This window comes from Pteropus medius, unplaced genomic scaffold (assembly GCF_902729225.1).
Source record: "Pteropus medius unplaced genomic scaffold, Ma_sr-lr_union100, whole genome shotgun sequence".
NCBI classification, from domain to species: domain Eukaryota; kingdom Metazoa; phylum Chordata; class Mammalia; order Chiroptera; family Pteropodidae; genus Pteropus; species Pteropus medius.
The window spans coordinates 37,562,979-37,632,992 of NW_024355205.1; the positions used below are offsets into that span (position 1 = coordinate 37,562,979).

The 70,014-nt window shown below is 53.3% G+C and overlaps 1 protein-coding gene, 3 long non-coding RNA genes and 1 pseudogene across 8 annotated transcripts; 3 read left to right on the forward strand and 2 right to left on the reverse strand.

Moving 5' to 3' along the window:
- Positions 1-11,046: 11,046 nt before the first annotated feature.
- ZBTB21 (zinc finger and BTB domain containing 21) lies at positions 11,047-30,112 on the reverse strand. 4 transcript variants are annotated; one of them, XM_039857613.1, is made up of 3 exons: positions 29,963-30,112; positions 16,640-18,227; positions 11,047-16,042 (listed from the first exon to the last, which is right to left on the reverse strand). In XM_039857613.1, the coding sequence occupies exons 2-3, from the start codon at positions 18,213-18,215 to the stop codon at positions 15,042-15,044; spliced, it is 2,577 nt and encodes an 858-aa protein (XP_039713547.1). In that variant the 5' UTR covers positions 18,216-18,227; positions 29,963-30,112; the 3' UTR covers positions 11,047-15,041. The 4 variants fall into 4 exon arrangements, with proteins under 4 accessions (XP_039713547.1, XP_039713544.1, XP_039713545.1 ...); XM_039857610.1 differs by having other exon boundaries at positions 11,047-18,227; XM_039857611.1 differs by having other exon boundaries at positions 11,047-18,227; positions 29,863-30,085.
- Positions 27,193-27,311, forward strand: LOC120599131 (uncharacterized; annotated as a pseudogene).
- Positions 30,113-33,920: 3,808 nt separating the features above from the next.
- On the reverse strand, positions 33,921-46,479 carry LOC120598616 (uncharacterized). Its single transcript, XR_005651669.1, has 2 exons — positions 46,302-46,479; positions 33,921-33,999 (listed from the first exon to the last, which is right to left on the reverse strand). It is a non-coding gene; the product is annotated as an uncharacterized LOC120598616 (long non-coding RNA).
- Positions 37,958-52,961, forward strand: LOC120598615 (uncharacterized). The gene is made up of 3 exons (XR_005651668.1): positions 37,958-38,047; positions 52,020-52,392; positions 52,468-52,961. It is a non-coding gene; the product is annotated as an uncharacterized LOC120598615 (long non-coding RNA).
- LOC120598614 (uncharacterized) lies at positions 43,828-48,593 on the forward strand. Of its 2 annotated transcripts, XR_005651667.1 has the most exons (5): positions 43,828-45,083; positions 45,411-46,469; positions 47,625-47,740; positions 48,055-48,116; positions 48,327-48,593. It is a non-coding gene; the product is annotated as an uncharacterized LOC120598614 (long non-coding RNA). The 2 variants fall into 2 exon arrangements; XR_005651666.1 differs by lacking the exon at positions 48,055-48,116.
- Positions 52,962-70,014: the final 17,053 nt, after the last annotated feature.

Below are 70,014 nucleotides of genomic sequence, written 5' to 3' on the forward strand. Positions count from 1 at the left end.
AAGTTCATCATTCCGACGGCCAGATGCACAGTGAGAACGAGGCTATCTGTTGGATCACTCCTGCTTTCGTTCATTCGTCCATTCGTTCAGCGTCCCTTGGGCTCACAGCTGGCAGCCGGCACACTGCCAGGTGCAGCTGTCCCGTCCTGGGCCACGCCTGAACAGCTGCGGGCCCCGCCTGGTGTCGGCCGCTGTGGGCCCCTCCTCCTAGCCTCAGCCCGGCTCTGGCGCCCCGCTGTGCCCGGCACCTGCAGCGCTCTGCCTCGGTGGCACCAGGCATCCGTGCCCCGTGTTTCCCTGTCGCCTTCGCATGGGACTGGCGCCACCGTTGTGGAACACACGCCGACCTTGAGATGACACTTCGGCGTGCTCCGGGACAAGCCTTGGCCGGCGGTGACGGAGTAGGAGGAGGGCAGACGCTCCCTTCCCGGTACCCCCTTCCCAGAGACGCCCTCTGCCTGTCCGCAGGGGGCGCCAGCAGGAGCCCGGTGCCCACAGCATCACTAGCTCCTATGTACCTGCCCGCGGGGCGGGCCCTCTTCCCAGCCCCCGCCCGACCCCTGGAGTCGCTTCCAAAAGTAAACCAGCACAGGGCGAGCTCTTGTTAGTGGGGAGACCGGCTGAGGCCTGCACGAGGGGCTCACAGTGCAATGGAGTGGACAAAGGTACCCCCAAATCATGTTGCCATGTGATAAGTGCTTCACAAAGCATGGTCAGCACGGGAAGGAGGGCGCCGGCCCTCAGGGGCGGCCGTGGGGCAGCGAGGGAGGTGTTGACCTGGTCTTGGGTGTGAGTGGGGACAAACGAGGCTGAAGAGGAAGGGCGGTGGGGGGGACGGACACGCTGGGCCGTGTGTGACGGCCGGGAAGGAGAGCGGGCTCCTGCTGGGTGGCCCCTGCTGGGTCTGGCTGGATGTCGGAGTGCTCGCTTGGACCTGAGTGAGCCAAGTTTGAAAAAGGCGGCAGGGCCTGGTCAGAAGTGTCCTGAAGAGAGCCTGGTCCCTTCGAGGGGGAACTGTCCGAGGACTCGGCACGGAAGGGGCGTCGTCAGGCTGTACGTCACGCAGAGCCCCGCTGTCTCACGTGGTCGGGGCCCAGCTGGGAGCCTGTTAGAAATGCAGGGTGTCGGGCTCGGCCCCAGGCGCGTGGAGTCACAGCCTGCATCGTTAGAAGAGCCAGGGGACTTCAGGGCATGTTCAAATGTAAAGCCCCATCCCAGGACACTTTGCAGGGGATGCTTCTGCCTGGTGTGGGGCGGGCGCTGGACTCCGTGAGGCGGAGGAGGCAGAGGGTTGGGTGGCACCTGCTAAGGACTCTGGCCAGGTGAGCCGGAGGAAGGACAGCTGGCAGGTCTCATCCCTGGGTGGGGTGACACACGTCATGGAGATGTAGGGCGAGAGCAGCTCGTGGGGAGGTGGACGGTGGGTTCGGCTGGGGACGAGCTGCATCTAGGTGTCTAATGCTTCCCCGCCACAGCCCTGTCTCTGCTCGCCTGGGCCGGGGACAGTGGTGCCGTCATCAGACCTGCCACCTCTCCAGCGTCCGTGCGGTGACTGGCCGGGGCCTGAGGACTTGGGCCGGGCGCAGGCCTGTCCGAAGGGCTCTGTCCCCCAGCTATGACACCCATCCCGTCCCGCTGAGAGTTTTTAGTTTGAGTCCAGCTATCTTCGGTGAGGAAATCCAAAGTGGAATCAGAATGGGGGTGCTGCCCCTGTGTCCCCCAGCTCCTGGCCTCACCTGGAGACAGCCTAGGAGGTCCGGGTTCTGTCCCCAGCTGGTTGTGCGATCTCGGACGAGTCCCGTCATCTTGCGAGCTCTGTGCAACCTTGTTGAGATGGGGGGAGGGGTGTCTCTGGGGTCCCGGCTCCCACGTCCCCACCCCCTGCTTGTCTCCTGGGCACGTCTGCGTGGTGCCCACGAGGGTGCCACACCGGCCTGTCCCACGGAGCGCGCTCCCTGCCCTGGCCGATTTCTGCTCCCATCTTTTCTAAAATTAATTTTTAAAAAGCTGCTTCTGAAATTCCTGAAGCCGACTCTCATTTGAAGAGACTCGGTGGGTCCTACGGCACCCTCCTCATCGCCCCGTCCTCGTTAGACCCTTGGGTTCCAGGCTCTGCGAGGGCCGGACAGTGAGCGGGTTAAGGTGTCGCTGCTCCAGCTGTGGTCCTGGGCCCCGGCCCGGGCCTCGCGGGAGCGTCTTCCCACAGGAACCGGGATGCAGGGTCCTGGGCCCCGGCCAGACCCGGGGAGGCAGAACCCACATCTTCACGGGGCGGGGTGGGTGGCGGGGCAGACGAGCTGCATTCCACTGGGAGTCTGCCCGGCGTGGCTTTCAGGTGGCCGTCCTCACCCCGGGCTGCGCATTCAGCCCTAGTGGAGCCACCGGGGCAGACGGCAAACCCCTCCGTGCCTGGCCCCCGAGGACCGCCGGTTGGTCTGCGACGGGGCCCCCGGGGTCAGGGGACTTTATTTTCACTTGTCGGACTTTTACTGAAGGATGCGTACGTAAAGGAAAGTGCACGCATCGTGTGTTCAGCTCCCCGAGTTCTCACCGATGGGCCACAGCCCTGTAACCCAGGCTAGGAATCCAAACGCGACCAGCACCAGGGACCCCGCAGCCTCCCTTCCAGTCACTGCCCCTCGCCCCTCCGGGGACGACCAGACGGTGACTTCCCGGGACCTGGGTTCCACAGCTTTTGTTGTCTGCTCCCTTCCGTGTCTGCCCCTGTCGTTGACCGGCTGTGGCTTCACGCCCTGTTGTGTGTAGCCGTAGCCGACTCATCCGCACGGCCGTGCAGAAGTCCGCTGTGGGCACATGGCCCAGCCCTCGCACTGTCCACGGGCATCGGGTCGCTTCTGAGGCAGGACGGCTCGCTTGGGGATGAGCCCTCTCCCCTCCGGGATGGTTCTGGAAGTTTCCTTAGTCCCTTACTCAGCCTTCTCCTTGTTTTGACTCTGAGCCTGAGACCAAAGCCAAGGCCAAGGAGACAAGATAGATGGCCTTGGGCCGCCCTTCCCCTCCAGGTGGCAGGAGAGACGGCAAAATTGAGAGTCAGGATGGATAGCCTGGGGACCTCCCCTCCCGTCCAGGGTAAGGCTCCGGATTCATTCCCTCATCCTTCGCTCAGCTTTGGCTAATCATAATGTTATAATACCACCTGCATTGCAAGTCCCATGTCTCCACACCCCACCCCGTCCCCCAAAAAAGAAGCGTGGTCCAGACAGCTCAGCTCAACCCTCCGAGTTCCCCGCACTTTTCGGCGTGTGCTTTCTCTTTAATAAACTCGTGTTTCCTGTGTGCTGTTTGTCCTGGCCTTGAATTCTTTCTCACACCATAAGACAAGAACCTGGTCCCCAGAGCTCCGGGCCGGGTCCCTTTTGGACTCCAGCCCCGTCCAGCTCTCCGGCAGCACTTCAAATTTGGGACTGTCGTGAATAGGGTGCCCGTGTTTCTTAACAGTTCCCATGGCGACTTGAACGTTGACCAGGTTGGAGAGCCACTGGCTGACACGAGGCGGCCGTGCCTGCTGGGAATAAGCACCTTCTGCAGTGGCACAGCCGCAGGCACCTTCTGCCCAGCGCGCTTCACAATTCCAGCCTCTCGGGAGAGCAACGTCCAGCATAAAGCATGTTGCTGGTGCACACGGCGAGGCGCGGCGAGCCACTCTCATCAGGGAAGGCGAGAGCCTGCCAAATGCAGGTTCCCAGGCACCAGCCGAGGGCCAACCTTGCGAACTGCCTGGCAGGGCCATCCGGTGACGATGGCTCTCTCCTGTGCCCGATGTCAGCCCCCTCCCCAGAGTCCCAGTCAGTGTCAGGGCCATGCCCACTTCCCCGGCTCCTCACTGGCCCAAGGCCCATGGTGATGCCAGGAGCGCCTGCCCCCGGCCACCCAATCTCCACAGCTCACCAGTCTGTTAGCTGCTTGGGGTCGGGCTGCGGAGGGGGCTCAGAAAACCCCCTATGTCTTAAGGCTCTGGTGACTCAGCAGAAAGCGTGTCTTATTAAGAAGCTCCTAAGCAGGAAGTCTCCTCCGAGAACCTAATTCATCGTGTGTCAGACAGAAAAGTACTTCCTATTTGTTTTTTAAAAGAAAAAAAAAAAAGATCCCAATAGAACTCCTAACCTCAGTTACCAGGCTGAGAAACAGACATGCATCGGGAGGTCGCGCTCACTGCGTCACGCTTCCAGCGGGGCGGGGAGGCCGGCTCCACGTGCGTCCGGCGAGCCTGCTCCCCTCTGCGGCCTGCACGGGGCCTGCTTGCTTCTCCCTTTCATCCGAGCCAAGCACCCACTAAGCGCACTGTTCGGGGCCTGTGGTACCTTCAGGAAACCGCAAAAATGTTATTTTAGGGATCACAAGAACATAAAAATCAGAAGGCAAAAATTGAGCTTTTAGGGTCGATGAAAAAGTTCTAATTTTTAAATCCTGCCTGGGTTATATTTTTCTTTCTGTCAATGCAGTTGTAAAAAAAATTAATGTATATAGTTTTAAGGAAGAAAGTTCCACCCAAAGTGTCCGGGGCCCACAGGAACGACCATGTGGCCCTACCTCCCTCCGTGTATTAAACAAAACAAAACAAAACAAAACAAAACAAACAAAAAAAAACACCCCTTACTAGGAACATAATATGTTCCTAGTACTACGGTCTTGCGTGGGCATTGGAAACACAGTTATTTCAAAGAACAAAGTCTTCCAAGTCGTAAAGTTGTATAAATTGTAAGCCTCCCTCAGCTCTGGGATTCTTTCTCCTGCAATGCTTTGGACCAGGCAACACAGGTCTCCAGCGACAGAGCCTCAGCTCCGGAATTGTGCGAAGTCCTTCCTTGCTGGTGGCTACAGTCATTTCCAACTGTTTAGTGCGAAAAAAAAAAAAAATCAGGACGAGTTCCCTGGATGTTCCTAAAATTATGGGTGTGCCGGGGGCTAGCGGCGGAGCCCAGCTCTCCTTAGAGAGCCAACGGCGCTTGGCAGAAATTATTTTATTTTAAATGAAAGGGCTAGTAGGGTATTTTGTGCTTTTATGTTCTTTTCCTTTACCGAGAAATCAGACAAAAGTAACATCAGACATTGCTATTCAATGATCTGTCGTTGGGCTTTGATTTTGTGGAAACTCATTCTTGGTACGTTCCATGAACTCGAGCTGGAAAACCAGCTTTAATGCTGTGAGAACCGCCTTTTGATCACTGACACACACATCAAATTTCGGTTTCTAGTGGTATAAATTAAGGTTTCATCCTGATTTCTTGTCTTTCTCGCATGAGAGAAAAACAGGTCTAGGGTGTCTGCCATTTTAATCACATAGCATCTTTGCAAGCAAAAGTGTTGAGAAACAAAAAGGATGGCTTCCCCCTTGGCTAGCAAGTCAGAGGCCTCACCAGCCCCTCCTGTAGAGCCCGTCCTTGCTACCCAGGTCATCTGAAGACCCCCACAAAGCAAAGGCTGGGACCCGTTATCAGACTACAGTTCACATAATGGGTTGTAACTGAGGTGTTTCCCTGTGAATGAAATAGAGCTAGATTTACCGAGAAGCTAACAAACTTAGGCTCCAGGCCCCTCACTTCTGAGTCATAAATATCTTTCCATGGCAGATTTTATAAAAATGTGACCAAACACACACCCAACACGAAGAGACAGGTTTGTCTCTCTCCTTCCCGAGTCCCCCACGCCGTAATTTCTTTCATGACAGTTAGTACTGAGGCGAACATAGGCTTTTTCAGACCTGACGAAAAGTGAGTAGAGTTGAGGATAAGTTTAGTTTGAATTTAGTGAGATGCGTATGTAATTTTTTGGTCAAGTTTGAGAAAATCTCTATTGTGTTCTTCCGTGCTTGGAATTTGGAAACATTTCCCACAGGCAAGTTCTTGGTGCAACATTGGCAAAGATCCGGCGCTCAATGCTTTAGTGTTAGCTCGCTTATTGCTAATAAAATAAGTTTCAGTACCACTTCTGACCGAGATGGAGTAACAGGGGCTGTATTAACGATCCTGCATGAGACAACTAAATTCCAGACAAAATGTATGAAAGAATGACTTTCAAGTCATTGAACGTCAGACAACGAAGAACATCGGCTCTAGATTAAATGTTGCTCTGATCTCTCTTAACACAGTTTAAAAGCAAAACTTGAAAGGATAGAACTGATTCTAAGTAAGTTCATTATGCCCCCAAATGGAGTTCTCGAACATTCATGAGAACACAGAAGTGCCCAGCATCGAATGAGGTAAAAAGTTCATAATGTCCGCTATCCAATAAAAATCACCAGATGTGCCAAGAGGCAGGAAAATGTTACCCAGAATGAGGAAGAAAAGAAGTAAATTGAAGCCAACCCAGAAATGGACAGAATTAGTACACAATACAAGGAGATTAAAAGTTGTCGTAACTGTATTTCACATGTTCAAGAAGCTGGAGCAAAGAGCGAACATGCTGAGTACGGACATAAAAGATATAAGATCCGAATCAAACTTCTAGAGAACAACATCCACTGGCTAAAGAAAGAGTAGACAGCACAGAAAAAAGGCTTAGTGAACTAGAAACACAGCAATAGAAACTATCCAAAATGAAACACAGAGATAAAAGTTCATCTTTGGGACTATGATCTCTGGGGCGATTTCAAATGGCCTCATAAATGTTCACTGGACTCCTTGAAGGAGAGGAGAAGACAGGAAAGAAAAACATTTAAAGAAATAATGGATGATAAATTTCTAACTCCTATCCAAATTATAAACTCAAACCTTCAAGAAATTAAATGAACCCGGTGTGAATCCGTGCGCACGCACACACACACACACACACACACACGCATAACATAAAAACTGCACCATGGCACATCATGATCAGATTGCACAAAACTGGTAATAAAGAGAAAACTTTAGAAGCAGCCGGAGTAAAAATGATATATTATGTATAGGGGACAAAGATAAAGATGGCAGATTTCTCATCGGAAATAATTCAAGTTAGAAACAGTGAAGCAACATCTTTAAAACACTAAAAGAAAAAACCTTATCCATTTAAACTATATACTCAGCAAAAATCTTTCAAAATTGGCAAAATAAAGACTTTCTTAGACATGCAGATGCTGAAAGCATTCTGCATCAGTAGGACCTGTACTCCTGGGACTGTTAAGGTCCGTGTCCCCAGGCAGGCAAGGTGCCACATGGACACTTGGATCTTCAAGAGAAGTGAAAGGCGTCAGAAACGGAAACATATATGGGTTACTATGAAAACTTTGTTTCTATTAGTGACATTTCTTAAAAAATTTAATTGACTATTTAAAGCGAAAATAATATCAATGTATTATGGGGCTTATACCCCACGCAGAAGGGAAATGTAGGGTGACCACAGCACAAAGGCTGGACAAGGAGAAAGGGAACCGTAGGCTGCCAGTTCTAAACTATATGCACAGTGGCGTGGTGTCACTTGAAGGTAGGCTAGGATAAGGCGAAGGTGTACACTGTAAACCCTAAAGCAACCACGAAAATACGACAACGAAGTTACAGCTAATAAGCCAACGAAGGAGATGAAAAAGGCCATAAAAAGTTAATCCAAAAGAAAGATGAAAAAGAGCGAATAGGGACCACAGAACGGGCAGGATGAGAGGAAAATGAATAATAAGACGGTAGATTTAAATGCGATCATGGTCAACGATGACATTGAATTTAAATGATTTAAATACCTGGATTGAAAAGCAGACGCTGTCAGTTTGGATTTTAAAAATCGGTGCCCAAATATACAAGAAATGCACTTTAAATAGAATGACACAAATAGCTTACAAGTAAAAGGGGAAAAAGAACACGCCATGCCAAAACTCGTCAGAAGAAAGCTGGAGTGGTTAGATTACTACAATCAAGGTAGATTCCCCAGTAGATGAAGAAGTTCATTTTATAAATGATATAGAGGTCAACGAACCAATCCTGTACCCTTCTGCACCTGATATCAGAGTATTAAACCATGCGAAGCAAAAACTGATAGAAATTAAAAGAGACAAATAGACAATTACGGTTCTTCCTCCCTCCCTCCCTTTCTTCCTTGGTCACAGAGCCATCAGGTAGACCCCACGAGGTGGGCTATTACCTTGAGTGTGGAAGGCGGGCCGGGGTGGGTGGAGACTGGTTAATACAAGGAGGCTGAGGTGACAGGGCCTCGGTTCTCACCGGCGGAGAGGGAGGCATAACCGTGGAGGACCATGAACGGATAGGCTGGGATTGGGGCTACTGGTGTGAACTCACGGATTCCCACGGCTAGAGACAGATCTAGGCAACTCAGAAATAAACCCAGGGGCATGTGTCCTTCCCTTTAAGCCCACCCACTGAAGGGCCCGGCAGCACGCTTCGTGCCCAGACCGCGGTTTCTAAACCATATTCTCCACTGAAAGGGACCAGATTCCTTGAGGAAATGGCTGACCTCAGGGCTCTGGCAGGGAAAGAACAAGATGAGCCTGGAACATCTCGTTGTGTAAGAAAATGAGAAAATACTCAAAGAGAGAAGGGGACATGTCAAAGGTCAGAGAAGCCAGTTGGATGATCCCACTAGGATGATCTGAGCATCAAAACTTAAAAAAATGATGGCAACAGATTATAACCCATTGACTAGAACAGGAATCCAGGAATCTGGAACGCACAAAGAAATATCTAAATTAATAAGACGAACAGAACATTCTGTCTTGCAGTGAAAAGCCCACAAGTAAGTGAAGTCTTGGAGGTATGAGGAAACCTCCATTTGGCAATGACCATAAAAATAAATCAGGCAAGAAACATAGAAATCAAAGGAGAAGGAGACGAATAGGCCCTTAGAGTCCTCCCTCCCTCCCAGATGCTAAAATTAGTGGGTAAAATTGAGATGAGAAATGGATTTTGCATAATCTCAAAATATCTCCCCACAAAATATTTATCAGCTACATCGAGGGAAGAGCATAGTGGAGAAATCTGACAGAAATGATCTTAGTTAAGTGATTAAAATGAGCACCGTCAGTAACAGGACAAACAGGAGTTGAAAGCCACCCAAAAGATAAAGGGAAAAGTACGCCGTCTGCGATACTCTGGCGCAAAATGTGGGTCTCATTACGAGGAGACGCCGTACGAACTCCAGTTAGGGACACTCTCTCTGTGAGGTGACTGCTCCGTAATCCTCCAAATGATCGAGGCCACGAAAGTCACAGAAAGACGGAGAACATTCCAGATGGAGGGAGACGGCAGATTCCTGGGCTGAGAACGGGGGTGTGTGTGTGCGGAGGGACACGGGGACAAGGCAAGTGAAGAGTCTGGGAGGGAAACCAGCCGTCTCCATGCTACAGGAAGCGCTCACCGCTCGCTGCACTACGAAACGAGTAAGGCTTAGGACCGCCAGCCAATGAGACTGTCCATCTAGACAACGCGCCACCCCGGGTGACCCACAGCGATTCCGGAGGCATGGGAGCACAGCATGCCGACACCAAGAACGGCCACTGGGGCTCCCGTTCCCCCTCCAGCTTCCCGAGCCCGCCCCCAAATCAGACCACGCTCTGGGTCTGTCACTGAGCAGCGGAACCAGAGCTGGGCGGCACATGCAAATATCCAGGTTTCTCTCTATTCGTAGTTGAGGATGCGTGGGCTGGTTGTCGCTGGCCTCTGACAAGGTTCCTGTGCTGTATTTACTCATCAAATGCTTCCGCGGCCCCTTTCCTGTGCTGGGCCCCAGAAACGCAAGGCTGGGAGACAGCCCCGCCCGCGGGCCCCTCCTGGTCCTATGGGAGACCAAACATGGGCAGGACAGTAGGGAGGAGTGGCAGGGCTATGTCCGGGCTTTGTGGGAACGCTTAGGCGGGGCCCCGGGGAGCAGGTGCATAGGAGTTGGGAAGCATCTCCTGGAAGAAACGAGGCGACCACACTAAGTGGGACCTAAGACACTCAGCTGGAGAAAGGCCAGCCTGCGTGACTGTGAGGTCAACAGACAGACTGGGAGCCCATGGCAGAGGACGGGGCCCAGGCAGATGGTGACACCAGAACGCACTGGCGGGGCTGCACTGTGCTTCCTCTTCAAAGGGCTTCTCTGCAGGCAGGGGAGTCGTCTGCTCAGACGCATGCCTTGGGCAGAGAATGCCTGCCACCCAGCCCCGCCGCTCGTGAGAGCTGACGGTCACAGCCAAGAGTTAGCCGCTGGCTGGGGGAATAAACTACATGCTGGACACGTGGTTTTGCCACCGTTTAGAGTGTGTGCCTGAGATCGAAGAGGACACAACAGGACTGGGACACCCCAAACCCCGAAAAGCCTGTTGGTACTAAGAAGGGCGGATCGAAGTTTTCAAAACCAAGTATTTGGTGGCAAACGGAATAGGAGGACTAAAGGAGATTAAAATAACGATCGTGCTATTTATTCCTGGTGCAGTGTTCAAGAAACTGTTAGCCAGAGGTTCCCGGGAAGACGAATTTAAAGGTCAGGGAAGGAACGCGCAGCCACCGAAAGGCCCGGGCAAGCCCAAGGCGGACTGAACCGGAGTTGGCCGACCTGGTCCACCTGTCCCTCTCCACGGCCACCCTGGTGGCGATGATCGGAAATACCTACGGCTCCACGCCTCACTCTCCAGGGCAAGCTAACACACCGCCACCGCGGGACCGGTAACTCACCCGTGTCACAGGAGGCCACCATAATCCGGGTAACACAACCCAATGTCATAGAAGTGCCTCATTAGAATGAAAAAGATGCCACAACGTGGACGCTTTCCAGTTATGGAACGGAGCTGGTCCATCGACTGCTACGCTGAAATGTCAATGTGGGGTGCTCAACGACTTGACGCTTTTACCCCCACAATCATTTAAAAAATACTAATTTGAACAGAAAAAGGTGGATCGCCAGGTTGCTGCTTACGTGCTTTTGGCTGTCTGTGGCGCCCGAATAAGCGAAGCTTTGTGCAGACCCAAGGCTACAAGCTGGGCTGCGGGGGCCGTGAGCCCGCAGTGCAGTGCGCGGTGCTGTCACGTCAGCCAAGGAGCAGAGCTCCCCGTTCACTTCCGGCACTGCGAACGCCCGTAATCGTAACTGCCAAAGTCCGAGACACACCAATGACACCAGAACTCAAAACAAAATACAGTACAAATTTATTGACTCCAATCATTCTTAGTTGAGATTTAAGCAAAGTAAACAGACAACAGAATTGGATACAAATAAGCAATGGATTAACATCAGATAGAAATCCTATTTTACTATAAATTTTCAATCCAAAAAAGCTTATTCCTAAATAAAACTGAACCATGGTTTACTCTGCTAAGGCATAGGACGACAAAATATACACAATTATAAAACCACATCGGTTTTTCTTTTAACAATAAGCATTTATTTAATGAAAATTCTGAAACAGTCTTGGATTAACGTCAGTAAGAAATGATCACCTTTTGAAAATCAGCGTTCACCAAGAATGTGTGTGAAAACCTGACGGCACCCGCACGACTAAAGAGCGGTGAATTCGATCGGTTTAAAGATTTGCTGTAAAAGACTTTGGTTCCCAAATGACTGTCTCTAAAAGAAAAATTTTAAGAACCTGACATTAACTCATTTTCTCCTCCCAAATCTAAACGCCGACTGGTCAGTCTTCCCCTTGGTCACGTGGCAATGCCGCACGGAGAACACGCTGAGCAGCACTGACCCAGCGTCTTAGAACTCAGGCAAACATTCGACTCCTTAAAGTGCTAAAGCCACAAGAGAAAAACCTGTTTTTAAAACTTAAGAATGCCAGTGTTAAAGAACTTATTAAAAAACATGTGCTAGCATTATTCAAATCAATAATGCCTTTTACAATTATTGCAAAAAACGTCAGAGACATCAGAAATGGATAAAACTGAATTGTAATATTCCAATACTAATTAGTGCAATTTATAAAGAAACCTGTTATGAATATCTATTTTTATAGTAAGAAAATTCAATTTTACTTCCTAGAGTCCCAGATTATGGTTGTTCACATGCATGCACACACACACACGCGCACACACACAAATTTGACAGAACGAAGGCTCACTTTCCATCAGTTAGTTCTCGTCTCTCCCTCACCCTGGCTGTCCGGTTGGCCTGAGGATAAACATACCCTTCCTGCCACCAAGGAGCACGCTTTACCCGTGCCTCGGTTTCCATCCTCAGCACCGACGATGGTGTGTGTGGATCGGGCTGTCACCGACGACATGCCGGGCACATTTTTAAAGAGAAGGCTATAACCACCATTCCAAATCAGAAAACCAAGAACCACTCACATCTCCCCACAGTGCACATGACATCACTGTTGAATTGTCAGTTGTGAATTCTGTTAAAATTATAAATGCATACTAACCATAACCAGTTTTAAAGGTAAATATTCTATGAACTTTGAAATATTACTATAAAAAACGTACAGTATGTTACCTCCATTGCTTACCTTGATAATAACACATTTTACGGTGTTCCTCCCTTCCCCACAAAAAAAAAAAAAAGATTCAGTAACAGGTTCTCGGAATAACAAAGAATATATTAAAACATCTCATTCTTTCCAGAATTGCATACGAAAAGTAGGCATCCTGAATACTTACAAGGAATAATGAACTTTCTACAGATTTTCAAAAATTACAATCATTAAAAACTTTTCATCTGCTAGCTAAAGAGCTGTGACAATGTGAGACCAAGCTGTCCCACACCACGTATCTGCTAAGATAGATATTCTTAAAAAACTTGTTCACTGAATAAAGCAATTAACATCTTCCATTATTTCACTTAACGTTTAAAATACTTACGTGAGTGGAAGCATATTTTATTTTTCGACCACCAAAATAAACTCTTTGAGCCTAATGCTTTTAAGGTACAGTATAAAAAGTAATAGAAAAACCAGAACTGCATTATAAATGTTTTTGGTTCAAAATTTTATTTGAAATCTTATGTTCCTTGCCTAGACAAAAACGTGAACAAGACAAAACACTGGCAATTTTTAAAATCTAAGAGATAGGCAGAGCCTACATTTAGATAAAAAATATTCTTGTACTGATCAACATTATTAAAAATCCTCAAAAATGTAGCATAAAGGTTCAAGTTCTGGCATATTGAAATTTCCAATGCCAAGATACTGTGTGTACCATGAACTTATTACACATGCTCCAACAGCCGGAAGCAACGGTTCCTCTGAGGGAAAGTGTCTCCTGACATGACAGCCACCACGGTGCTGGGGCGAGAAACACTATGCAGGGAACGAACTCAGCGGACGACAACCCACCCTACCATTTCGCGCCGAGTCGTATGCTTTAGTTTTGCCTTTAAAAATGCATAGATTTCTTCAAGGAAATGTAAAGCTGACAATAACCATTTACTGTAACTTAATTTTATTTTACTCTCTCCAACAAATTTAAGTAAGAACGGAAACAAGAAGTAACCGCTCAAATATTTTGGGACTTTTGATGGTTTTCGAATGAAAAAGGCAAAATTTCTCAGGTAATTTCTCTAACGTACAAAGTCAATTAGTATTTTACAAGAATGCTGGTTTCAGGAAAAGAACGCCTTTCCTACCAGTGGTAATGAGACCAATGAGCACGGTTCTTTGCTGCTGGAGCACAAATTTGACTACTCAGCAAATTATTTCTTAGTCACGGCAGTTGACTTCTTAATTTGAAAGGATATCTTGTAAAAAGTTAATAAACTTGGAGTCTTAATCCATACCACTACCTTAAAGGGATTTTGTAGTTTGTGCAATTTTCCTTTTACATATCTAACCTCTGCCCCAACTGTGAAGTACAAATCTTCCCTTTTGAAACAGCCCCTTGCACTTTACATGACACCTACTAAAAGGCTTTTAATTAAAACTTATACAAAATAGAAAGAAGGAAAAAAGCCAAACCCCAGGGGCCAAAATAAGTAGAAAAACAAACTTTGGACCCTTGACAGTGCTTTCACACCTACGTGTGAAATGCTAAGCGGTGACTTAAAGCAGAATGGATGCTTTACCAGGAAAAACTCCAACAAATTCTAACGGAACACATCACAGGACGAAGAGGCAGGAAATCGTATTTGTAAATCTTATTCTTGAAAAGCAAGGGGAGGCTGCACGGCTCCCAGTCTCCGGAAGGGGAATGGTAATTTGGGGTTCGGAGCAGCTGTGCTGACTCCGACCTACGTAAATGGACGTCCCGGCCTCATTTGCTGTATGTACCGATGTTGCTACATTCAACATCAGTGCCACGTCATCTCTGTCAAACGCACTCAGACTTTCAACCTGTGGCAGCGTGAGCCAGAGGAAACCAAACACTCACAGTCCTTCGAATGCTGGTCCGGGCTTAGAACTGTGATGTGTGTATACGTGGCACAGGGCGGCCGTTTGGATGACAGTGTCTATCGCTACTGAAGTTTCTGTAAACTCACTTTAGAGGCCTTCCAGAAATCTCACTGTGTTCACTTCTCAAGTCTTCCATCAATAATTACACTAAATGACCCAAGAGCAAATTTTAATTTATAAAAATCTAAGTATTACTATTGCTGATTTAAATTTCTCACAATTTTCATACAAAAAAAAAGTTCTAGGTGACCACAAGATGCCAAGTATTTTTATCAAGTGTCAGGATAAACTTATTAAAGTTGAGGTTTATCATTTTTTTTCTTTTTTTATTGCTAAAGTAGAAGATTTAATACTGCAAACTATTAGACTGCTTCCTGATCCACTGTGGACTTAAGAACATGGCTAAGATGTAACTAGGACTTAGATGTCTGACGTAATGAAAAGAAGAAATCCTTGAATGGTTATTTCGCTAACTGCAAATCAGTAAGAAACACAAAACCCCAAGTAAAAGATTATACTGACACCGCAGACCGGGGAGCCAGCGGACCGCCGGGCTCAAATTTCAACCTTGATGAAGTCGAATTCTCCTGCGACTATAAGGCCCAGAAGCACAGAATTTTTTGAATTTTTTACAGTTTTCCTAAATTGAGCAAGGACATCGCTAATTAATATCAGTTTACCTCAAACTTATATTCAAGCGTAACAATTTCCAACCTTTATTATTCTTTCGTAAGAAAACATTCTGTTTCTGGAGACCGCCCCCGCATTCCGTAATGGGAACGGGTGGTCTTCAGTTGTGAGTTTGCTCATGACTCCAAAGACTGAACGCGGTCTTGAATGTCCTGTGGCAAAGTGTGCACATGAACTGTCTTTTAAACGTGATGGCGGACAGGGGCGGGGCGTGGTGGAAGAGTGTGTCCGACTCCTGGGGCACAAACAGTTTCTCCGGGGCGGGAGCCGAGTTCTCGGACAACCCCGTGGGACTGTCGGGCTCCAGGGGCTGGATCTTGGGCAGCGGCGGGGGCGGAGGCAGGGGTGGCGGCGACGGAGAGTTTGCGGGGACCGGGCACGCTTCGGGTTCCTTGTGCGCCGGGTCCTCTGCGGCCTGAGACGTGTGGGACTGGAAGTGGCTCCAGAGGCGGAAGTTGGTGCGGAAGGCCTTGTTGCACACGTGGCAGATGAAGGGCTTCACGGAGCACAGCAGCTCCTGGTGCCGCTCCAGCTGCCTGTGCGCGGGGAAGGCCTTGCCACACTTCTCGCAGGGCCACAGCCCGGGGTCCTGGCTCGGGGCTGCCGCCCCCGCCTGGGGGGCCGCGCCGACCTCGGGCGCCTCGCCCTCGGCCTCCCCCACGGGCTCCTCCTTGACCAGGATCTTCAGCTGCTTGGACAGGCTGAGGTCCTCGGGGAGACAGGAGGAGTCCTCCGAGTCGAAGTTCACTTGCTCGGAGCAGTCGCTGAACGCGCCGTCGTCTTTGGCCGTGGCCACGTGGTTGGCTCTCGGAGGCTCGGGCTGGGCCGGGGGCCGGGGGGCGCCGGTGGCCTCGCCGTTGTGGTCGGCGCCGGGCAAGGACAGGTTCTCGGCGGGCGCCATGGTGTTCTGGTTGTGGACCTCGACCTGGTGCCGCCAGATGCTGAAGGAGGACTTGAAGGTGCGCATGCACTCGAGGCACGTCAGCTTCCTGTACTCGCACGTGCTCTCGTGCTCGCGCTTGAGCTCGGGCGAAAAGAGCCTGAGGCTGCAGTACGGGCACACGGTCGCGCTGCGGCACAGGCGCTCGTGGCTTCCTTGCTCTAGGAGAGAAGAGAGCTTAGCGTTACAGAGGCGGCACTGGAAAACCTCCGTGGCCTCCGCCGGGCCGAGCGCCGCGGGCTCCCTGGGCTTGGCGGCTCGGGGTCCTCCGAGGGGCTTCTCGCCCGGGTGCATCTTTATGTGCTGTTTGAACTGCGAGAGAAAGCGATAGGCCTTTCCACAGTAAGTGCACACGTACGCTCCTTTGGCTCGCGACCTCAAGTTCCTCTTGATGGCTTGCGCCTGGGAACCGCTCTGTCCCTGAAACCCAGGCTTGCTGCGCCTCAGCTTAATAAACAGGGCCTTCTTAATCTCCCTCTCGCGCACTATGTCAATCAGCTTTCTTTGGAATTTCTCATCCAAAACGGCATGTGAACTAGAGGCGGGTGACGGATTCTTCACGATGCCGTGCTGGGTCTGACAGTGGGTCCACACTTTGAAGTTTGTGTGGAACCGCTTGTGACAGATGTCACAGGCATAGGGCTTTTCGGGGTTATGGTACATGTTAGCGTGCCGGTGCAGACCTGCTGTCGATCTAAAGATCTTAAGGCAATGTTTGCATTTAAATTTTTTGTTTGGTCTTGTTCCCTCCAACTCACCGAACTCATCTTTGTTCGAGTCAGACTGCGGGGAGTCCGCGCCGAGCAGCGCGGGGCCCGGGCCGCCCTGGAGGCCGTCCTCCGGCGCGGGGTGGCCGGGCGCGTCCACCTTCAGCTTCTTGGGCGGCAGCCTGCGGTCCGCCTGGAAGCGCCTCTTCGCCGGGAGTCGGCTCATGTCTTTCTGGTCGTCCTCCATCTTCAGGGAAAGGTCTCTGGTGCCGGAGGCCGCCGCCGTGGCGTCCCCCACGGTGACGCGGATGATGTCGGAGGGGTTGGCCAGCGGGCTGCGGGGCTCCGTCTTGATCCGAGCCTCGGCGCCATCCCTCCCTAGGGACTGGGAAGCGCTGAAGGACCTGAGGCGGTGTGGCGGGGCGGCGGGAGGCCGCTCGTCCAGGGCCAGCTTGTCACCGCCGTCTTTCAAAGACGACTTCTGAGACAAAGCACAAAACACGTTCCCCGGCGCGTCGCCTGGCACCGAGGACAAGCCCTGGGAAGACCTCGGCTCCACCGAGGGTGAGCAGGCGGGGACCTGGCTGTCCATTGACAGGGACCGCCGGAGGAGGCTCTTGACGAGCGGGCCGCTCCTGTCGATGCTCTGGTTCGCCGTGGCGGACCCGCCGGACGGGATGACCAGGCCCAGCCTCGAGTAGTACAGCAAGTTCCGGTCCTCGCCCGGAACGCTGCCCCTGCTCGTTTCTTTCAACAGGTAGGGTGTCTCCGAGGCGCTTCGGAGAGATAAGACGGGCGGCCGCGGCCTTTTCAGAGCCAGCTCGATAGCCTTCCCTTTGGGAAGCTGGCCGCTGCCGCCCGGCTTCTCGTCCGCCGCCTCTCTGTCCTGCAGAGGCGTGGAAGGCAGTGCTGCGGTCCTTCTCACCAGGATGCTTCTGCTGGGGTCCTCCAGGGACCCAGAACGCTCGACAGACTTCGTGTAGCCCACAGAAGCGTCTCGGGGCCAACTTTTTTCAGCCGATGACAAGCTGTGAAGCGGTTCGGTGGCTTTTGGAACATGGGGCTTGCCGGCATGGGCCTTGACCGCGATGCTAGGGGAGGGCCGGGGACTGTGGCTCGCGTCGGGCGGGTTTTGACTAACAGTTTTCCCTTGTGCTTCGTTTTTACTCTGACAGACAATGACACTTCTCTTTTGAGAGCTGTTTTCATCATGTTCTATGAATACTGTTTTTCTGTTGGGACACACCGGAAACGGGGCCTGAGGGGTTTTAGAGACGATGTTGGTCAGAAAGGAAATCCCCAGGCTATAGCCCAGCTCTTGGACCGCAGCAAGGCTGCCTTTCTCCACAAACAAAGACGAAGAATAAATGTAGTTCAAAACGTTATCGAAAGCATCTGGTTCACAAAAGTCAAGCTGAAATACAGTTTGTGACTCATTCTCCTTATTTGTGAATAAACTCTGAAAGTATTCACTGCTGGCAGCCAAGACATTTTTATGAGCTCGAAATTTCTGGTCTCCAACAATCAGAAGAACGTCACACAACTGTCCTTTGAGGCGCTCCTCGTTGAGAGCACTCAGGAGAGAAATGGCATGTGCTGGGTTGATGTAGTGCAGTAATCCCTCCATTGCTGGGCTTACCTGAAAGATAAAGTGTAAAACTTTATGAATGATGCGATGAAAAGTTCTCCGCCAGACGAAACACTCGTCAAGGGCAGGGACAGCTGTCTTCCCATAGATGCCAACATTTAGCAGATCGTAGGCACCAAAGAGTTGTTTAGATGAATGATCTTATTTAAATAACATGGAAAATGTGAGGAAACAAGTCTCATGGCCTAAGTAGATCACCAATCATTAAAATTCAGGAATTTTAGGAACTTACTACAACACTGGCATTTTTGTACCATTAAAAAGGCTGTTAGAACTGGGCAGGTACGTAAGGTAGCAATATTTGAAAATAATGGTTCATTATTAGGGTCTTTATCCATTTGATGCTTGCTTCTATTCTTATTAGTTCAAAAAATAAGTACGAAGTATTGAAATGCCTTAAGTCTCTGATTCTGAAAGGAAATTTGTTTCAGTACTGAGTAAGGGTTCAAAATGAGCACCCCAAGATGCGCCTCTGAAATATGCAAATTATTTTGAGCTAAAGGCAACCGAGACCCTGCAGGTTCAAGGGGAACGTCTGCCTCCGCCCCCGCAACGGGGAGGAAGTGAATGGGGGGCCCTGCCCACAGTGAGCTCATCAGAGAGCCTTTTTTGACCTGTCCGTAGGGCAGACAAACTGCTGATTGCTAGACCTTGGCTCTTCTTAATGTCCGGCAGTGACCCTGTGATGCCCCGAGGCTCCTTGCCTCCTCCTTAGCTCAGAATGTCACATGCCCCTCCCTTCCTGTCTCTGAACCCCTCCTCGTGCATGCGGGGTTCCCATACGTACTATGCAATTAAATGAACCCGTCTCATGTAAACCAGCAGGAAGAACCTAGGAGGGGAGAAGAAAGTTTCTTCCTTCCCTACAACAAGGTATTTACTTGCAACGTGAAATGTTAACAAAGGGTTACAAAGGGGTCTCTCCAGACCTTTAAAACCAGGTACAGATTTGGAAAGTGAAGTATCATTTACTAATTACTATTGTATCCAAGTCTCTAACAAAGGCTAGAAATGTTAAAGAATAAAAGCTTGTTTTCTTTCTTATGTTAAACACCTTGCAGTCTCCTGAATTATTTTCCTACCAAATCACATGATCAACAAGAACACAAAGGAAACCGGCCTGTGTCTAAACGTCATTATCACTAATTCTCAATCACGGGGTTTGAGTTGAGACGTCACCGGAATTGTCCTCCTACCTCAAGGCGGGACAGGAAGACCTAGCGGCTGGGTGTGGGCTCTGCCCAGACACTGGCCCTGAAGCGCTGGCTCCTCTCTGCTGTCTGTGAGCCCCCCACACCCCGCCGCGGGAACTGGGAGCAGCGGCTCTGCCCTCCTGCACGGCTGCTGCAAAGATGAGGTGAGCCAGCATCTCATACACAGTCAAGACTCGACGAATGTGCAATTCACTTTCAGAAACTGCAGGATTAATGGGCATTTGATTCAGTATTAAAGAAAAGGGCCCCGATTAACCTGCCCCAGCCCTCGACGAGGAGAAAGCCGCTTCCCAGAGACGGCGCGGGACTCCAACTCTGGGCCTTCGCTTAGGCTTCTGTTACTGTGATGCTCATCTCTCCGTTTGATTTTATAAGAACTGTCTTTCCTTTAAAAGACTTGTGACATTTATTTTGACTACTAAAATGGGTTCCCAGTAACTAAGACTATTGTCTCTCTCTCGGGGGCAAGCTGCGGATGTACCCGACCCAGCACCTGAACCCAGCACTGCAGGTTCTCCTCCCGCCTCGAAGGATCAGGCTCTGCAGGTAAACCTGCATCCGGGTTCCTCAGAAGGGTCTGGTAGGCCACCAACCCGAGTGACCACGCATTGTATACAACTTCCTTAACATCGGTCCGACTCCCTGCTGCCATGCGGACTCCATTCAGCTGACTTGGGGCAGGGCTCTGCTCCCACGGACGATGCCTGCAGCCTGTCTGCAAACGACCGCTTGGTCAGACTGTGCCAGCCCGTTCCCTCCTCTACCATCGTTTCATGTTTCGTATGGGTGGTAAATTTTAATTACTCTATTTGTGATTAAGGTGTTTTCCTTTCCTTTTGCCTTTCTGTGAGCCATCTTAATTTCTTCCTCAATCCTACTGTGCAGTCTTTATAGTCACGCATCTCCTTAAGTGCAAAGAAACCCTTATCATCTTTTACAGAGGTCAGCAAGCCTATAACGCCACACTTATCAACTCAGCCATGTACCGAACAGTTTTTATGCTAATAATTCTTGAGAAAGCCAGTTCAGATGCTGCCACAGTGAAAAGCAACAGATGCAGAACCAAAAGCTTGGACAAGTATTTTTCAAAGAGGTTTCTTAGAATCAATTTAGTGACTTGAAACTAGCAACAAAAAAAATGAGTAGGGCAGAGTGAAAAATGTCGGACTGTCTCAAATGCAGTAAGGCTAATAACTGGGACCTAGTGAAGCTTCTGATTCGCTTCTGTGCATTCACATCCACACATGGAAGCAAGTACTGGGCTGGGGCGTACAACACACTCCTGCCTGCCTGCGGGTCAGAGTCAAGGGGGTTGGCAAGGCAGCTCTGGGCTCGTCGAGCTCTGAGCCTGTTGGCCCCACTGCACCGTAAGGATAACAGCAGCTCCTGAAATGCTGCTGTGAGACTGAAGGAGAAGACAGTAACCGTCACCATTTTCCTTCAGCACCTGCAACACCTTACGGATTGTACCAGGAACTTCGCGTGTCACTCGTTCATTCGCCCCCTCCACAGGATGGCGTCTGAGGAGGCTCGGAGCAGGCGAGGAGCCATGGGGTCCGTGAGGGAAGAGCCCAGGTCAGCAGCAGTGCTGGAGCAGAGGTGAGGGAGCGGCGGGACACGGCCCTGCAGAAGCCTGAGGAGAGGCTGGGCAGGGCTGGGGGGACTCACGAGAAACCGAACTTTTTACCAGGAGAGAAAAGGGCAGCCATTGGAAGATTCTGAGCAGAAGAATAACAAAAATCTGAATTATCTTCCAGAAGGACTGCTCTGGCTACGTTGCTGAGAATGGACTGTGACAAGTAGGGAGAGGGTGGAAGCTCGGAGGCCAGCTAGGTGCCCACTGCGGTGATGCAGGCGAGACACGATGGTGCCTGGACCAAGGTGGTAGCGGTGAGGATAAAGGCAGCCCTCAGGATGTCTGACAGCGACTGCAGAGGGTAAGGTGAGGAGTGAGGATGTCTCCAAGGATGCCTTCACTTGAAACGAAATTTGATAGAAAAATCAGTTCAGATTTTTTTCAGGGACGCAGTTTCGATATTCTAAATGTTAGCGGAAACCCATTCACGAATGCACCCTCGGGGGCACCCTGTCCTGCTTGACTTTACTTACAACCTTTCTGTGCTTCTTGGGATCACTTCCCAAATAAACATCTGCCTCTTCATCCTTGTCTCAGGGTCTGCCTTTGGAGGACCTAAACTAAGACACCAAGGGAACCTGAAACCATAGGTACAGGCTAAGGAACTGTGTGAGGCCTAGACCAACGGAGATTTCCCACGTTCCTGGACACGAGCACATGCTATCCCACACGCCATCCGCATCCCATTCCCCCGTGCTAAAAGTCAACGCTTCTCACTGCTCATTCTCCAGAAGGGTTTCCTTCTTTCCCTTTCTTCGAACTGTCATCCTGTGTGTGCTCTAAGTACTTTCAGTTCCTTGATCCACAGCTTCTACATTTGAACGAAAACATCTGAGAATTAGGGACAGTACGTCGCTCAGAGTTGAGCTGTAAGGGAAACAGTCGTTGTCCCTGAAAATTATTTGGAGATTATGGCTATTTGACTATACCTCCATCTAGAGTCATCCGTGGGACTACTGGCCTGCGAAGTGGCTAAGCATGGCCAAATCCTCGATGTGCCCGATAAACAACGCACAGTATTTAGTCTCCATCTGATTCACTCAAACACTAATCGAACATTTACTACCACATACTACGGTGAACATTATTCATGCATTAATATTTACAATACTAGGCTGTGGGTACAATTACCCCCATTTTACAGATACGGAAACGGAGGCACAGAAGGACAAGTAACCTGCTCGAGGTGACACAGACAGCAACCAGCAGAGCAGAACTCACACAGGCGGCCTGGCTGCAGAGGCCACTCGGCCCCTAACCACACCGCCTCCGGTTTCCTCTTCTAGTTCTCACGTAAACACCTGAGCCAGGCGCTGTCGGCCTCCCTCTTTACAAGCCAGGAAACGAAGGCATGGAGAGGTCAAGTAAGGTGCCCATTGCTGCCCCATCAGCAGCAGGGGGGCTGGAGTCTGGCCCCGGAGCCTGCACTTAGTCATCACGCTGCACGCCGCTCACAGCTGGGCGCCTGTCTAGTATGTGCCACGACTGGCTAGACATGGAGGACATCAATGTGACAAGCATGGTCCTGCCTCACGGCACTTGAAGTCTTGCGTGGGAATGGGACAAGTCGATCTGTCATCACACTCCAGTATGCTAAGCACTAGACGGGTGTGTGCAGAGGGACAGACGGAGCATAGGCGATGGCACTGATCCAGGTGCGAGGGAGGCAAGGGAAGACAGACAGACGAGGCGCCTCACGAACAAGCAGCAGTGAGAGAATGTGGGAGGAGTTGGGAAGGAGGGGTGAAGGGCATTTCAAGGACAGGAGCAGTATGTCCGACACTATCAAGACAAGACAGTGCCAGCTGGAGCAAAGCACACAGGGAGGAAAGGCAGGCCGGAGAGGGGACGGAGGCATGAGGGCCCCGGGGGCTACACTCTAGGGCTGTACGAGGAGAGGAACCTCTTCTGCCCCCTCCAGGAGCCCGGGACAAAGGCTCCAGCTGTCTGAGCACCAGGACTGAGTGCACAGGGCAGTGCAGACTCCTCGGCTTCAGGTTGAGGCCCTTGCTTTTACCTTTTAATTCAATTATTAAAACTGAAAAATCATGACCCCTTTCCTGGTGGAGCTGCAAACAATGAACATTTTGGACTTTTGTGCTTTAATGACAGCAGATATATTTATTGAATTTAACGACTTAACTAAAAATATAAAATGCTACATTAAAAATGCAGGCGAAAGGAGGAAAAATAAAATCGACTAAATGTCATGAGATAATCCAGCAAAAGCCCTAGTGGCTGGTGAGTGTGCAGACAGAGGAATCCTTAAAACCTCTTGCCTCTTCTGTTCTTCTGCCCTCAGGTGAGGCCAGCCTTGTTACTGGATGTACTTTCTCCTCCATAAATCTGCTGGCTCATCAAACTCTAATTTGTCATGTATGATTTAATTATAAATAATCAGCCTCTAACTTACAGAACACAGCGCATCATAAGTTTAAAAGCCCTTGTGTATGCATACTGCCACTATGTTTATATTCCGTCCACCGACCCTTTTCCTGTGTTCACCTCTACCTGACTCACCAGTGCAGGTGTTCTACCATTTTAGTTATGGTGGAAAAGTTTTGGTGCTCTCGAGTATGGTGAAATATGGAAGAAAAGGCCTGTTTAGGAGTAGCAGGAAAAGCTGGGAGGAAATCCCCCAGGAAAACCAGGTACTGAAACAGGGCTGGCTGGCTTACCACTTGGCTCGTCACACACAAATATCTTCCAAATCCTGCCTGAATTGTTTCTATTTCATATTGTTTCCTAAAATTATGAAATGAGAGAATCTTTACGATTAACAATTCATGGAAGTCATAGCTCCATGGGCAAGATTTTCATATCGGAACACTTGCCTCAAATCCTGGCTTTGCCGCTTAGTAGATACGTAACCTTGTACAGATCACTCAACCTTTCTGAGTACTGGTTTCCTTAACTTGTTAAGCAGGGCTAACACTAGGATTTTCGCAATGAACAGAAGACGAGATATGTTTGGAAGCCTCTAGGATATCCGGTGTTTCCCGCACGGCAAGCACGCACCTTATTCCCTTCTCCTTCCTGAACAGACCACATACCACGAGGGGTGCCGGTGAGGGCAGACAAGTGAGCTGGCTGGCTGCCTGTTCTCCGCCAGCACGCACCCACATGGCAGGAAAGACATGCATGATGAAGTGTACAAAAAGTGTAAGATAGGATTTCACAGAGCAGTAAATTTGGCAGGGATGAGAGGGTGGATGAGTGGACAGTGAGGACATCACAGTTTGAGACTCACTGCTCGCTTGACTATTACGATAACATCACGGGTTCCAGTGTCCACGTTTCTACCGCAGATACTGTCCAGAAACAGTCATCTGACCGTGCCAGGGCTGCAAAACTCCCGAAAGCCTTGCCTGGCCCGAGGTTCCAACCTCTAGAATGGCTACGAAGCTCTTCACAACTCGATTCCAGAAGATTAATTCACACCATCACCTCAAATTCTTCAGGTACTAAATGCTAGGAGTAGGGAATTCATATTTTAGTACAATGTAATTCGATGCAAAAAATTTCCTCTTTATACCAATGTTAGATCAGTTGCAAGGACTCAGATTTTTAAGGGGCTAGATGGAAGACAGGCAATTTTGGAATACAGAGCATTCTGGGGATAGAAAGAAAAAAGGCAAAGCACAGTAAGCGCTTGGATAAAAGACACGTGGAGACGAGTGAGGGGCTCACAAAGCAAGATGGGAAGGGACCAAAATAACCTCACTGACTTTCAAGTTTTAGAGACTCGAATTCAGGCAGATATTAGAACTAAGGAAAATTATAAATCAAACTCACTCCAAGACTAGTACACGAAACTCTCGCTGCCAGAAAATGTATCCTTCCATTTAAAATTTTAACCTAAAATTGAACTCTGGGCACAAAAGCCTTTGGAATGCTGGGTACTGCTTACACAGTCCTAACCATGACACTGGAAAAAGAGCGAATGCGTGTAATACAAAGCGAACAGTCGGTTAGAAAAACGAAGCCTCTGCATTTGACTTTGGAATGTAAACACTGCGGCACACACACCACCGAGCCCCAAGCCCTGCCTCTGGCGTCAGCCTGACACTCTTCATTCGATTTTACTACTAGATGGTGACAGGCTGCGGGCTCTGAGTTTAGACCTCATCCTCATTCACTCGGGGACAATGTAGATACCCAGAAATTATCTCGAGCTCCTCAGATTTCAAAGCTAGCCTCGCTTATCTGATCCTTCCAGAGAGTAAGTCGCTCCCTTGGGTCCAGTGTCCTGGCATTCTCAGTCTCTAGAGGAGGTGTGACCTTGGTTAAAGGTGTGCTCTCCGCACACCTAGCTGAACCACGCTCTCGGCTCCTCGGCCCCTGCGCGAGCCACAGCCGCCCTGGTCCTGGCTGCCCCCGCGGCACCCGCTCCTGCTGGAGGAGGCCACTTTTGGCAGCACCACCCTCGTCTCCGAGTCCAGTCTGATGGCTCAGGGGTAGGGTCACGACCAAAGCTGAGCCCCGTGGAAAACTTCTCTCTGGAACACGGGCCTGAGAAGAACAGAGGCTGCAGTGAGTGCGGGGAGCCTGCCAGTGCCCCGCCACTGAGGTTCCCGCAGTGGCCACGGCTGTTGTCCTGCCTGGCCCAAGTCTTTATTTCTTCCTTAAAGCGCAAGAGCAACCCTACACCTCTCCAACAAATCCCTTTTCTAGCCAGGCTGACCAGTCTGTATCTGCTCTCGTTATCAAACGACCCTAACGTAGTCCCAAGTGGCGAGTGTTCTTCCCGTCGCGTCCCCTGAGCCCACCCTCGGCGATACTGCCACTGCACCGAGCTTCCTTAAGCGAGGACTTGATCACTCAGCGATGCACGCGTTAAGTACTATTATTATTCATTCAGCTTATTTACCGAGCTCTATTAAATGTGCAAGGCATAGTAAGACGTATCTGAAATACAAGAGTGTACAAAACTGACGAGGCCCCCGCTTCCTAGGTAAAAAAGATGATAAACAAGGACACAAATAAAAAAGACTGGAGATCGTGCTAAGTGCTGTAAAGGAAATAAACAGGGTGCCACGAGCGAGGCGGCCAGGGCTTTGGGGAGGGCTGCCCAAAATGCCTCGATGTGACATTTTAGCTGAGACCGAAGACCTGCGTGAGAGAGCCAGCCTCGACCGTTTAAAAACAAAATAATAAAAACAATGGTTCTCCATCAGGCTCAAATGCAAAAATTTAAAAACATGGACTCCAAGGTTCCGTAAATCTGCTTTCAAACTATTAGGATGGTCTTTCCCTTAGCTTTCCCCTGGCAACTTCCTGCTTCAGAAGCTTGGTCTCTGAGGCACAACCTGCACGTCTTGCTGCTTCTGTCACCCAACATGGAACGTTCTAGACCTCATCTCATTTCTCCTCAGCACTCCACTCACCTCAACACTAAGCGTCTTTAAAAGCTCAGCTCAAGTTCCAATTCCTCCAGTAAGCCTTCTGTCATGGGCTGCACTGTGTCCCCCACCAAATTCATATGCTGAAGTCCTAACCCCCCTGTACCTGAGAATGTGAAGTGTATCTGGAGATAAAGTCTTTAAAGAGGGAATTACATTAAAATGAGGCCTTTGGGCCCTACTCCAACCTGACTAGTGTCTTTATAACAAGTGGCGATCAGGACACGCACACACAGAGACGACCGTGTGAAGACAGAGAGAAGACAACCGTCTATGTGCCAAGGAGAGGCCTCAAGAGCAATCAAGCCCGCCAACACCTTGATTTTGGAAGTCCAGGCTCCAGAACCGTGAAAAAATAAATTTCTGTTGTTTAAGCCCCCTAGTCCATGGCACTTTGCTATGGCGGCACGAGAAAATACCCCTTCCCCAACTACTTCAGTCTACAACGAACATCGCCTTCCAGCGCCTGTATCACGGAGTGCGGCACCTTTTGCGTACTGTCTGCTCAGTGCCTTGTCCTGTTACTCCTCTGTCTCCCTAACGGAACTTAAGGAATCAGAATCTATTTAATATCTTTGACACTCTTCACGATGCTCAACAAAGTACCTTGCAAAACAATATTTATTGACTTTTCTGTACTCTAACACTATTAAATTCAGGTGTGGAAATTAAGCCATTTGTTCTCCTAACTTAAAACCAGCCCTGTCTATGGCAAAGCCACCCTGAACAAGCCTGATCCAGTCTGATCTCGGAAGCTAAGCAGGGTCGAGCCTGGTTAGTCCTTGGATGGGAGACCACCTAGGAAGACCAGGTATTGTAGGCGTAAAAATAAAAAATAAAAAAAAAAAAAGGGATTGTAAGCTGACAAGGTCCTTGCAATCTGTGAGGTCAACCAAGGGTTGCCTTGCCTAAAAAATAAATAAGTGAAAATACAAATAATAAAGCTGGCCCCATCACTGCCCCGCCTCAGATGACTGATTTTCCTATTACTTCCTAGACAAAATCCAAAAGCTGGACTGGCATACAAGACTTTTCTTACTTGGTTGCAGTTCATCTCTCCACCCTTCTGGGGCACTCCTTACTATCCACCCTATAAACCTGCACGCCTGATTTCCATCACCTAAGATATCTTTCTTACCTTTACTTTCCTCGGCCAACTTCTACGGAAAGGTCCAGCTGTCTCTATAAAGCCGTAGTAATTTGCCCCTAGCCAGTAGCTCGGTCATCTAAACTACCTTTATACTTCATCTCTCCTTAATAACACAACTCTTTTAGTGACATGCTTTCATATGTGCCTCCTTCACGAGAGTCCCTAAAAGGGAAAATCCTTGTTTTCACCTGTGTATCCCTAATGCTGAGCGCAAGGCCTGGCAGGTATCTACTGAGCAGAGAGAGAAATCATCACTCAAGGCTTGAGACCTGGACTTGCTCGGCTTTATTGCTCCAGCCTGTCGCAGAGCACAGCATGTAGCAGCTTGCTTTTTTCTCTCTGGATGAGCTCTTGTGGCTTTAAATACGATTGGATGACAACTCTGTGTCTCTGCTTGGATCTCTCCTTGGGACTTCAGCCTCTCAGGTGCCCAGTGAAGACTTCCTCCACAGGACGTCCCACACATCCAGGACAGTAGGTGTGAGCCACAGCCTCTTGACCTTACCCCACATCTGCTTGTCCTCCCATGTTCCCCATTGGGTTCGGTGTGCTGCCAACCACCAGGTGTCCCAGACCAGAGACCTCTTCTTTTTCCTTTCCAGCTAGTCACCACCACCCAGCAGACCTCGCTCGTAAACAGCTCTAGATCTACTCTCCCATTGCCAATGGCTTTGGGGACAACTAAGATCGTCCCTTCAGTCACCTCCTCCTCACCCAGAGACTCCCTCAAATATTCAGCCCCTCTTTGTTACACAACTAATACCCAATGCCATAAACAATGTAAATTCCTCAAGGGCCAGGGTTATATCCTTATCGACTTTTATTTCCACAGAATGCAGCACACTATACATTTAATTTCATTAAAAGAATGAGTTAAGTAAACCAAAGCCCCAAATCTTTCTTTTTAACATCAACATTTAGGGCGTTTATATTCCAGTGTGACAACTACTGGTCATTAGAAATGAATGAGGGTTTTACTCCAAGTATCAGAGGGAAACAATTTTTTACAAAATAATTTATCAACGAGACATCTTTGTCTAAACTGAATTAACCCACTTCTTCTTAAGCAAGGCAGGAAGAACATAAGGCAGGCCCCCCGCTGATGACTCAGGGCCGTCATCGTGAGCAAGCCCTGGGCTATGCTGATGCACCGACGCCCTGAGATGCTGGAGGCGAAGACCCCGGGCCGGGCCGCAGTACGGCGCGGGGTCAGAGGGCGGCTCCCCCATATCCCACTGCTGGGCCGTCCCGCCGCAGAATCTGCCCGTAGACACAGCCCAGCCCCAAACGTGCGGCTGCAGTGGCACTCTCCAGAACCGCGCGGCCCGCGGCTGGGGCACCTAGCAAGTGGCGGAAGGGCTGGGACGCAGGAGGACGGGGTGGCTCTGCCAGGGTCAGAGGTATGATCATTTGCGGTGGGCTACTGAACTGGTTCCCAACAGCTGGTCTGGACGATAAGCGAACCCGTTACAAGATCTCGGGGACTCGGGCCAGCAGAGGGCTCTGCTCTGGGGTCTCCAGCGCCGCTGGTCCGAAGCCACCCGTTCCCCGCCGCCTCCGGCCGCCGACGTCGCACCAAGTCTTTCTCAAGTGGGGAACCACCCGCACGGCCCAGCAGAGAAGCGTGTGGCCAGCGGAGGGGGCCGCGCTCCGCGGCGGGCGGTGGAGACGGAGCCACGGGTCTTCCAGGAGACACGAGGCACAGGGGCGCGCTCCGCGTCCGGGCGTGCAGCCGAGGGCCGGCCGGGCGGCGGGGCGCGGGCAGCCGGTGGGTAACGCGGGAGGCCGCCAGGCGGGGCCCGAGGGGTCGGCGGGAGGGCGCAGGCCGCGGCAGGTGCGGGGTCCCCCGGACCCTCCAGCTTCCGCGCAAGCTCGCGCCCCGCCGGCGGGCACCGGCCAGCCGTCGGCCTCCACGGCGGCGCGGGGCCGCTGCACGCGCCCCTGACCGGAAAACGTCCCAACCGCTCGGCGCAGGAGCCCGCGCAGAGGCCCGGCGCGTCCGCCCCCAGGGGCACCTGGCCGGGCGAGGGAAGCCCAGTGAGGGACCGAGCGTGCGCAGTGGCGAGGGCGAGGCCAAGTGCGGGCAAGGAGCATGCGCAGTGTGAAGGCACAATCGGCTACGTGGGAGCCCAGGGCATGCTCGCTGAGAGCCGGGACCCGGCGCACGCGCAGAAGCGCCCGGAGCCCGCAACCCACTGGTGGAGAGAAAAAAGAGAGAAATCACCTCAGAGTTACGTCAGGAAAGGCCGCGTTTTGCGGGGAGGCTGTGGCCTCCCACGGGGCCCCGCAGTTCTCCTAGGGCGAGGGGCGTGACAGTTACTCACCGGCCTTCAGCCCCGAGGCAGGCGCCGGGCCCCTTTCCGCTCACACTCGGCTCGCGCGCGCCGCAGCCGCCGCTGCCGCTGTGATTCCATCCATCTTGAATTTGACGTCATCCCACACCAGGGATGAGGTCATCGCAGGCAGCGCTCGTCACGTGCGCGGCGCTGTGATTGGCCGCCAGGCGCCGGGGGGCGGGGCGAGGGCGGGCCGCAGCGCGGGGGGCGGGGCGAGGGCGGGGCCGACGGGAGCGCCGGGCGCCGCAGCCGGCGTCCGCTCGCGCCTTCCTTCCCCCCGCGTGGCGCCGCGAGCGGAGGCGCTGGCGGGACCGGCGCGCATCGCCGGAGCCGGAGCACGGGGCGCGCGGCTCGGCCGGGAGGCCGCCGTCGTTCGCCCCGCCTCGGCCCCGCGCGGCCGGCGCGCCTCCCCACGCCCCTTGGAGGTCGGATCCGCGGGCCGGAGTGCGGCGGCGGCCCCGGCGGGCGTGTCCGGCGGGCGTGGGCACCGGCGCCCGCGACGCTCGGCTCGTGGTGGCTCTGCGTCGGGTCGCGTGGGCGTGCGCGGGCTGCGGATCTGCCGAGGACTGACCTTGAGCGCTATCATTTTCTGCCACCGAATCGGTCCGATCACGGAGGACCGCTTGATAGTGGCACAGGGCTTCCAGGTTCCTCCGGCTGGAACGCACTAGGGGTGGCTGCTCTGATCGTCCACCTCGGGGCACCTGCTTGTCAGCGGCGTGCCCACAGAGAAGACTTTCCCTGCTAGGGGGCAGCGCGTTGGCCGATTTTCTCCAATAGCAATTCTCGTTTGCTATCTCGTAGACTAGATCTCTTGCATGAATATTACAAGTTCATTAATTAGAAAGCTCACCTCACTTTGAATCAAAACCGGAAAATTAGTATCAGAAATGCCACACTGCAAACACTAAAGAAAGGTTCTGTTAGACAAGCTAAATAGAACGTCGCGTTTAACATTTTTCAAATATCTCTTCGTTTTCAAATAAATTTTTTAAAGTTTCTGTGCGTGACCCTAGGTAAAATAATTCATGACAAGTTTGAGGATCTTGAATTAGGATGAGAAAAACCTAAACCTCGTCCCAAATTTAACAGCTCTGTTATCAGTCGTTACAGTTTCATTAATTTTAAGAGTACTCTGTTTCGAAGGAAGAATCTCGCACCTAAAAATTTTCTGCAAATATTTAAAACTAAAAAAGTGTCTATATTTTGAACTGAATTGTAGATCAAAAAGGGGCTTGGCACTTAAAGCACAGTGCAGCAGTGACAGTAAGTCTTTCAAAGGGCCTTGGGCTTAGGGTTCCCGGCAGGTAGGCCGGGCGGGTTCACGTAGTTAAGTCCACAGATGAGATCAATGAGGAGCTGTGCAGCGAGAGGCAGCGCTGTCAGCCAGGTGTTCTAGTTCCCGGCATACTCTACCACACACCACCTGCCTCCACCTGTTTCCCTTTCTAGCTGCCTCAGGACGATGCACCTTGGTGCCTGGACTTTAAACCATGTGATCAGGCTTGGGCCCTCACCACGTCACTAAACCTGACTCCTAAACCCAGCAGAAACCTTTCCCTCTTTCAGTTGGCCTCTGATGTGTGACTTTACCAATTCCCTTTTCAAACCTGCTTGCTTCAGTGCCGCCTTAGTCACCTGGATTTTTTCCCTCATGTCCGCCCCCGGTTGTCGGCCGCCTGCGTTGGCACCTCTGCCTGTGCCCGGCCCCACACGTGGGTTTCCCAAGGTTCTGACTCAGCCTTCTCGTCACACTCACCCAGTGCAGCCCCAGCCATCCCTGGGAGATTAGTCCAGCCGCCTGGGCCGAGGACCTGGGTGCCGCCATCTTTGCCTTTCTTTGATCTCCGGGGCTCAGCCCATCACTGAATACGGTCCATCCACCTCCTGAATGTTCCTCTGATAACCACTTTCCACCCTAAAAACTTGCTAACTGCTCTTCCGGCTTCTGGGTTTTCCCCTTTAACCCAGCCTCGTATTGCAGTCAGTCATCTTTTTAAAAAGTAAATGGTATCATGCTACTCCGTAGCTTAAGTTTTTGGTGGCTCTCAGTTGCTGTGCGGATAGAGACAGAGACAGAGACAGGGAGAGAGACAGAGACAGAGAGAGTGAGTGAGCGAGCAGGGTAGAAGCTCCTGTTACAAGGTCGTAGGAGCTGAGGTCGCTAACTTTTCATGGGCTCGACTCCAAGTGGTTGTTTTAAAATGTGCCCCGGGAAAAGCGAAGTGGGAACTTGGGACAGGAATCCCAAAGTAGGTTCTTGTCTAAATGTCCAGACTCGGTGTGAGCAGGGTTGTCACACAGTAAAATGTGGGGGCAGCAACTCGCAATCCCTGTTCAATCACCCCATCCTGCCAGCACCCTCTCATCTCCCCGCGGGCTTCCTGTCCCCTCTGCCTGCCCAGCGCCTAGCCTGGTGCCTGGCCTATAGCTGGAGCACAACATATTTTTATTGAATGTTTTCCATGCACGGATGCCTCCCAGCAGGACCGCCAGCATCATTGACGTGCATATTTATTTACACACAGTTCACAACATCTCTACAGCCAGCTTCTCGTTCAGATACCCCATCTGGATAACCCGTAGCTGTGCACTCAGCAAGCGCACAGCGGAACTTCCTACTTCCCTGCTATGTTCCCCTTTCCTTCCCGCTCCCTGTCCTCCTACGTGGGGCTGCCGTCTGCCCTGCCACCCAAGCCAGAAACTCCATGGTTATTTTAGACTTCCGTCTCTCAATTTCTGCACCTAGCTTTCACTAAATCCTAACAGTCCGCCTTTCAAATGTCCCCTTAAGTCTCCTCACCAGCCCTCCTGCTGCTCCTGGCCTCCGGGGTGTCTGGCCAATCACTGCAGCCACTCGACCAAGTTCCTGCCTCGGGTTTGCTCCTTCCCTTCCCGTCAGTCTGTTTTCAAGCAAATCATCTTCCTAAATGCAAATCTGGCCTGGCGCGTGGCCTATAAAGTGCTGTTGAGGTGACATCTCTCTGCTCCTCCCCTTCACCAGCTCCAGCCACACATGGCTGGGACCAGCACTTGCTAGGACATCTTTTTCCAGCAGATCCGATTGCTCCTCTGAGCATCAGCCGCCGCCGCCTGCCTCTGTGCTGCAGTGTGCTGTGGCATCATTCATCTTTTCCTGGCTGCTTGCAGGCCAGCCTCTGCACTAGCTCGTGGGCTCCTTAGAGACAGTGTCTGTTAAGCTGCATATTCCAGAGCTTTGGGCCCGTTGCTAGGGCTGCTCCCAATGGCCAGTTTTCCCTCAGAAACCTGTCTTCTGATTCCGTGGTATTAGTAATACCATAAGCCTCTACATTTTTGGAAATGGAACATTGTAATCAACTGGGATTCTCTTAACCATTTATTTCATTGTGCACATGCATCTCGATGTCCAAGTTCGCCCAGCCCATAGGGTGGGAGATTGTCCCTTTGAAAAATTAGGTTGGGGTAGAGGGTGATATATTAGTATCCTACAGCTGCTGTAACAAATTAACACAATCTTGGTGACTGAAAACAGCAGAAATCTATTCTTTCATGGTTCTGGACAGCACAATACAGTGGCCATCATCAAGAGGATCCAGCTTTGTCCCCGTCCTAGGCTGTGCCGATTCTGGGACAGGCATGAGGGAGCGGACTGTCGTTCTGGATTTCTGTACCAAGACACCAGATCGTGGGAGGAAATGATGAATGCGTCAAAAGGCATTGGTCTGGGCAGCCTTTCTGAACAGCAGTTAACACCGCGTGTCTATGAGCAAAATGGCCGTGTTTCTTAGCGTAACATTCAGAACAGCTGAGCACGTTTGAACATCAAGCTTTGTGTGGTTCTGGGCACATAATGAACAGATGGTTTAAAACGCTGACAAAATTTATCTGATCCCGAAACTATTTTTGAAAGACCAGAGATGTGACTGTTTTTCGTTTGTTTCTTTTTTCTTCTTCTTTTTTTTTAATCGTGTAAACTTTGAAGCTGTATTCCTTTCTCTTAGTCAGAGGCAGCCTTGTTGTCCTGGTCCAGAACGTGAATCACTCTATTGAAAAGAGAAATGAATATGCATTTAAATTTCATTTTAAAAGTACTTCCTGTTACTTAACGATCTCCAAGATTCATTTGGGATACTTGGCGTGTTTTATGCGATTAATTGGACACATTTAAACTTCTTAATCCTTCTCCCAAAATTCAAATTAAAATAGCGTTTTTAGAACTAGATTTGATAAAACATTCTAGAACTCGAAGATTGCTTACGAAGCACTCTCATAAAAACTGGGTCAAATGACTTAATCTGTTTTCTCTGGTAGAGTACCCCGCCACCGTGTGACTCAATTGATTTGGTGTGCTGTCTGGTTCCCTGATATCTGTGAAATGATTACTTCTAAAAATAGCTGCCCTGTTCCTTTTATGCTTTCTTTTTTTCAAAGGTAGGCAAATTATTGTCAATGTTCTAACGGCTTGAAAAATTGACAGGTGGTGCTGCCCAGTGGCCGAGAACCACAGTGATGTCATCTGAGGTTTGACCGAGTCTGCATATTTGATTTGGTCGACATATCATTTGCTATCGTTAAGTCTAGAATTTTCAAATAAAGATTGTAAATATTCCCGAGGATTTTTGACTTACAAAAACCAACTAAATGTTAAAAATAAGATGTGTGGAGTGTGTGATAGAGGGGGAAAGGTGGGGGAAATGTTGGGGCGTCCCATCTGAAGTCGGATTTGCTTTTCAGATTTAGTTTCCCCTTGCAATCAGGGGGCTGGAGTGGTTGATTTCATCCTGACAGCAAGCTTATCAAGGTAATATAACCACTGTTAACAGCAGTGTAATAACTTTCTTAAAATTAAGCACTGTGCTTTCCCCTGGGATTGAAGCCAGCTCATCAGAATTCTGTATTAAAAGCCAACCCCTCTTCCAGTGCTGCAAGAAGGAGTCCTTCACTGCTGGCCAGTAGAGTGAGTGGCCTATTTGGTCTTGGGTACCAAAAAAACTCTAAATGGTCACCAAGACAATGACGGTATAATAAAAACAATCGGTTGTTTCAGCAGGTGCAGTGTGTGGTCATGTCTTATAGGAGCCCCAGGAAACTAACACAGACACCATCACATAGTGCTCAGGAAGGAGGCTCACGTCCTGAGCCTGCCAGGGACGAGCTGTGTGACTTTAGGTGAGCTGCTTGACCTCTATGTCTCAGCCCAGCCCTGGGCTGCTGAGGGGATGTGTTGACGAGTCCGAGACGTTAGACAATGGACGGGCGCCCAGCACGACATGAACACGCCGGGAGTACTAGTTATGTGTGAGAGGCGTCACGTTCAGAATTTAAGTTTCCTGTTCCGTTCGGCACCAGAACTTGTCCTATGCCGTTTTACCTCTGCTCATTCCTATAGCGCCACAGGCTGGGGGGCGTAAACGGCAGAACTGTATTCTCTCGCAGTTCTGGAGACCAGAAGTCCAAAATCAGGTGTCGGCAGAGCCCCGCTCCCTGTGAAGGCTCTGGGGGAGAAGCCTTCCTTGTCTCTTCCAGCTTCTGTGGGTGCCAGCAGGCCTTGGCTGGTGGCCGCATCACTCCAATCTCTCTCTGTGTCATCACATGGCCTTTTCCCTGTGTTTCCTCTGTGTCTTCATCTGTCTCTCCTCATAAGGACACCAGCCATAGCTTAGAGACCACCCTACTCCAGTCTGACCTCGCCTTAACCTGATGACATCCGCAAACACCTTACTTCCGAGCAAGGTCACATTCAATAGTATCGGGGATTAGGACCTCAAGATATCTTTTGGGGGAATACATTCAACTCACAGCATTGTCTCTTATGAAAACTTCTAAAAATCGTGGGGAGGTGTTTTCACTTCAGGCACTTGAAATGGCAGGTTAAAAAGTGTATTTCGCACTTAAGCAGTGGGTGACGACTGAAGCATGTGTTAAGATAGGTGCCGCGTGTCAGCCACAGTGCGTGAGGCTCCGTTAGTAGTTTGGGACACTGAAGGAATTAAAGCCACCTGTATATGCGCAGAAACTTCCTGTATTTTGACTATGGAATTCACTCATTTACTTGTTCATTCAACAAACACTCGTTGCATTCTCGGGGCCATGAACGACAAAATGGGCTTTTAGGACTCCATCTTTACCCCAGCAGTATCTTCCTGGAGTTGCTGGTCAGCGTCAAGCAAGGGGATGCTGTGTATCCTTGTGCCTCACCCAACTTTCCCTCTAAGTCAGCTCCGGCTTTAGCTCTGGTTTACACTCGTCCTGAGGTTTTTTTTTTTTCTTTTTCCCTCCTCTGAACCTAGATCTGATGGAGCTTCCATGTTTATCCATCCCTGCTCTGGGTGAGCAGGACAGAATTCTCGACCTTGCTTTTCGGACATACTAATGGGTGTTGGTCACACAAACTACCCACGCCCACAGGGGACCCAGGTATTGACGAAATTAGAAATCTTTTTTTGTAGGGAAAAATAGCCAATGTCATGTGAATAACGAAGTGCCTGCCATTTTACAAGAAAAATATTAAATATGATGTATTAGGGTTCTCCAGAGAAACAGAATCAATAGGATGTGTGTGTGTGTGTGTGTGTGTGTGTGTGTGTGTGTGTGTGGCAACTGGAACTCTCATACTCAGCTGGTGGGGATGTGAGACGGTACCACCACTTTAGAAGACAGTCTGGCAGTTTCTTATGCAGTTAAGCATACGCCGTCCTCCATGACCCGACAATATCACTCATAGAGTGACATTCCCAAAGAGAAAAGCGACATCCAGCAGCTTTATCGTCCAAAACGGAAACAATCCAAATGGCCATCAGCTGGTGCTCAGATAAAGAAACAGAGCCATGTCCGTACAATGGGAGACTACTTAGCAATAAACATTTGCTGACATCAGAAGCTGAATGACCTCAAAAGCATCATGCTGAGCAGCATGCTATATGCTGTATGACACTGTCTGACATTCATGTAAAGGCAATGCTATAGGGACATAAATCAGGGGTGCTGAATGTGGGGGGAGGTGATGGACCTCCCCCCACATTCAGCACCCCTGATTTATGCAAAGGGACACGAGAAAACTTTCTGGAGTGATGGGATGCTCTATATCTTCACGGTGGTGCTGCAGATATGGCTGGCTGCTTCGTCAACATTTATGGAGTTGCACAGCTAAGGAGGGTGAATCTTTGGTTGGGATATAACGGACGTAGCATCGTGTTTTAGGTGCACACCATGATGCTTTACTGTATGTACATATTGCGAGATGAGAATGAATTTTACCACATGTTCATTCCGCCTCAAATCCATCTCAAAGAGGAAAACATAAAGCAAAACGAGCTCTTCTCCAAAAAGGCTTTTCCTAACCCACACAACAGAGGCTTTATACAGGCCAGGAGTGGGCAGCAAACAAAAGTGTTCTGGAGGGTGAGTGTGATCCAAAGTGTCCAACGCTGCAGAGAAAGGAAGAGGCTGACTGAGGACTGGGCACGACGTTTGGCGACGGGGTCGTCACTGGTGACCTTGAGATTTGTTTTGGGACAGCTGTGGAGGTGACCGCTTGCTTAAAGTTGGTTTAAGGACGGTAGAAAAGGAATTAGTACAGCGAGAGTGTGTGTGTGTGTGTGTGTGTGTGTCGCGTGTGTGTGTCGTCGCGCGTCTTGGCGTATGCGTGAAGAAATGCGTGTCTTGCGTGGGCGTGTGCGTGAGCAGTCTTTGGGCTTCCGGAGCTGGCCCAGGTATGGACTGGAGGAGATACGGATCCCAGAACCAGCAGAGCTGGGTGGTCTCTGTCTGGTTTAGATGGGACAGAGTCTCCTGGGAGTTCAAAGCCATGGGGTACGAGATACCCACTGATGTGTGTGGTTTGAGTTAAGACTTCGAATTTTTGAGAAAGTGCCCGTGGTAGCAGCTGAGGGACTTCCTCTCGTCTCCATCCCCCCAACCCTACCCCTTCGGTTATTGGGTACGTGGGCCGACCATGAACCCCGAACCCACAGACGATGTCCCTCCACGCTTTTACAGGTCGAGGCACCGGGGACCATGTTCTCTGTACTGAGCCTGTTTCCAGACGCGATGATCACCATGTCCGGGGGTGTGGAGCGCATGACTGCTGAGGTTAGTTTTGTAGTTTTATTCATCATTAAACATCTTTCACCATTTTAACTGTGCAGGCTTGGGAAAAAAAAGAAAAACTCCGTTTTTCAGATAGTAATCGTCTGAGCGCAGAAGAGCCAGCGTTGTTACTCATTGTCACCAACACCCAGATGGTATTTTCATTTCTGTGCTCCAATTGGCTTCTGCGTTTCTTTCCAGGCCCTGTAAGAGCTTTAAAATTTCCATTTATTAGGTCAAGCTGTTCTTTAATCAACCAGAAAGTACAGGACACATGTGTTTCTTAGTCTCTTCCAAACTGAGGTGAAGGAAGTTCTTTTTGGAAGGCACGTATAAGTTTATACACATTTTAAGAGGAAACAAAGGTGCCCTCTTCTAAAACCCCCGTGATAGCTCATATTTCGTTAGTCACAGTTTGCAGATGGCTGAGGAAATCGGAAGGGGAGCCGTGTGTGCCTAAGTGGAGACCAGAGCCCCGCGTCCCAGCCTACGCTGTGGTGGGGCGGGGACAGGGCCCTGGGTGGAACACGGCAGGCGCGTGACTCCTGGATCAGAGGGCACAGTTGCACGCCACGGGCTGGCTAGCAGATCCTCTTGGTTCCCACGAAAATATCACAGGTCCCCGGAGGCGGAAGGGAACCTGGAGGTCTTGCCGGTCAGACGGGGAGCTCAGTCCACGCAGCGTGGGGCCGTGGCAGCACAGAACTCAGATTTCAGACTCCAGGTTCTTTGCTCAGGGTGGGGAGCCTAAGAGAGTGTCCCCTACCTGTCCCCTGTCTTCTGGGAGACATCCTCTTCTACCCTGCGATGAAACATCAGGAACAGGTTAGACCCTTCTCCTGGGATGGTGAGCTCGGGTGTCGGGGCCACAGGGCCAGGTCTCCTTGTCCTGCAGCTGTCCCCCACCACTGGATGTCTTTGCAGACACCGGTCCGGGTGCCCCCTGGCTGCCGAGGCATGCAGTGTGGAGCATTCTCCCCCACCAGCAACATGGCTGACCCCCGTTCTTTTTCCGATGTCACCGCATGTAGAGGGTCGCCCGGGTCTGGGCGCGGACCCTCGAGCTCAGGCCCCAGGGCCTGCTCAGGTGGGCCGTGGCCCCACCCCCGTGAACTGGAGGCTCACCTGCCGCTGGCTTTGCACAAGAAAAGCCGGCAAACGCAGTGTGACCGCATAGCCCGGGGGCTGGGGCCGGGTCGAAGTTCTCAAGAGGAAGCTAAACCTCAAGATTAGGAGTAAACGTATTTCGGGATACGTGGTCCAAAACGGAGGTTCCTGCTCTCATCTAGGAAAACGACGGGTTCCTTAAAATTAGTTGTTTTTCCAGAAACACCAAAAGCCTGGCAGGGGAACACGATCACCATGTGAGGCATCAGAAGCTGTTTATTACAACTGCCAGGAACCGATCATGGGAAACAGATCTTGACGTCCTTCTGCCCTGTGTGATAGAGATGAGCACAGGACAGGCTTTCCAGACACAGCGAAGCACATTCCGTTAAATCATTAGCATCGTCTTAAGTAGAGAACGGTGACAGTAGTCAGGCTTTGAGGGGTGTTACAGGCTGAATTATGTCCCCCCAAAGTGATAGGTTGCAGTCCGAACCCCCAGCACCTCAGAACGTGCCTGTGTTTGGAGATGGGGTCTTTCGAGAGGGGATGAAGTTTAAACAAGGCCACTGTCATGGGCCCTCCTCCAATCTGACTGGTGTCTTTATGAGAAGAGATTAGGACATGGACACATGCAGGGGGACGTCTCCGTGAAGAGGCAGCAAGAGGGTGGCCATCTACAGGCCAAGGAGAGAGGCCTCAAGAGAAATCAGTCCTGTGACACCTAGATCTGGGCCACCAGCCCGCAGTGTTTTGGCAGCCGGAGCCAACAAAAGTGGGGGGCGGGGGTGTGTGGGGGGGAAGCAGTCAGAAGCAGCATCCGAGTTCAATTAAAAGCTCTATAAACGCTGCGCGCTCCAAGCCCAGGGTGACAGGCACTAAGTAAGTGCCGATTGACATCTGGTCACTAGTGATTGGTCAACAGAGGGGGCTGTGGACGCAGAAACCGCATCACTGCAAAAAAAAGTTGCACCTTGCAAGGCCCCTGCCCACCTGCCCGTGCTGTGGCCGCCCCTCGTACTTAGGGAACTGCTGTGGTCACCACCCAGGGCTTGATGTGTCAGCCACGGAATTGACTGAGGGGGACTGTCACAACGGTCACCTACGCAGACTTTCCTTTCAACAGAATTCTGAGTGCTGTGAGACTGGCATCCATCCCAACCTTCTGAGTAAGAGAACTCCAGTTCGATTTGGGGTGGCCATGTGCCCCACGAAAGGACTGCCTTTTCTAGCCTCTTGACCGTCTTGGTCCTCATGTGACGTTCTGCCAGAGGTGTCCCTGGAAACGGAAACGCGGTGTGGGACTTCCGTTAAGTCTCCTTCAAAGGGAGGGGGACACTTCCCTCACATCTCCCTCCCCCTTCCTTCTCATTGCCTGGAATGCGCACCGCAAGGCTGGAGCTCCAGCAGCCACCCTGGTCCGTGAGTTGACTCTGAGAAGAGAAGCCGCTTGTGGCAGAATGGAATAGCAGACGCATGGGGGTGGGGGGCCCTCCCCAAGCCGCATTGTCTGACCTGGAATCCTCGCTTTCCAGGCTTCCTTCTTGTGTGAAGCCTTTCTGTGTTTAAGCCGCAGAAGTCAGATCTTTGCTGTCCTCAGCTAAATCAAATCCTAACATTTTCCATGGATCAAGGGCAAATGAAGGACAAGGAGTTAAAAGAAGTCCATGAGCCTGGTGCCTAGAAATACCGCGAGTCCTCTGAGGTCTGGGAACCGCTGAGTCAAATGCGTCTGGTGACCTCAGATAAATGGGGCGTCCCTCCTGTCCCCATGTTTTTGACTTACTTTCTCTGGGTCCGTGGTGGGAACAAGAGCCCTGACTGAACTCCTCTATCAGCGCTGGGAAGCCCCCCGCCCCCACCCCCGCCCCTGCTTGCGGGCGGAGGAAGCCCCTGTGGGCCCCGGAGGAAGCCCCTGTGGGCCCCGCAGCCGCGCTGGGGAGGGCGGGAGCGGCCCGTGGTTCTTTCCCCTCCTGTCTGTTTTCTTTTCGTGGCTTTCTCTGGCTCGATCCGCGTTAGCATTGCCGTGTGTTTTCTCTGCGAAAGGAGTGACTTTGGGAAGGGGTCGAGCTTTGCAGATCGGAAAAATAAGCGGGGTGAAGGGTGAGACGTGCGTCGCACTAGGCCCGGGAGTGGTCGAGGTCCAGGGCCCTCGGCGCTGGCGGCCTGTCCCCTGGGAAGAAGCAAGCCCGGAGTGGTGGGCGGCGGGCCAGCCGTGGGCACGCGGTGAGCGTCGCCGACTGACCGGAGGAGTTTGTGGGTGGACTGGGTGAACTATTTAACGACGGCGGCCTGACCAGGCGCGGCTGGGCTTCTCGTGCTGCTCCCCGTCTTGGGGCTTAAAGTGCTCGCAGACGCGGCGGGGACCCGGAGGCTGAGTCAGTCCAGAGGCTTCCGGGAAGAGGATTGGGAGCCGAGGTCCTGGGGGGTAGTCCTTGGTCTCAGCCTTTCTTTTGGGGACCCTGTCCTGGTCGAGGCCCGGCACTGGAGGTGCTAGCCCCACCTCCGGCCATCCGTCTGTCCCATAACAAAGTACATCCCACAGCGGCCGGGCCCTGATCCAGGTGAGAAGCACCCCGGGACTGGTACAACCTGACGGGCGGCTGCCGTGCCTTTGTGGGCGTGGCTCCCGCCAGCCTGCCCTCCATCCGCAGGGGCGCGGCCGGGGCGCACCCTCCAGCCCGTCCCCTCCGTCGCCCCGCGTGCTGACACGGCCCAGGCTGGCGCGGCTGCGTGGCTGGCCGCTCGCCGAGCCCTCCCTCTCGAGGGGCCCAGCCTGTGGGCTGGAGTCTGCAGCCCCGAGACCGGGGCCGTTCTCAGGTCTTCCCATACGAGCGAGCTCGGGCAAGCCCCTGTTCTGAGCGGGGGTCCTCCCCTGCACCCCGGGAGGGCAGAGGCCTGTCGCTGGCTCCCTGCGAGGACTGCATGTGCCATCAGCCTGGTGGCTGCACCGACGCCACTTCCGGTGACGCTGCCGAGGCCCCGCCCCCTCGCATCTCTTGGTTTCTTCTTAGACCCTTCAGCTCCTTGCAGCATCTTTTTCACTCTTCAGAGGCTTCTCGATATTCCCTCTCCCCGGGTCGGTTTCCTAAGGCCGCCGTCCTTCCCCACGAGTTCCTCCGCTGGCCCTCTCGTCCTCCGCAGATGCTGCGGTGGCGTCTTCTCCCTTCTTTCGGCCCCACTCACCCCGCCTTTCCAGCGCCTGAGCGGGACTCTGGGCTTTCTTTCTCCCCTCACGCCAGCTGTGTCCAGATGAAGCTGCCGGTTCACGTTCATGACCCTGTCCCCCACGGCTTCCTTGCTGGGCGGTCACTAGTCACCAGAAAGAACGTCTTTCCCCCCAGTTCCAAACTTCCGGCTAATGTGACCGATTTTTCCCCCGCATGGCTCCGTCTGCGGATCTCAGATCCCTCCATGTGGCTGTGACCTGCTAGGGTCGGTTCACTGAATAGTGCCCAGGACCACTGCCCACTGTTCCTTTCTTTCTTTGTAGCCGCAGGGGACCTTCAGGGGGCCGGGACAGACGAGGCGACGCCATGCGCGTGGGTGCGCGTGTGGGCCGCGTGCGTGCACCTGTGTGTCGCGATCTGTCATTGTCACACAGCGAGTTGCTTCTCCCGTGTCGTCTGCTGGTGTTCCATTCCCAGTGGGCTGGGTATGGCACAGTTTTAGGTGTGGTTCCCACAGATTTCTCAGAGAGGACAGACTGATTTCCGTGGGATTCAGTCCGACTGAGAATGCATAAGTGAGAATTTTACTTTACTCTGCAGGGCAAGGTTTCGCTGCAAGGATTTTATAACGCCAGGGTTTGGGTGTGTGCGTGGCACCCAGCAACGTACATCATGACATTTCGAGCGCAGGTTACGAAAACCAATTCTCGAATTTACTGACGCCAGCACTTGAGAGTGGCCGGACTCCATGGCATGGAGACACGAGAGCCCACCGGTCACGGTTCGAGTTAACCAGTCTTGGCACTGTGGACGCCCACGGCGGCTGCCACGCTCCCTCTGGGCCTCCTGTAGACCCCTGGGCTGGTGGCTGGCGGTGAGGTGGGCTGGATGGACTTGCCCCAGAATCCCCGGGGCCAGCGAGGTGGAGTCGTGGTTAGGCCCCCCAGGAAGAGCGGACCTGCCGAAAAGCCTTACATGGGCTTTGAACCGATGCACAGGCCGCCGTGGCAGGAACTGGGCCCAGCGTGTCCTCGGACCACGTGAGAAGCAGGGCGAGGCTGGCTGTAATTTCCGAGAGCTGAAAACCTTGGGGTGCTTCGTGGGGTCCTGGGGTGCTCCCTGCAGCTCCTGCCTGAGGAGACAGAGGCAGGGCACCGAGGTGCCACCCTAGGCCTTGTTCCAAAGCCACTCTCCAGAAATGGGGCTGCAGCGCTCATCACAGGAGCCAGGAGGCGGAGGCAGCCCGCGTGCCCATCGGCCGACGAATGAGAAGACAAAACGTGCTCTGGCCGCACAGAGGAGTGTAATTCAGCCGTGAAAAGGAGCGGAGTGCCCATACCGGCAACGACCCGGAGGACCTCGAAAGCGGTCTGTTGAGTGGAGAAGCCAGACGCAGACGGCCACATGCCCTGCGATCCCATTTAGATGAAAGGTCCAGAAGCGGCCAATCCACAGAGACAGAAAGCGGATCGGTGGCTGCCCGGGGCTGGATGGGTGGGGGGCGAGGGGAAGGCTGGAGGACCCGGCGGGGGGAGGAGGGTGGTAATAGCTAAAGGGCTTCATTTCGGAGTGATGACAGTGTTCTCGACGTGACTGTGGCGATGACTACACAACACTGTGGACGTACTAAAAACGGTCGACGCTTACATGTCCGGTGAGTGAGTCGTATGGCAGACGAGTTATAGCCCAGTAAAGCTGTTATAGCAAAAAGGAAGACGTGGGCCGGCTTGGGTGGACGGTCCGGGGGTCACCGAGGCTGGCTTTTGAGCCCTCCCTCCTGGACCTGCCACCGCAGCCCTCCGGGCCCACCTGCGCGCTGTTTCAGGACACGTCGTCCCTCCCGGATGAATCCCGCTGTGGTCATTTCATCTTGGGAGAGTCAGCCATGATGCAAAGGCTCTTCCTAGTGGGGGTGGTAGAAGAGGAGGCCCCGAGCCCCCGGGAGCGGATCAAAGGTCTGCGCGTAGAGTCCCTGCCCGGCCCTCGGGTATTGCACAACTGAATAAATGAGTGACGGGAGCATAAACAGGTGCAACAGTTCAGCATCGAGTTTGGTTAGGAACGTGAGTCAACACGCCGGCCGGTTTCATCTCGAACCGACGTTAAGCTCTGTCGATCGCTGCCGTTGGCACGAATCTCGTTCTTTCTGTCCGGACCCACGGAACGTGGAAACAGGCGTGACAGCTCTCGACACGGGGAAGAGTCTAAGGCCCTCCCAGAGGGGGTGTTACTCTCTCACAATGACATGTGGAGAGTGACGGCCCAGTGAGTTGAGACGACCTTCCAGAACGTGTCTCTAAAATCCTGCCTCTGTCCAAGTTACTCGCTGGCTAAACCACGGGGCGGTGTCTCCATTCCGCACACCTCCCCGGCTGCTGTCCCCTTCCCTCCCCGCTTGAGCCTCTGCCTTGACCGTGATGACGTGCCTCCCCTCGAGTTCACTTGCCACACCTCTTCTCAGCCCCTGCATCAGAGCCGGGGACAAGCTTCCCAAGCAGAGCGAGCAAGCCGAGGAGGCACCCACGCAGAGCCCAGAGCCGCAGGGGACAGCGCCCACTGCTCTCCTATTCCGCTCGCTTGGGAACAAGGACACCGGCTCCCTTCTATTCTTAAGGGCTGTGGTGGACAGAATAATGGCCCCCCAAAGAGGCCCACGCCCCGATCCCCAGAACCCGCGATATGTTCCCTTACATGGCAGAAGGGACTGCAGAAGCGATGAAGTTGAAGCTCTTCGGAGGAGAAGATCATCTGGGATTATCCAGGTGAGGCCTGAATGCCAGCACCCATCACCGGGACCCTTAAAGGGAAAGAGGGAAGCGGCAGGGTCGGAGAGGGAAGTGTGGCGGGAGACAAGGTCGGAGCCAAGGGCAGAGGCTGGCTGCTGGCCTAGGAGACGGGGGAGGCGCCACGAACCAAGGGGTGCAGGCGGGCCCCGGAAGCCGGACGAGGCCAGAAATAAATTCTCCCCTGGAGCTTCTGTAAGGAATGCGGCCCCACTGACGCCCTGATTTTAAACTTCTGAGCTCTAGAACTTTAAGGTATTAAATTTGTGTTGTTTTAAGCCATTAGGCTTACGGTAATTATTACAGCAATGACAGGAAACGGATCCACGGGTTTCAATACCCGCCACGGTGCTGAACCAGGCAAGGACGAACCAGAAAGGGGGTTGGAAGAAACCCTGAGAGCTGCCCGTTGTAGCGGACGCCGGCCTCCCCCAGACGCGCGGGCCCGGGCCTGTCCTGCTCGGCCCTCTTCCCTGCCTCCCTTGGGAAAGCTCATCCGGGAGCTGCTCAGTTCTTTCAGAGGGATCAGTCTCGCCCAATCCTGGCCAGGTCGGACCTTGGGCCTGGCGACTGGACTTGACCGCCGTGCAGCCTGGGCTGGCGTAGCCTCTCTCTGGTGACATTCTCAGACTTGTCCTGCGCAAGCCCATCCTCAGACTCCGGGCTCCCTCGCACCTGCCTAGGGCGTCACGGCCCAGTCTCTGGGGGTCCGGCTGGCCTCTGGGTTCCCCGGCCTCCCGGGGTTCCTCGGCCGGTTTCAGAGTGCTGTGCCGTTACCTGTGGCTCTGGCCTCAGAGATGGTCCCTCCTGGTGCACCCCAGTTTGCTGAGAGCACACCCGCCCTCTGAGGGAGGAGGCCGGCCGTTTCCTTAGCTGACGCTCGGTTTGGTCACCTACATTCTAAGCTGATGTCTTGGCCAAGGGTCCCTCCCTGGCCCTTGGGCGACAAAGCAGGAGCCTGGCTGCCTTCAAGCTCTCTCCAGCCACCCGCCTGCTCCCCTCCATCCCCCCCCACGGCAGACTCCTGCCCCTTCGGCTTCAGAGCCAACACATCTAAGTCCCGGTTTCTCACCTGACAGGTGCTTGGAGGTCTTAGTTCATTTGAACACCCCAAGTCTAAGAGTGCCAGACAAAGCCCCCCAGCTCCCAGGGTCGGCGGCATCTAGTACCCCAAGTCAAACTCAATTCATCTCATACCATTCACCGTCTGTGTTGCTGACTCCCCTGGTCCCCGGGGAGTCCGGTTATGCCGGCCCCCAGGGAGTTCACGGTCCTGCCGCGGTCCAGCCACGACAGGATCCAGGGGGCCCCGAAGGTGGGCAAGGCGTTGGCGCGGGAGACAGTCGACTACACAACTCAGAGGCAGTGTGACACTGTTCCGTTTTATTGTGATTTGAGTACAACTTTTATACTTTTTATTTTGGCATTTGATTATACTTTGTGGTTAAGGTAGCAGGGAGTTAAATTTCTGTGGTTAGGCGAAGCAGAAAATCTTATAGAGTATATTATTGTTAATGTTCATGATTAACTAGTACATTTTTCTCTCAATCATTAGAACAGAACTACCTGATGGAACAATCTAAACTTTTAATTCTTATATCTATTACGTAAGATACAGTTTGATTTAAGTAAAGGTGATAGATAGATGTATTCATAACAGCAAGCATTGGCTTGTAGGCAGACATTGTTCTTTCTGCCTGAAGAAATCTTTTAAATGCTATTTGATTTATGCTATATCTAAAGTTCAAGCTGAACCTTTCTCATAGCTGTTCAAAAGTTTCCTTGGTGCAGTAATGAGAAAAATATTTATAAAAATCAGTTTTACAAAGCTGCTTTCATGAGCTAAGTTTCTGTTCCTTTGTTTTTTAAGCACCAAGGAGATCCTGACCTAGCCAGCCTTTCTATGAAACTTAAACTACTATAAGGCACATGAATTCCATCTTTATTCACTATACGTATACTATCTTTATTATAAGCTCCTGTATAAGGCAAAGGAAGATCAGGTAATCTTTTCATACTATTAGCCCCCCTAGGTGGATACCAGAGTTTTCTATTTATCCACTAGGCCACAAAAGGAGGCCCTTCCATAGTAGGCACAGGCTTATGAGTAAATTTCTTATCCTTTACTAATTTTTCTACTAACTGCGTGGGAACAGGAGTATAAACTGGTTCTGGTAATTCAGCTTGTTATAATTTATTCATAATATCTTTAAGAGGCGCGTCAAAAGGAATTTCCCTTAATAATTGTTCAAATAAAGGGTTTACGCATTCTGGACACGTCAGGGTGACCAGAGCTGATTCCATACGCGGGGAATTTACTATGTTTTCCTCGGAGCCAATTTTGAGGAAATCCATTTGTATAGCGTTTACACTTACTAGAATTTGTGCTACCCAGATTCCCCCTATTAATAGGATCATTTCTAAGAAACCAATTATCCCTAAACACATGCCATGTCCTCGTTCTTGACGATGCGTTCCTTGAAGCCTCTGTCCCCATCCCCGGACCTTGTCACGCAGTAGGGTAGAAAGAGGACGCGGCACGGTCCCATGGAGAGGACAGATGATTTCCGGAAGTGAATTCCGTCGTGATGTGGGGAATGATGACAGCGTCCTCAGAGCCAGGAAAACAGCCGTAGGTAGGCGACTTTGAGGGGCTCGGCAGGAGTGCGGTGAGCACCCATGTCCTTTCTGCCAAGGACAGGACGGTTTCTGGTGTCAGGCACGAGCCTGTCCCGCGAGGCCAGGTCCCAGGCGTGATACCCAAGCAACAGGGACAGAGTTGGGGATGGAGAAAAGCCTCAGCCGCCTCGTGCCCTCGGGCAGCTCCGCGGAGGGCTCTGCCTGGAGTCTTGGCAGAGCCCGGAGGGGCCAACCCTCTCGTCACAGTCTCTGTCCCCCGCTCCACCCCCGCCAACCAAACCAGCTGTCCACACGTAGCGTCTCGTCTTAGGGTGGCTTAGGAGGGAAGCAAACTCAGCCGCGAACGTCCATGTACTCGGAAAATCGATAAGGGTGCGTTACGTTCATTTAATTGAAAAATTAATAAGGGCACATTTTTAAGTGAAAAAATATGATCCTAGGATCAGTGCTCCGTGATGCGTCTCACTGTGTCACAGAGCCTGATTTGCTCACTGCGATCCTCGGGCAATAACAACACATTTGGAGTGAGGTTTTTCTGACATTTAAAAACTTTTTTTCAGTTTCGGCTTTTATTTTTTTCAGTTACAGTTGGCATTCGGCATTGTACTGGTTTCACGCGTACAGCAGCGTGGTGAGACATTTCCGTACCTTACGAAGTGATCCCGCGGCATGTCTGGTGCCCGCCTGGCACCATACGTGGTCATCGCAGTGTTTCTGACCGTTTTCCCTGTGCTGTACTTGATCAGGGGTCCCCACCCTTTGTGGCACCAGAGACAGGGGCTCCTATGAGAACCTGATGCCTGATGATCCGAGGCGGAGCCGAGGCGGTGACGCTGGCGCTGGGGAGCGGCCGCAGACACAGACGAAGCTTTGCTGCCTCCCTGTCCACTCACCTCCTGCCATGCGCCCGGTTCCCAACAGGCCACAGACCGGCCTAGGTCCGCAGCCCGGGGGTTGGGGACCCCTGCGTTACACCCCTGTGACTGTTTTGTAACTACCAATTTGTACTACTTAAGACATTTAAAACCTTGTTTCTAAATTACTTTGCCCTACAAAATCAGCTGGAAAAACACGCGGGAGCTGCAGGTGGCGGAAAGCAGGTGCCTGCAAGAGTCCACGACTCTTCCCACCTTGGGACGTTCAAGATCTGTGGGTCCCGCGTGTCCTCCCAGCCCCCAGCCCCATGCCCACCTAGGGGTGTTCCCCTTTCCTGCTGTCTGTGTCAGGACAGCTAAGTCCGTGGTCCCAGGAGTCGGCCAGGGAGCGCTGGCGTCCGTCAAGGCCACGGGGGACGACTCTCGGGCTCCTCCTAGAAGCGCAGGCCCAGACGCGTGGCAGGCTTGGGGATTCAGCGCGGGCTCTGCTGGCGCTGCCGTGGGAATTTCGGCGCCGCCCGCTCTGCTCCGTCGTTGGAGTGGGCGGCGGCGGGCGCAGCATCAGTAGGATGATGCTTGGTGCCGAGCGCAGCCTCCCCCAGTGGCTCCGCGCTTCTAACTACCGCGTGGCCGACGTAGACTACAGTGGCCCCTGCGTGTCCTCTGGAAACACCCCTGAGAGGGACGTGAGCACCGGGCAGACGGAGGCATGGGCGAGGCGGGTGTCTGCCCGACGTGCGTCACGGGGTCTCGGGGTGGCACGAGCTGCTGTGGAAGCAGATGGGGCGACGTTCCTCGACAGAGTCACGAATGAGCAGAGACCACCGCTGGTTTCCGTGAGGCTCCCTGGGGTGGGGGGTACCCTATGGGAGGTGGGGAAGATAACGGGAAAGCGAGCAGGAAACTATCCCTTGGGGCCTTTGCTTTCCGTGTAGAACGGGGCTGCATTTGGGTGCTCGTCCCGTTCCTGCCCGCTCCCCAGAGTCCAGAGGCATTCCCACTATGGAGGACCCTGGGCTCGCCAGGTGACTTTCAGTGGGTTGGGGACCCTTTTCTTCCCGCACGACTGCAGCCTCCATGTCCGCTTTTGCCTAAGCCCCCCAGCATGGCAGGGAGCTTATCTCAGGAGTTTCCTGCTCATCCCCTAGGACAGAGGCCGACCTCTGCTCAGCATCCGTCAGGGACAGGACGCGTGGCTCCGGGTGGATGATCTACTTCCTTGCCTCAGCATCAATTTAGGGCAAAGATCATCGTCTACAACTCGTCCTCTCTCTGGGTCCCAAAGTGTGAAGGAAAAAGACGGGCCATTTGGCAGATCCGGGACAAGGCAGGATGAAGGAGTCACAGCCTTGAAACCTGTTTTGAAACAACAAGTCAGTATTCAGACACTGGCAAGTGTGTGGTGGAATCTTTAACGGCAGTATTTATTCAAAACCTGTCTCAGTGGCGGGGGCGGGGAGGGGGAACGTTTGGTTTACCAGAGGCTGTTCTGGAAGAAGTTGGGGAGACCAAACTTGGTTTCAGCATCTGCGGTTCAAACAGTGGGGAGCCACTGGTTTCCAGGGCTGTCGGGGAGCTGAGCGACCTCGTTGTCAGGCCAGCGTGACCGTGCACTGGGAGAGAAATTCTCACCATTTCTTATCTGTAGAAAAGATACTCACTGCACATCTTAGAATTTAGAAGGTAAGTAAAGCAATATCAAGATATAACGCTAGACCTAAGGAAATTTTCTCTGGCCAAATGGAGTTTATTGTAAGATTCCGAAGTCGGCGCCCTGCAGTTTATGTCCTGGGCGATGTGCTCTGTCTTTGAGACACGCACGCCCAGACAGGAGCCAGGTGTGAGCTCGCCGGCTGGCTGCCACCAAGGGCAGATTTGTAGTCAAGCAGAGGACCACTTAGTGGCAGATCTGCCACTCCGGCTGCATTCCTGCACTTTTTAATCCTGCACTGGCACTTTTTAGCATGCAAGGTGCTGGGCCGTGAGGGGGTGCGGTCCGGGGGATCAGAGGCCTCACAGAGCTCCCTCGCCCCTTCCACCATGCGAGGGCACAGCGAGGGCACGGCCACGGACCAGACACTGGGCCCTCCCCGGACACTGTAGCTGGCAGAGCCTTGATCTGGGCTTCCCAGCCATCGGAACTGTGAGAAATCAACTTCTCCTGTTGATAAGTCAGTCGGTGGTCTTCTGTGACAGCAGCCTAAATGGTGTTAGACACTCTGTGGATATAGGTCTTTTCACATATGCGCAAAAATACACAAATCTCTTACTAGTATAAATCTTTTCATACACGTCAGATCTCTGTTTATGCACCTGTATTTTCATATACACAGGTAATACATTCTCTCACATCATCAGGGTACATTTATCAAAATCAGGAGACTTGACATTATTACATCCTCATCTCTCATCCACGGTCCGCATTTAAATATAATGCCCTTTTTTAAAGTTAAAAACACTTCGATCCGGTTAACATTTAGCATGAGTATCCGATGGAGTTTGGTTACCACGTCTGTGACCAGCACATGTTGAGCAAATAAGGGTGATGTTGGGTAGAGCTGGTGGCCTGGGCGATGCGATGTGGGACGGGTCCAGCATGGCCTCTTCCTGGTGGGTCAACACGGTATGCGGGTGGCGAGGCCACTGGCGTCGTCCGCACCAGCTCCTTCCCCAGGAGGAACGAGGGACGCTCTGCTCTCTCTTTGCCTGTTTCGACTCCAGCGAAACATCTGGAAGGTTTGGATACTTTCAAACAATACCTTTGTTCCTTTGGGGAACAAAGAGACTTTTTTGGAGAGTGAGGAAAATGTAATTCTTTGTCCAGAGTGAAAATAAAGAAGTCGCACAAACGAGCTAAACGTTTTTGTCGTTTGTAACGTGTCTGAGGCCCTTTGTGGCTACTTTTTTCCCAGCCCAGTATCATCTTCAGGATCACACACTGCATTTTAGTTATCAGGGCTGTAATGATATGGAGGAAAAGTGTTATTTTCAGTAAAGAAAGGTATAAGCTAGAGACGATGGCATAAACGTTGCTTTCACCTAAAGACTTGGAATCCACAAATGATTTCCATCCGTTGGCAGACAAAATTAAAAAAAAAAATCAACCTAAGAAATCTCGCCTGGCTAACACTGGGGGGCAGGGGGGTGCAAGTCCTGCTCCCCAATATCGACTGAGTCTCATTTAGACGGCAGCACCTGGTTCTGCCCTCGACCCTCAGTGTTGGGTGCTATTTTTGTGTTAAAAGGCAGAGTTCTGGCATGGTCTCTGCGCATGAATTTAATCACACGTTTTGCCCTAGCTATGAAGGAATGAAAACTTGCCAGCTAAGTTCAAGCGGGCCACCAGGTTTCAAAGGGATTGGCCTGTCTTCCCATAACTGAATAATGATTCTCTGTCCAGAGCGACATCTGTCATTCCAACCTCCAAGCCCTTTGTGGGTGGCTTCATCCCTGAGGCTCTGTGGGTGCAGACGCGTGTCAAGAGAGGTGACGATGAGTTTGGCCAGGACCGGATTTAGACGCGCTGCGTTCCCCGAGACTCGCTAAGGACCACAGGCAAAATGAAGGTACGTTTTTAGTCTGCCTTTTACCTAAACCAAACCAAACCAAACCAAACCAAACCAAACCAAACCAAACCAAACCTTGGTAATGTTTATAACTCTTTCTGCCTGACAACAAAATGTCCAAGACGTTTCATGGGTGACTGGAAGACATTATGAGTTAACTAAACCTGGCCGAGGTCACGCCTGATTTTGCAACATGCCGTGTTGCAGGTAGTCTCCCCTCCCTAAACGTGCTTTGATCATGATAATAAAAGCGAACATTTTGAACACTTGTCCTCATTGCAGGAGAGGAACACGATGCTCACAGTGTGCAAGACGTTTGCCCAGGGCGGCCCAGCTGCTGAGGCGCAGAGCCAGGCTGTTTCAGAGATCACCACCCTAGAGGTCACCAGCTCAGAGAGCACCACACAGGACCCGGTCACGGATGGCTGCCGGGCGCTGCGTGGACAGAACTCAGTCACAGCAGGCGCTCTCGGGCGGCCGGCGAGCGGCTCTGATCTTCCAGGCGTCGTGCTGCTTTGGTCCGTTGTTGATTAAAAGCTGACAGTTTCCCAGAAGACACTCCCTTGAGTGTATGTTTCTGTAAAAAGCACCCAGTTTCCTGTTGAGTCAGGACAGGGGGTTGGCGTCGGGTGATCTGAGTTTGCATGCTCGTTTTCTATCAGGAAACGAGTACATTGACACCTTTTCTTCTCGACTCTTTAAGGATCCATGAAGTGGCAGGTACAAGGGCAGACATCGCGTTGCCCGGATCGTAACAGGTGCTGGGTCAACAGGAGAGGGAACGAAAAGGCTTGTGTGAGCTGCAGAGTGCCACCGATGTCATGGGCTTCCCGGGAGCCACCTTTTTTTTTTTTTTTTTATCCCAAACATTTATTATGAGCATTTTTAAACAAACAGAAAAGTTGAAAAACCTGCGAAGGTGAACACCCTGGATTCTATGGTTAACATTATGCCTGTTTTATCACGTGTCTGCCTGTCTGTTAACCCTCCACCCTTCAACTCATGCTGTCTGGTTTGGGACGCATTTCAAAGTTACCTGCAGACACCGTGGGTTTCACTATAAATACTTCACCACGGGCAGCATCACTTAGAGTTTGACATTTCTTTACGAGTTTTTTTTTTTCTTTTTTGAGGTAAAATTTAGATACAGTAACATGCTGAAAAGTTAAGTGCATACCTGTTGAGTTTCGATGACTGTATAAACCTCCATCGGGGTATACAGATTGCCACCAGAACTCCAGAAAGTTCCCTAACGATACTTCCCAAGGAGAATCCACACTCTGAGTCTTCTTCACCATAGATTTGCTTAGCTCATTCTAGAATGTTCTATGAATGCAATCTTAGTGTGTACTCCGCTGTTCTGGCTTCTTCCACTCAGCATGATGTTTCCGTGAGGCACCCCTGCTGTTCGGGACTCGGCGGTAGTTCGTTTCTTTTCATTGCTGAGTGGCGTCTCGTAAGAACACGGCGCGGTCCGTTTCCCCATCCCGGGCTGACAGACGCTCGGGTTGTTTCCCCTTCGGGGCTGTCATGGCTGTGGCTGCCAAGAACAGTGAAGATCACGTCCTACCGTTGACACGTGTTCTCAGTGACCTTGTGAAACGTCCAGCATTTGTTGGGTCTAGGCTCGGTGTGTGTTCAGTTTTACGAGCGTCTTCCAGACCCTCTTCCGAAGCGGTGGCGCCACGTCACACTTCCGCCAACCGTGTCTGTGAGTTCCACGTCCTCGTCAGCGTTTTGTGTAAGCTTTTCAAACATCAGCCACTTCCATAGCCTTCCAAAAACCCAGACTATCTTCTGGTTGGTCTCATCCATCTTGGAAAGCCTGTTAAAATTTACACAAATCAATCGATCAGGAGCCTGTTCGCCAAAATTATGTAAAATCTAACATGCTTCGTTCCTGTGGTCGAGACCCCCACACCCCTAGCTGGCACTTCCCAGCCCCTAGGCAAAGGGGCAGGGACCAGGTGTTCACACCCTGGCGTGAGCGAGTGTCACTGGCGACTTGCCTTCGGGGAACACCCGCCCCGCCAGCCAGTGTTTGGGCAGAATTCTGTCGCTTCTCCATTTGTCACAGAAGGAAGCCGAGCTGCTCTGCTGTGGAGGGGAGGCTGGAGTCCACGGGACTCAGAGCCCGGCTCCCCCCGCAGGCCCCCGTGGCCTCGCCCGGCCGTTCTCGGAGGCTTCCTCCTGCCTCGAAGCTCCAGGGGTCGGGGGTTCTTATATAGGTGGCCACTTCCCCCTGTCCCACAGCCCTCGGATAAACCTCTGTGCAGAGCGGTGGTGTCCTTTGGAAGGTCTGGAGGGGTGGGCCTCAAGAGCCACGGAGAGCGGATGTCCAGGTGGGAGCCCGCGGCCGGTGCGTGGAGGATGCACGCTCAGGAGGAGGACAGGCACCGTGTCCGCTCTGGCCCTGCCGGCCCCTGGCCCTGGCCCTCTCTGTGGCTCTAGCCCCCAAGGCTCCTGGATCCGATGACGTCGGAGACGGTCCAGGAACATCCCAACCCATCGGGCCCCCTCTGTTCCAGCAGGCCGGCCCCTTTCCCAGCCCTTTCCCCCTGAAACAAGGGTGGCCGAGGGGAGTGTCTTCGGCCACTGAATGCTCTTAAGTGAGCCAAGTTGAGATAATTGCTCTGTCCCCAACGCTTCCCCCACCAACTCCGTGGACAAATTCGCTTCTCCCTTCAGGGACTCTGCCGTGGCTCAGTCCTGAGGGAGGCCTCGGAGGGTCCTCGGCCACGCAGGACTTCGCGATGCTCCCACTCATGGGACTTTCCCTGGGCCTTCGGTCCTGGTGTTGAGGGGCTCGTTACCACACGAGATGAGCAGCCACGAGCAGCCATCCCTGAGCAGCCATGACCGCACGGCGTTCCCTGGCTCCTGTCTGCACCTCGCCAGTCCCTGCATACTCTATGTGTCCTCTTCTGTTTCCTTCTAAGGATTCAGGGCCCGCCCGGCCCGGGAAGATCTCATGCTCAAGCCTCCCCTTAATCACACCCGCAGAGGCCCCATCGCCAGACACGGTCACACTCTGAGATGCTGCGTGGACGCGGAGCATCCAGCCCTCAAGGACTGCCGTGCTCCGGCATCTCTCTCCCGTCTCGGGGTGCCCGGGGCTCGTTCTTCTTTCCTCCAGACGCTGTCGAGACGCTTACACGAGGCAGCGGCCCCAGACGTCTCGTGTGTCATTTCTTCCTAACTCATTCAGCAGATCCCCGAAGTGCAGCTGGAAACACTGTATTGTCTTTTTCCTTCTGGGATGGAAAAATGTCACCAGCCTGGGAGATATTCAAGCGGTCTTTCCATGTGGCTTTCTCATCCGGCTCCCTTTTATTTATACAAGCCCCAAACCACTGGGTAAACACTCATTTATATGCCAATGTGGGAATCCAAGTCCCCGGCTACTTCCCCCCCACCCCCAGAAGTCTCAGGAACGTGCTGGAACAGTGCTGGATTTTGCTCGTGCTCTTTGAGGCGTTCGCTGTCAATGCGTGTCTTAACACAAACCAGAAGACGAGTTACTCATCCCACGGAATTCCCAGTTTCAAGGCCCCGGTCACTGTGCCCCTCGGGGTGATGTGGCCGCCTTGCTTGCCAGTTCCGGCAAGGCAGAGGGTCCGCAGCAGAGTCTCTGCGTTGCGTCGTGCTGCGGTCACGGCCACGGTCCTCCAGCGGGCCCCCTTGCCCGCCCTGCCCCAGGGCATGCTCAGCAGCCTGGAGAATCAGAACATCAGGGCGGCGACGGGGAAAAGCCCGCTCCTCAGCCGTCCCCTGTCTTGTGGCGCGATGCCCAGTCTTTTCTTGGTCAGTGATTTGGAAAGTGGTCCGATTCAGAGCGGCTCCTCTAAGAATTTTAAACAGGCAACAATATTAAATGTAAACCGAGTTCTCAGGCCAAGTGCCCTGCGGGGCTCAGTTTCTCGTCTGGAGTGACTTCCTCTCACTCTTGGATTCTCTCGCCAGGATGTCCGTGATGAAAGCTGCAGATAAAGTAACTCTCCTCATTTGTGACCTCCGCGGGAAAGGAGATGCGACCAGCCTGAGCCTTCAGCACCAGCATGGAGCACCCTCCTGATGTTTTGTGTTTGCTCTGGGAAGCATGGCTGGGGTCCCGTGAGGCTGTCTGCTTACCTGAAGCTAAGGTGCACTGGGGCAGAGAGTGGGCAGGCCGGCTACTGAACCGCCCCTCCGCGGGCCTGTCCTGGCGGCCCCCCCATGTGCCTGCGAGCTGACCCAGTCTGCCTGGTCAGCAAGCGCTTACTGAGCGTGTGCTGTGTGCCAGACATGGGCCAGGTGCCAAGAGAAGGCGGCCTTAGCCACGTCCCTCCCACTGTGCTGTCCACCAGGGGAGTGGAGCCCTTTGCTGGTGGATATAAAGGATCAAGTGGCCAAAGAGACAGGGGGCAACGGGATGGGGCTGGGCAGGGCAGACAGGTGCAGGGGGAAAGTAGTATTTGAGCTGGTGCTGATGGGACCAGTGTTTGTTTCCTTGTTGGTCCAAACCTGACCAGTGGTCCTCTTGTCCTTCCTAAGCACTAGCCCCTCGGGCCGGGCCCAGTGCGATGCTGCGCCTTGGCCTCTGACCTCAGGCTGCCTTGGACCCTGGACCCCAGTCCCGTGTTCAGCTCCACCTCTGTGTGTTCTGGCTGGGTCCATGACGGCGTAGTGTTTTCCTTCTAGGGCCAAGAGTTTCTGGGCCCAGGACCAACGCTGCCACCCCCAGCGGACCTCCTTAGAGCCGGCCGCCTGCCCCCTGCCCTTGCTCTTATCTGTGACATCGATGTGCTCATGACCCCCGCTGTCCTGGCTGCCACCCTCTCACCTGCTCCCTCCAACCCTGACTGGCCGCTGCAGGACTCCCGGCAAGGCCTGACCTGGCCCAGGCTGTGTCTCTTCCTGTACTACCGGTGGTGACAGCTCCCCCCGGCCCTGGCCAGCTCTCATCTGGGCCCAGAGTGGGTCCACCTCTAGGCCAAGCGCTCAGCATCTGCCTGTCCGTCCCCAGACGACTAGTGGCAAGGAGTCCGTTTGGCCAGCGGGACCCATGCTCAGACAGTGACTGTAGTTGACATTGCGCAGCCCTTTCCAGCACGCAAGGTCGTCTCACGGTCACTCTTGTCCTTGATCTTCATAAGGAGGAAGCAAAGACAAAGACCTCGGTGAGACACCAGCTGGTCCCTGGGGCCCCCTGTGAGCGGGTGTGCTGTTCCGCGTTTGCAGACGGGGACAGAGACCAGGAGCCTTCCCAGGCTGCTCAGAGAGTGGGTGGTGGCGCTGGCTCCAAGCAGGATCCCGAGGCCCAGGGAAGGTGCTGCCTGCTCTTCCCGCCGGGCGGCCAGCGGGTCCCCCCTGCTCCGCACCCCGCCGCGGCTCGCCGAGTGCCCATTCGCCCCCAGCTGAGGCCACCCCCTCCTGAAGGGCCCTCGTCCTGAAGCCAAAATCTCGGACACGGCGGCTGAGGGCAGAGGAGGCGCTCCGTGGGCTGGATGCTGCTGCGGCCGGTGGGTGCGTGTGGGTGGGACCGACCCTCCTCTGCGGGCTCACCCAACGCCAGCTGCTCGTCACAGTGCTCCAGATAGGCGCGCCAGCCCTTAACAGCCCTCATTATCTGACCCAAATAGTTCCTGCTGCAACCGGAGTGGACTTCTGTGGGCCCGGCCCGAGCCACACGGGGGCCCCGTCACCCCCCCGGGGGTCAGCACCTCCGGCGCAGGCGCGGGAGGGGACTGGGCGCAGGTGCTGAGGGGCGTGACAGGGCGCAGGTGCGGGGTCGGGGACAGGGCCAGGTGTGGGGTGGGGGGACGGGGCGAGGCGCGGGGTGGGGGGACGGGGCTAAGCAGGTGGGGTGGGGGACAGGTGCCAGGTGGGGTGGGGGGACAGGGTGGTATGCGGGGTGGGGGACGGCTCACCACCACCAGGCCATGACTGGGGGGATGGGGGGATGTGAGGGGCGCCTGTCCCTTGCTTGCTCTCGGCCGCAGGCCCCCTCCCGTCCACCAGCTCGCGGAGGAACCAAGCTCCCCGCTGCCTTTGCGGGCTGTGCCCTCCCTGTCAGGCCTCAGCCATCGTCCATGGACCCGACTGTCCCGTCACACTAGTCGTGGACTCAGGCTTTAGGTCAGTCTTCTCCATGTATTCTGAGTGCGATTCCCAGGGCTGCTGTACAAAGCACTGCAAACCGGGGGGCTTGAGACAACGAGAACTTGTTCTTCCCCGGTTCTGGAGGCGGGAAGTCTGAGATCCGGGTGTCAGCAGGGCCCCGCTCTCGCTGCGGTGGCCGGCGCCCCTTGGCACCCCTTGGCCGCCAGCCGCTGTCACTGCACTGTCTGCCTCGCCGTCGTGAGGCCTTCTCCCTGTGTGTGTCTGTACCCTCACTTCTCTCTTATAGGGGCCCGAGCTGTATGGGATTTAGGGCCAGGATAACCTCCTCTTCGCTAAGTGACATCTGCAGAGGCCCCTGCAGGCTCACGCGAATGCCTGCGGAGTGACCGCAGCCGCAGGCAGAGGGCCGAGCCTGCAAACAGCTCGTGAAGGCAGAGAGACCCGACATCCAGACCAGTCTGGTTCGCGCTGACGACTTTTCTCCCTTCCTCCGCTTTCCTGTAGGTTCGGTCCCCCCTCCCCCGGAGCGATTTCTCTGCTCGGCCCCTCCCCCGCCCCAGCGCCCCTCCTCCATTCTCGCTTCCTGTTTCCTGCCTGTGATCTGAGCTCGTTCAGAAGTAGACACCGTCAGGGCTGGACGTGCTCACGAGGGAAGGCACGCTTCTTCCTGACCGAGGAGCGACAGGGCTTCCTCCCGTGCTCTGACCCACACGTGTCCCCAGTAGCTTCCTGTGTCACTCTGGGGCTGCTGGGGACCTGGGCTCTTGAAAGCTGTTCGTGGGGATCGCTCCGTGGGTGCGATGCAGGCCTGGACGTCGGGGGCCCGGCAGCCTCTTCTCTGCCCCATTTTGCTCCTGCGCGTCTGTAGGGCACAGTCCTACACAGGTGCCTCGCTGCCCCGGCTCCAGCTTTGATCTGGGGAGCTTTCTGCTCCACCCGAGAAGCTCTGAGTCATTGGTCCAGCAAGACCAATGGTGCTGGGCATTGACGGCCACCGATGTCCTCGTTAGCCCCTTGAGTGGCACTGTCTTCGACAGCTGGGGCCACCCTAACAAAATGCCACAGACTGTGTGACTTAAACTACAGAAGCTCACTTCTCACAATTCTGGAGGCTGGAAGCCCAAGGTCGAGGTGCTGGCAGGGGCGGTGTCTGGCGAGGGTTGTCCTGGCTGTGTCCACGTCTGCCTTCTTGCCGAGTCCTCCCACGGAAGGGGGGTGGGCGGGGTGGGGGAGAGAGACAAAGTGAGAGGAACGGTGGCACCTCTTATAAGAGCGCAGACCCCATCAGGCCGGGCCCCCCTCGTTGCCTCGTCGGACCTTCGTAACATCCTCGCCCCCGATGTAACCACGTGGGGCTCGGGGCTCCCGCCCCTGCCTTTCGAGGGGACGCAAACATTCGGTCCACCGCACACGCTGTAGACTTTTTCAGGACAAAGCTCCGTGTCCCATGGGAAGCACAAAGAGAACACGCTGTGTGGACGACCGGTGGAGGCTGCGTGGCCGGGCGGGGGCGGGGCGAGTCCGGGTCAGCCCTGGACACCCCGAGCTGGGTGTTCTGGCACTTTCCCCTCGGTTCTGCCCTGATCAAGGCCTCAGGGCAAAAACCGCGCTTTCCAGAATCACTCACTGTAGACGGTGGAAGGAACAGAGAGAGAGAGAGAGGCTTTCTGAGTGAAGGCCGGGGAAAGTTTGCAGGGAGTCCGGGCAGGGCTGTGCCAGGCCAGTGGCAAGCGGGCCACCAGGGCAGCCACCCAGCGTGGCACACAGAACGCAGCCATCGCCAGCACGGCTGCCTCGCGCTAGAGGGAAAGGCGCCTTTTTAGTGGGATGAAGGCATTGTGACCCTCAGATCTAAGAGCGGGACTTCCCAGGGCGGCAGGCAGGGGAGGAACATGGGCTGGGCTGCGAATGGCACCAAGGGGTCAGACCTGCCACCCACCAAGGGATCGGACCTGCTACTCACCGTCGCAGCGGTTGGGGAAGGCCTTCCTCCAGAAAGCCAGGCGGGCCCGGACACCCCGCCGGGTCGCTTACGGCTGACACACTTCCTGATGGACCAAGGCACGTGTTTCCCCACAGATCCCACATGTACCCAGTGCCTCACACTATCCACCCCAAAATAAACTCTGACAAAATGGGAGGGGCCCCTGGAGAGGGGGAAGAGGCTGGATGGGGCAGAGCCGGGGGGCAGCGGAAGTGCCCGCTGAGGGTCCCAAGGAGGGTGAGCGAGTCTCCGCCTCTGACCGACGGGCAGATGAGGGTCCCGGGGCGGCTGTGACGAAGCTCCCCACTGGGTGGCTTAACCAGCTGAAATTCACTCTCTCACAGGCCAGGGCTGGAAGTCTGAAAGGGGGACGCTGGCGGGGCTGGGGCCGGGGGGAGAGCCCCTCCACCTCCTCCAGCCCCCGGTGTTGCCGCCACCCCCTTCACTCTCGTCCCTGCCTCCGTCGCCCACGGCCCAGGCCCTGAGCCTCGAGTTCTCGTCCCCTTTCTCTCACAGGGACATCTGTCATGAGAATCAGGGCCCACCCTGGGTCCAGCGTGACCTCGTCCCGAGACACTGAGGTTAATAACGCCGGTAGAGATTATTTCCTAACAGGTCACATTCGTGGGGAACCGGGGTTAGGGCTTAAATGTATTTTTTATGGGAAGTGGCCGCCATCCAGCCAGGTCACTGGGTGACCCTGGCTGAGGGCACTGAGCTTCTGTTTTCTCGTTGGCAAACTGCCAGGCGTCTGACCAGGGTCAGGGGATGTCACTCTCGCGGCCCTTTGAAATTCTGCGAGGCTCCCGTCCCTCCCCTATGGGCTTGGAGCCCCTGTCCTGAGATGGGGGCGGGCACTGGTATTTCTTTGACAGCTCCCCAGTAGTTGACACACTCATTCTGGTTTTCCTGGGACTTTCCTGGTGCTCGTAGCAAAAACCCCACACCCTGAGAAGTGCCTCGATCCAGAGCAAATTGGAAGGCTGGTCACTGTGTCCTCGGGACAGCTGGGGGGAAGGCCTGAAGTGGACCTCACCCTGGAGAGGCCCCTCAGAGCAGCCTCTCAGACTCTGGGGTAAGGACATGTGGCAGGGAGTCACCATGAAATCACTCCAACCTGCTGCTCCCTTGCTCGAAGCCGACGGTGTAGACACCACTTGCCACCCAGTGCCGCAGTCAAAGCCGGTGTCCTCATAGAAGCGGCCTGGCATGGAGCACGGCGTGCCACCGGGCACAGGACCCCTGCTCCCAGGACGCCCCTGCCCCCGCGTGCCCTCGCTTCCTCGAGCTTCTGGGCCCTTCTTTCCATACCCCCAACCCCGAGTGGGGTCCGAGGGTGGCTCAGACTCTTCCTCAGTGAGCATCTTGAGGGCCTGGCCAGGGGCCGCTGAGCAGGTGACAGTCACGTCGCACTGGCTGAAGAGCAGTGGCCAAGTCCTACTTCCCAGTGACGAGCCCGGAAGACGGGCAGGCAGGGGGCAGGCTGTCATGCAGAGGGGGCTGTAGGGGGAAGACCAGAACACCTAGGGACACTCTGGGAGTCATCACAGGTAATGGAGCCTGATGCTGCTCTAGACGGGGTCACTGTCCTGGCAGGGCACCAGCTGTGGCAGCAGCAGCCTCACCTGCTCCCCAGGTGCCCCCTCAGTACCAGAGCTGCACAGGGCAGCCTCGTTCCCTGGGGCACAAGGCTGTCTCCAAAGAAGCCGCCACTGTGAGGACTGCTACTCGATTCGGGGTCTGATAAGAAGGTGCACTTGGACAGGGCTCCCGGTGTGGGTGTCACGTAGGAGTGGTGAGTGGTGGGGTTGCTCTCCCTGCCTCCCCTCCGTCCTGTCCTGGGATGTGAGCCTGTCCAGGTGTGGGAGCAGGGAGCGGGGAGAGACACCGCCTCCAGGCCGGACCTCGAGCCCCCATGTTCCTCAGTTTCCTCCCTGTTACCCGCCACGCTCCGGACCAGCCATCTCTGCTTGGAGACGAGCAGAGCAGCTCTCACGACGCTCCTTACCCGTGGGGTCCTTTACAGATCGTGTCTGTGGCCAAATCTATTAAAGAGGCCTTTGAATGTCTCTGTTCCCCATTTCCTAATTTTAGAACCTGGGTCAGTGTCGATGTTAATTCTAGATGAGAACCAGACGTAATCGATACACTCGTGATCCCATGCTTCTGTCACCCGGGGAAGCAGCTCCCAGGCAAGGACTGCCAGCCAAGGAGGAGAAGGCGGCAGGCTCGGGTGGAGGTGGGACCCCAGCCCATTGGATGCAGCAGCTACTCAGGGGCAGACGGCCCCGGGCATTCTGGATTTTCCACATCTGTTTTGTACCGCCCGTCTTACGGCATTTCTGCTCATGTATTATTCTTCACTGAGTCTTGGTTCAGCATTTCGTTTAGTCTTTGGTACGTTTTCTCGCAGTTTCTACTGGCCACTCAACGCTTAGGAGATGCTAAGGGGTACGTGGGATGGTGAGTTGTGTCAACTCGGCTGGGCTATGGGCTGCCCAGATCTTTGGCCAAACGTTATTCTAGGTGTGTCTGGGGGGGTGTGTTTGGATAACAATTGAATCGGTAGATTGAGCAAAGCAGATCGCCCTGCTCTGTGGGGGGGCGGGGGGGGCCTCGCCCAATCAGTTGAAGGTCGGCATAGAACAAAGGCTGGCCCTCCCCGCGTAAGAGAGAATTCCTCCTGCCCGAACGCCTCTGGCTGGGACGCCAGCTTTTCCCTGCCTTTGCACTTGGACTTCGCTTTGGCTCTTTCGGGTCTCTAGCTCGCTGACTCCCATCATAGATCCTGGGACTCGTCGGCCTTCAAAGTGTGTGACCGAGTCTTCATAAGAAATCTCTTTTTATATCTATCTATCTATCTATCTATCTATCTATCTATCTATCTATCTATCTATCTACCTACCTACCTACCTACCTACCTACCTATCTACCTATCATCTGTCTCTTATTGTTCTGTTTCTCTCGAGAGCCCTGACAAACATGGTGTGTGTCTGAGAATTTTAATGTTATTTATTGTAGTTATTGAATCGATTGTTTCCTAATCTTCATTTCTGGAAGCTGTGGGAGGGTGGGGGGCTGCAGATATCCCCCCGTCCTCTTCAAAAGGAAAAGCCTGACTCAGGTTTGTGGTAAATGACTCCAACTCCGCCTCTTGGTGGGCAGACTGCTGGCCTTGGGATGGCGACGTTTTCCAGGAGTGAATTGTTGCTGCAGCTGGCCGGGGATGACCCCTTCTGTTTCAAACGTAACTTACCTGGAATCCTTCCACAGGAAGGTCTCTGAGATGGCCCACTGTAGACGTGCTCTTGTGATCGTTGTGGTTTGCCTCAGGTACTGATCTTGCTTCATTATTTCGGATCCACACATGGTATCCATCATTGAACTGACCCGATAAGTTCTAGAAATGCTGTTGCAACCTGTCCTGAGAGAGACGATGCCATCACGATATCTGGTACTGACAGGGGACCCAGCTTGTCATCTTTCGCACCGTGTGGAGTCGAGCCTGATGTCCGAGGACTGAGGACGGACCCAACCCACACAGAGTCCAGTCTGGAGCCGGTGACACCTCGTCTCAGCCCAGCCTCCTGCCACTGCCCGGTTCTAGGACCCTCATCTGAACGCATTTTGTTTCTGAATTGCATTAGCTTCTACGAGAACCATTAGTTATTATCACAATTATTAGTTATTATTAGGGCCAAAGTCATTCCTGATCGTAGCGTGCGTGCTCTATTAAAAGGTTCTAAAACTCATCTGTAGTGCCCAGAAGCTCTGAGTCGGAGGGTGCGGGGAAGGCATCCAGTTTGTCCTGCTGGCGTGTGGCCCTAAGCCCCGCAGACTGATTGCTGCCATTTACACTGTAAGGACAAATACAAATCAAAACCTAGAGGCCTAATTTTTTCCGTGAAAAATGAAGGGAGAGATTTCTCTCCCCTCCTTTCTCTCTGAGCATATGCTTCAGAAAACTTGCAATATCGAAGAATTTTCTCCTCCCTCTGAAATGTATATAAATCCTTTCGAAGATGAGATTGGCATCTTATGGCTTTATGACCTACGGATGTCTTCTTGGAGCGTCTCTTTGCGAAGCAAAAGTCCTGGGAAATAGGCCTCAGTTTCCAGTTTCTGTGGGAGGGCAGGAGTCTAGCTCTGGTCTCGTCTGCAAAATGACCTGTCATAAGGATGCGAGACTTGTTTTGCCTCTGGAGAAAGCCAATTAGCTTACACAGATGGTCACCCCAATTACAGGGTGAGTTTACGTGGACCACATGCTGTCAATGGTGCTAGAAGCCCACTTACTTGGAGACTGGTTGTCATTTACCTGGATGGAGTGGGCTGCGTCTGCTTGGTTATAAACAAGGTAAGATTTCGGTCTGTCTCTGTCATCTCTGGGCGGATTGCGTGTGGCCCATCGCCTCCTGGTTCGATGCTCATTCAATAATAAAAGTGCTTTTCTTTCTTTTCTACTTTGGGAGAGGTTTTTCTGAGGTGGGAGCAGGTTTTGTTTTTAATTCAATTTCCCCAATAATGCCTCTTCTGCAGTTAATGGCCACAGAAGATGGATATCTTAAGAGAGCCCTACAGTCCTAGGAAGCTTTTCCATACACCGTTTTATTCGGTTCTCACAAAATCAGGAGGCGCGTACACTCCTGGATCGGGAGGCAGAATCGTCCCCACGCTGTAGGCAGGGAATGGAGGCACAGAGTGACACCGTGCTACCCTCCTGCGAGCCCCCTCCCACGAGCCCCCTCCCACGGTGCCTGGGCGGGGGGTCCTCAGCTTGCTGCAAAACACCGTCAAGTGCGGGAGAGCAGCCTGGGTTGGGTCGGAAGCTGGAGCAGGTCACTTGCGGGGTCTCCCAAACCCACATCTTCACACTTTACGGAGCTCCTCCTTGGCTGTCCACCACGACTGTCTGTCAGCCAGTGTTCCCTGGAAACGACCCTGCCTGGTCAGCCCCTTAGAGGCCAAGGCGCCTCCCCATCTCCAGCATCGTCCCTATTCATTGGCAATGAACAGAGCAGTCACCGGTCTCCATGCTGTCCCCATCAGGGCCCACAGTCCCCACGGGCGTCTGCAGCCAGGACACCGGGTGGCCTTCTCACTGCAGGTCTCCAGGACAGCCCTCGTGTGCGTGTCTGCACGAACACATGCATGTGTGAAATTGCATGTGAGTGTACAGGCGTGTGAGCATCTGCATGCATACATGCACATATGAGTGGGAGAGAGTGTGCACGTGTGTGAGTGAATGTGGAGAGTGTGCACACGTGTGAGCATGTGCGAATGTGCCTGTATGTGTGTACACATATGAGAGTGTGCGTATGAATGTGTCTGGACGAGTGTGCCTGAGTGCGAGTGTATATGAATGAGTGTGTGCATCTAGCATCGCACCCTCGTCTCCAGCTCTCGGACACCGAGCAAACCTGGGGATGTTTGCTGGATGCACCTGAGTCTGACACACCCGAGAGGTGACGACTTGACGTCCTGGAGGGACATCCCTCTCCCTGTCGGGCTACGGTGCAAGGCAACTTTTCTCATCAGAGTGTTTCCATGAAAAAGGCAGACGTGGGAAATGCCTAGAGCCATCACACATCAATAATACGTGGAGGAAAAGGCGTCACTGCAGATTAAATGAACACACGCACACACACACACACACGTGCACGCACACACACAAACACACACGCGGTTATCCTTCTTGTGCCTGCATGAAAGGGGGCGTTGAGGGAGGACCAAGTTAGAAACACACTGTCACTTGTGAGGGGTGCTTGACCAGGTGAGTTTTAATATAAAGAGAAAGCGTTTTATGGAGACTTCCAAATCGGCATGCAGCACTTAGCTGGTGAGATGTCCTGACTTTGCTTCGCCTCGAGGACTCTGACCGGATGTTCTCCTAGTTGGAACTGTGACCAGACGGGAGTGAGGTGTGAGGGGCTCAGGCTTCGGGGTTGCTGTGGGGCCTCTCTGACCCTCTGTTTCTTCATCCGTGCAGTGGGCATAAGGGACCCACCTCACAGGGTGGCTCCGAAGATGAAAGGGCACGGTGCGCGGGGCCGACTTCGAGTTTTGAAACGTAGCATTGTCCTCGATGCCCTCTCCCTATTTCACAGGAGCGTTCCCGTATCTCAGCAGCAAGTGTTTTAACGGATGATAGGACGATACACTGATCTCGCATTTTTAAGTGTTCAGATTTACCTAAATTACAATATTTTTTAAGTTTGTTCTGTTAGCGTTTATTAAATTTTATTCTGCTGAATATTGCATTACACCTTTACGCTGTGCTTCTTTCTTGGGGAATCTTTTTTGAAGGCTCTGCTATGGCGCAGTGGGTGAGCCCACCCCTCACCCCGGGTTTGCTACCAAGGTCGTGGTCTTCCGGAAGTGTCCCCGAGCCCCTTAACTTCGCAGTTATTTCCAGCTCCTTTTTCATAATTCTTGTCCTGGCAGGTGTCATCCATCCATTAGTTCATCATCTCAGAGGTGACTCTCCCGAGACTGGAAGACGTAGCAACCTTGACGAGGTGCTAGGCTGGAAGCTCCCTTCTGGGATGACCGCTCGTGTTTTGAACTCCAGGGACTTAAACGTGTGAACCATCAGCCAGGATGGGGCTTTGTTGCCCGGGCAGCAGGTTGTCTCAGCAGACTGAGTGAGACCTTCACCTAACGTTAAAAATCGAGCCTCAGTTTTCAGGACTAAGCACGGACAGAGACCGACCCAGCAGGAGACTAAGAAGGTGTGATCGACTAGACAGTGTTTCACACCAAATTTAAAAGTCCAGTTCATGTGCAACGTGCTGGCCACTGAAACAAAGCGGGAACAGCCGTCGTCCCGTCCCCCCTCACGATGTCCTCGTCTGTCCCTGTGGCCCTCTAGGGGTTGTGCCCTTTCTCACGCCGTCCGACAGCGTCGCAGTCTTTATGAAGATGGGACTGTAGGACGTGCCGTGCCGACCTCACACTGGGAGGTGTCTCCAGGGGGCCCGTCGGCGTCTGTGGACGTCGCGTCCAGATTCCCCGCTCTCCCTCCGCGGCTCACCCGAAGCTTCCCCGTTTGAAATCCCAAAAGAAGCGACCATCTCGGGACTGCAGCCTCCCAGCCCTCAGGCCCACCCCCAGGAAACGACCCCTGGGTTAAGGCGTAGGGACATTTCCGAGGCTTTGGATCGGTGCTGTCCATGTGTGGGAGGGATGCTTTTCTGAGTCCGATGGACCACTTTGATCCGACGCTGTCTTCTCCTGCCAGGTGTGGATGATAAGGTAACAGAATACTTCGTCCTCGATGGAGGGCGTCAGATTCGGGCTGGACCTGTGTTTCCTGCGTAACAGCGAGATGGGTGCAGCGATGCGGCCTGGCGGCTGGGTACTCGTCTTTCCTCAGAGATGCCATCTGCCCGGAGAGAGAATGGGCCGGGACACGCAGGCGCCCCGAGGGACACGGCCGTGGCAGTGGCAGGCGTTAACGAGCAGGCATAAGGGACTGCTCCCTGCGAGCACACCCTCCAAAGCCATTGCCACCGTCGGCAGCACAGGGGACAGAAGGGCCCTTTCTCTGGGCTCAGGCAGACGCAGAGCCACGGACCCACGTCCCGCCATGCTCGGGACCCTCGGGCTGGCCCTGCTGGCTCTGCTCCGCGCCGTGGGCCCCAGCCAGGCCAGCGGCTTCACAGGTGAGGGGACCTGGCTGGGTGAGGGTGATGCCGGAGGAGCAGGGGGCTCCCTGGGAACGGGCCTCACGCGTGGGGACAGCGGCCTTGCTGAGAGCTCGGCAGGCTTCCGCTTTGAGAGCTGACACCCGTGCCTTCTTCCCAAACGCTCTCATAACCACAACAGAGGTGGAGTGTGTGCCTTGAAATCACCTGGGGGTCTGTGGGTTCAAGTGCGGGTTTTGGGTCGCTGGGCCTGGCTGGGGCCCGGAACCCTGCATTTCTGCCGGTGGTGCGGGTGCCGAAGGTCGGAGGGTCACACCGAGAGCAGGCACAGAATCGAGGTCTCTGAACCCCGGCCTACGGACAAGGAGAGGGACAGGGAGGGCCCCAGTCGCCACGGCCACACAGCTCCCACCAGCGAGACGCGGCCGGGGAGGCGGGCTCTCGTCCAGCCGCCCCTCACCGAGGGTTCTGCCAGCCCCGGTTCCCTCCGTGGAAAATGAGGACGAAAGTGGCCGGCGGCGGAGTGAGGGGTCGAGCGAGGGATCCACCCAAAGCCTTTGCGAGGCCCGTGGTCCACCGCTAAAAACGTGCTGGATTCCTGAAGCCCCAAATGGCAGAGACTTAGGTCGCAGACCTTTTACATTATTCTGGTCCTCGAGTCTGCCTCGTCTCGCTGATGTGCCCACGCCATCCGTATGATCCGCTTGCGCTACGTGCCAGTTTAACGTGCTTCCACCCATCAGCAAGAGTTTGGTTTAAAGTGATTTCTTTTTCTTGAGTTTTCCTTTGGGAATGGGTGATGTGTGCACCACACAGCCCGGCCACAGAACCAGCGGGAACCTCGTGAAGCTGGAGGAGACCTCAGGGGATCCCGCAACCCCCTCCCCCGACTGCACACGGGCAGACCCTGGACAGAAGCTCGGGGTGCTCAGGGGTGCACATTCATTTGCTCTGGCGAGCCAGATACTGCCTCTGACAGGCGTCGTGTTGCTTAATCCGACGACCTCGGGGCACAGCCAGCATTTTACAGGTGACAAGACTGAGCACTGAGAGCATGAACAAGCTCAGAATCACACCGCTGGCGTTTGTGAGGCCGATGTGAATGAACGTGGTCTCCAGGCCCCGGAGCCCGGGCTCCGCACGGAGCGTGAAGATGTCCCATCCCTGAGATGGCGCCCAGGACCCCCGACTGCCACGCTGGTGGCTCATAAAAGGGTTCGCTGAATAGGAGTGACTGCTGGAAGCTTTGTCCTCCGGGCTCTGCCAAGAAGCCAGGCTTGGAAAGGGCCCGGTGGCCCCTGAGGAGAATGTCGAAAATAAAACAAAACAAGTCGATCCCAAGTGTGGTTTCGCAGGAGATGTGTGTGCGTGTGCGTGTGTGCAGAGGGCTGTGCTAAATGATCAGCTGGGACCTGTCACGGTCAGATGGAGCCTGGTGGCTCTCTGGAGACAGGGAAGTGTAACCTTCATTAGTGGTCGGCATCTTGTCTTGGGTGAAGATGGAAAACAAAGCCTAGATCCGTCGTGACAAATTCTCAGTGCAAGAGGTCCCTGCGCTTTGTCTCGTCAGCCGATCACTCAGTCAGTGACCAGTTCACAGTGGTCGTTTCCTCCAAGCCACCTTTAAGCTCTGGGCCACGTTACCCTGCTCCTGAAGGCTGATTTCTCCTGCGCTACCTGCATAACGTGAAGGGGGCCTTCCATTCCTTCCCAGAGCTTACTGTCACTCACCCCTTTGGTGGGGACGGGCAGCCAGTGTTTCCACTCCCAGAGGCCCTGATACCGCAGTGGTGATGGGGAGACAGTCACCTGGCTCATCTGGGGTGACCCATCATTGTATTCACCCCAAGTACAGCTGCAGCCTCTCTCAGCAGCCTGTCCTGGGCTGGAGGGCTAGCTCAGCCTGTTTCCTCCTGGGGATCCTGACTCTTGCTTTCTGACAATTAGGGGCTGCCATGTGAGGATGGTTTATGCTGCACCCCTGAGTTCCTCCCTAGAAATCCAGCTTCTCACAGAGGGGTCTACGCTGTAAGATTGAGCGCCTACCTGTTAGCTGTACAGTCTCATAAAACTTGGAGCTCAGAGGTTGAGAATCTA

Bases quoted from the DNA above. Each gene is read 5' to 3' on its own strand.
- ZBTB21 (XM_039857610.1), bottom strand. From the start codon at position 18,215: ATGGAGGGATTACTGCACTACATCAACCCAGCACATGCCATTTCTCTC.